The sequence below is a fragment of the Leopardus geoffroyi genome, chromosome D3 (genome assembly GCF_018350155.1).
Source record: "Leopardus geoffroyi isolate Oge1 chromosome D3, O.geoffroyi_Oge1_pat1.0, whole genome shotgun sequence".
Lineage (NCBI taxonomy): Eukaryota > Metazoa > Chordata > Mammalia > Carnivora > Felidae > Leopardus > Leopardus geoffroyi.
In genome coordinates this window covers 44790547-44862635 of record NC_059339.1, presented here as the reverse complement: position 1 = coordinate 44862635, position 72089 = coordinate 44790547, and the positions used below count along the sequence as shown (strand labels likewise).

The 72089-nt window shown below is 43.5% G+C and overlaps 2 long non-coding RNA genes across 2 annotated transcripts; one reads left to right on the top strand and one right to left on the bottom strand.

The window, feature by feature from the left end:
* Positions 1-51712: 51712 nt before the first annotated feature.
* On the bottom strand, positions 51713-52487 carry LOC123587558. The gene is made up of 2 exons (XR_006707385.1): positions 52377-52487; positions 51713-52252 (listed from the first exon to the last, which is right to left on the bottom strand). It is a non-coding gene; the product is annotated as an uncharacterized LOC123587558 (long non-coding RNA).
* Positions 52488-53105: 618 nt separating this feature from the next.
* Positions 53106-54129, top strand: LOC123587559. Its single transcript, XR_006707386.1, has 2 exons — positions 53106-53197; positions 53559-54129. It is a non-coding gene; the product is annotated as an uncharacterized LOC123587559 (long non-coding RNA).
* Positions 54130-72089: the final 17960 nt, after the last annotated feature.

The window sequence follows — 72089 nt, the reverse complement described above, 5'->3', positions numbered from 1 at the left end:
AAAGTTATTCTATTTCTCTTCTGTTTTCTCAGTTGAGGTAAAATTCACCTGACATAGACTATTTTAACCATTTTATTTTGTTGTTTTTAATATGCAATTTATTGTCAAATTGGTTTCCATACAACACCCAGTGCTGCTCCCAGCAGGTGCCCTCCTCAATGCCCATCACGCACCCTCCCCTCCCTCCTACCCCCCCGCCCCACTCCCCATCAACCCTCAGTTTATTCTCAGTTTTTAAGAGTCTCTTATGGTTTGGCTCTCTCCCTCTCTTTTTTTTCCCCTTCCCCTCCCCCATGGTCTTCTGTAAAGTTTCTCAGGATCCACATAAGAGTGAAAACATATGGTATCTGCCTTTCTCTGCCTGACTTACTTCACTTAGCATAATACTCTCCAGTTCCATCCATGTTGCCACAAACGGCCATATTTCATTCTTTCTCATTGCCAAGTAGTATTCCATTGTATATATAAACCACACTTTCTTTATCCATTCATCAGTTGATGGACATTTAGGCTCTTTCCATAATTTGGCTGTTGTTGAAAGTGCTGCTATAAACATTGGGGTACAAGTGCCCCTATGCATCAGCACTCCTGTATCCCTTGGGTAAATTCCTAGCAGTGCTATCGCTGGGTCATAGGATAGATCTATTTTTAATTTTTTGAGGAACCTCCACACTGTTTTCCAGAGCGGCTGCACCAGTTTGCATCCCCACCAACAATGCAAGAGGGTTCCCGTTTCTCCACATCCTCTCCAGCATCTATAGTCTCCTGATTTGTTCATTTTAGCCACTCTGGCGTGAGGTGGTATCTCAGTGTGGTTTTGATTTGTATTTCCCTGATGAGGAGTGACGAGCATCTTTTCATGTGCCTGTTGGCCATCTGGATGTCTTCTTTAGAGAAGTGTCTAATATTTTAACCATTTTAATATGTACAGTTTGGTGGCTTCTAGTACACTCGCAGTGCTGTGCAAACAGCATTTCTCTTTCAATATGTCAGACTGTGTCAAGGAGAAAGTCTCAGCTTGGTGCTGTTATGTCTCTAATAGCTCTAATATTTGATAATCTCCCTTCCAGGGAAAAAGACAAAGCAAGCTCATAGCCCTTAGTAAATAAGCATACAACTAGAATTTGATAACATAGATTTGGTGTTTCATTTGCATTTATTTTTTATTTACCCTGAATTTCTACCTATGTAGTAACAAAATTTCCTTATCAAAAAATATTTAAATAAAATGATGAGTTGATTTAAAGAAAACTTTTAGGTAAATAATAGCATCGGTGGCACATACATATGGCCAAAAAAATCACAAAGGAGGTACATGAATGGCTGAAGTTCTAGAACCACCCTCTGGAGGTCAGATGGAAAGTGACAAGGAAGGAGGACCAGGTCATGGGTGTTTAGAAGGAGGAGGCTGAGCAGACTGAAATAATTCGTCAAAATGTCACAGGAATGAGGGGCTAGGACTTGGGAAGGTAGACTCTAATGGTCAATTCTAGAATGTGACTCTTCTTTCCTGGTGAAAGTCCACTGGCCCGGCTTGCCTTCCACCGGGGGTCCTAGAGGTATCTCCACTCTCCAAGTTACAGAAAAATACCCCTTCTCAGAGCAGAGGCACATCCACTTGCAGACTGGGCAGAGAAGGAAGGGCAGCACACTCTCTCCATAAAGGCCAAGCTGAAAAGAAGCTCAGAGGCGGGCCAAGGGAGCTGAAAGAGGGGGCCACAGCTTCACCGCTGCACGGTGCCGTGCAAGGAAATGTTCAGCCTCCTAGAGAGCTGCAAAAGAAGGAGGGAGAGAGGAGAGGTGGGGCAGAGACTTGGAAGGTGATCCCTAAATGGAGCGCTTGTCCTTTTGGCCCCAGGCTTTCTGATGAAGGCTTGTGGTTGGAGCAGCGGTGTGGGAGGGCACATGTGTAAAGAGTTGTCTCCCCTCCCATAGATCTGCTCCCAGGGCCCATTTGTGCAGGGAACTGACGGCATGCCTCAGAAGTGAGGCTCTGCTGCTGGAAGAGCCTTCTCCACCTACGAATCTGTTTCTAATGATTGACCATTTGTAAATGGAACTCCCATCCCTGGCTCTTCATTAGTAAAAGGTTATCGAAAAGAAAAATGGAGCACCCATCTGGAGATAAAAATCCCTGATGCCTAACAGATTGTCAGGAAGATTTCCAGCTCACCAGATTTGAAGACAATGCATGTACATGCACACACACACACACACACACACACACAGTCCAGAGCTAGTCGTAGCTAGAATATTCTAGCTACCCTACATATATTAGACTATCTACTGTATGAAATGTAAAGTTCCTCCTTTTAAAATGAAAATTAATCGAAAGAAATAACACATGAAGCCATCAGTCCGGTACAAATTAGTCTAGGTGATGCCGTCTCCTAGCACCTTTGAGAGATCAGAGGAAAAATCAGATCTTGACCCATAGAAATTGCATTTCCCTCCAGTTACTCTCACCTTTCTATGTTTTCCTTCCTGCAAAATTTGTCTTAAGAGTTGTTCATTATCCCGTGTCCACCTCATCTCCTGAGCTCATTCCTACCTGGCTAAGTCACCAGTGATGTCACATGGTCAAATCCAAGCGCCACATTTCGGTCTTCCTCCTCGACTCTTGGCAGCATCTGACACGGTTAAATTCTCTCATTTGAAACATTTTCTTATCTCGGCTTCTGTAACACTAAACTCTTCTGATTCTCATCCAACCTCACAGGCCACTCCTTCTCAATCTCCTTCCCATCTGCTACTTTCTACAAGGAGGAAAGCCCCAGGGCCACACCTCGGCTCTTTTCTCCAACTGGGTAAGTGCCTCTAGTCCCGAGACACCAGACACCATGCCGAGGCTGACACCTCCAAATTTCTGTCTCAGATCCTGACCCTTCTCCTGAGTTCTGGACTCAACATCCACCTATTTACTTGATATCTCTAATTTTATGTCTGAGAGGCATTTCAAAGTTAACCCATCCTCAACAGCACTTTGATTTCCCCTCCCATATTTCTTCCTCTGTCTTCTCCTTCTCAATAATGGCACCAACATCCAATCAGTGGCTAAAATAAAACCACCATATCTTGCTAAGACTATTGCCTTCTAGCTGGTCTTCCTACTTCTCTTCCTCTATTCAAAATTCTCCGATGGCTTTCTGCCTCAAAATCATCGTATCAAAGTCCTGATCTTAGCCTGTGATTTGCCCACCCACCGACTTCTCCATGACCTCATCTCCTCCCACTTCCTCCCTGTCCACACCCCTCCCACCGCAGTGCCTAAGAGCTGCCCCTCCAGCATGCCCCTCACATGGTTTGTGAGTTCCACCCCACGGCCTCTGCAGTCGCTGTTTTCTCTTCCTGGGGCACCCTTGCCTCAGATATCTGCGTGGCTTACTTCCTCACTTCTTTGCTCAAATATCATCCCATCAAAGAAAACTCCCTGATTATCTTATCTAAAACTAGCCATCCAAGTCCCTCTTTATCCCCTCACAATGTTTTGCTTTTCTTCACTATCCCCACCTAAATAAATATGTGGTTTATTACTATCTGTTTCTCTCCACTAGAGTGTAAGATCTGGGAGAGCTGGGACTTGATCTATTTTGTGCACTACTCTGTCCCCAGAGCCTAGAAGAGCACCTGGCACATAGCTGGTGTTAAATCAATATTTGTTGAATTCTCTAATAAGTCTTCATTTCTCTTTTCCCGGCCTCCTCGTGTTCAATCCATCTGAAAAGTCATCCTTTCATCTCAATCCCAAATACATCCAATTCTATCCTAGTTTAAACCACCATCATATCTCGCTGCGGCTCCTGCTTCATGGCCTGAGAGGCATCCCTGTTTTTTCTCTAGAATCCATTCTCCAAACTGCATCCAGTGATTTAAAAAAAAACCAGAAACAAAAAACACACAAATCAGGCCCATTAATGTTAAAACCCCATTAATGTTCTTGGAATAAAGTATAAACCTTTAACCCAGGGCAAAGGGCCACGCATGACCTGGCACCATGACCCCTTCCTTGCTCACTAAGCTTCCATCACACTAATCATTGCCTCGAACACACCGTGTTCCTGCCTCAGGGATTTTGCACATGCTCTGCCTTCTGTGTAGATAGCTCTTCCCTGGATAGCCACATGACTGGTGCCTTCTCTCTATCCAAGTCTCAAGTGTCACCTTCTCAAAGCAAGGCTCCACCCACTCTCTTTCAGTTTGCTATTGTGCTTTATTTTCTTCATAGCACTCATAAACGTATTGTTTATTCACTTGTATATTTTTATCTGCCTTCCCCAGCAAAATATTCTGCCCTGTCCAGCATTTATTCCCAGTATGCTATATACATCTCAGTATTATTATTGTTATTTGCACATAGGTAGTTTTTCACCAACTATTTGTTAAACTGCATTAAATTTGGTAGCTCTAAGAATTTTTTCTTGGAGGGGCGCCTAGGTGGCTCAGTTGGTTAAGCATCCAACTTCAGCTCCGGTCATGATCTCACGGTCCTTGAGTTCAAGCCCCACGTCGGGCTCTGTGCTGACAGCTCAGAGTCTGGAGCCTGCCTCATGTTCTGTCTCCCTCTCTCTCTCTGCAACGCCCCCCCCCCACCCCCATACACACACTCTGTCTTTCTCTGTCTCTCAAAAGTAAATAAAAACATTTTTAAAAATTTACGAATTTTTTTTTGGGGCGTCTGGGTGGCTCAGTCAGTTACATCCAACTTTGGCTCAGGTCATGATCTTATGATTTGTGACTTTGAGCCCCTCATCAGGCTCTCTGCTGTCAGCACAGAGCTCTCTTCAGATCCTCTGTCTCATTCTCTCTCTCCCCGCCCCCTCTTCCTCTCAAAAATAAACAAACATTAAAAAATTTTTTAATTACCTGAAAAAGTTTAAAGAAAAAAAATATTTTTTTTCTTAAACAGGGGCACCTGGGTGGCTCAGTCAGTTAAGCCTCCGACTCTTGCTTTTGGCTCAGGTCATGGGTTTGTGAGTTCAAGTCCCACATTGTGGGACTTGTCACAGCTTGGACTTGTCACATTGTGGGACTGTCAGCTCTGTGCTGACAGTGCAGAACCTGGCTGGGATTCTCCCTCTCTCCCCCTTCAGCTTTTCCCTCACTCTCTCACTCTCAAAATAAATAAAAATAATTTTTTACATAAAATTTTTTTAAAAAGAATTTTTTCCTAAACAGGAATTTTTTTTTAAAGTATAATTGTTCTAAATCTTGAGATGATTAAAGCATCATTATTTAGTCAAGCTAATAATATTAACAAACAACACTAAAACCTCAGGGGCTTAAATCAATCAAAGTAGACTTTGCATTCATTTGACTGCTTAATAAAGGTGTTATGTGGGCAGCAATCTAGACAATTACTCCAGGCCCCAGATCTCTTCTATCTTGTGGCTCTACCATACTCTACCTTCAAATCTTCTACTGGCTTTTCTGCATCTGACTAGCCAGCATGCAAAGAGAAAGAGCAAGCCAAGATCTCCTCAGGTGTTGGAGGCCAGGCCCGGGAATGGAAGACATCACTTTTACCCAAATTCCATTGACCAGAACTAATCATACTGCTCTGACTTAACTGCGAGGAAGGCTAGGCCTGCCTAGGAAGACGATTCAGGATTGGCAAGCATCTACCCAGTCCCTGCTCCACATCTTTATGTTCTGCAGAGAGCACCATGACTTAGTTGTCTATCACATGAATGACTTTGGCTATCACCTTTTAGGCACTTGGGGTTCACAGGGCTGACAAATCATCATCCTCAGCAGACAAGGGAGACCAAAAGGTAGTGTGCTTCTTGGCCCTATCAGAGCAGAGGAACATGAAACTCTGCCAAAACAAAGCTAACCCCTGCAACATGTGACTTCACATTTTTAGCATTCATTCTTGGGAGGACCATATTTGGGGCTCAACGCCAGCCATCAAATCAGCCCAAACTTACAGTCTTCAACAGCTAACTTGAGTCTCTGAATTTCAAGGCCTAGTTTCTTGCTAAGACAAATAGATTTTGAGAGCCACAATTTTAAGGTAACTCATCTTTATGTAGTTTTTCCCTTTTAGCTTGTCTTAGACCTACCCTGACTATTTTTGTTTGGTTACACACAATATTTTATCATAGATCTTTAAGATAGATGATATTTTATCCAATATCATGGGAAACAGACTGCATGAATCAATTATAAATAGCTCAGCCAGGGTGAGAACAAATTCCAACAGATAGCTACCCTTTGTAGCTTCAAAAGGAGTGTATTTGAAAATATTCAAATTTTTTGTGAATTAAATCTCATGAGAGTAGATCTCAGTAAGGACATTTTTACTTTCTATGTTCCTTTCATTTAATATCATTCCCCTTGGGCTTAGTCCGTGATCTGCATGTCATAATTGTTTCACTTAGGTATGGAAATTACAAGTCCATAAAGATAAGAAACGAAGGTATATTTAAGAACAATTGTCATATTTTGTGACTGAAATGAAAAGATTTAAACCTTAAACCCCAAGAACAAGTAGGAGGGCATTACAGCAAAACACGTGAAATAAATGTGTTGAGTCTTCTATGTCTGAATTTGTTGATCTAATCACATTAAATACCAAATTGCATCCAGCTAGACCCATGTAGGAAGAGAAAACAAATAAAACAGACTAGTTGAGGAGAGATGAGGTATGTAAGTAAAACAAATATAGAACAACCTTAAAGCAGTCTTCAATTCGTTTGAAGCAATTGGATAAATACAGAGCATAATCAGAAATATTACATATAAAGGACAGGTCACCGTAGAATGGAGTGGTGGTGGGCAGTCTTTGGGATATTGAAGGAAAGACATCATGTAAGAGGCTCTCCAGGGAGGGTAGAGCATAGGCAAAGACAAGAAGGTGGAGACATGTGGGTAAAAGAGAGACGAGGACATGAAGAAAAGCAGCTTGCTGAAGTAGGGCACGTGTAGTGGGTTCCTCTGTGGGAGAAAATGGAAAAATATGATTTATTCAGCAAGATTCATTGTTAACAAGCTAAGGAGTCCAGACTTGAAATAATCAGAAATAAGGCAATAGCGTAGGGTCTTAATCAGGGGGGAGATGATGAAAGCAATGATGAATCTGGCAACAGTCTGTGGGATAAATTGAAAGGGAAGAGACCAGTGAAGAGACGGCTGTAGTAATTTATATGGGACTTGATAGGGACTTGGCTCAGAGAGGTGGCACTGAAACTGAGACCTGGGTACAGATCCAAGAGACTCTGCAGAGGAAGGAAAGGTGCTTTCAAATGACTGGATACAAGGAGTGATGGAGAGGGACGGAATGAAAAGCCGGAACCCAGGGCATGGCGGTGGCACCAAACAAGAGGAATTAATGAAGTATACGAAGCATCCTGCAGAATAAATTTTGCAATATTTATTACCAACTTAGTCATCGTGGAAATTTCTTTTTAATTTCTTATTCTAAGACACATGGTTAAAATTAAGGTTAATATTCTTGTTGGCTTAAGTTTCATATAACTTTGAAATTCACCAAGTTGGGGGGATTTTGAGCATACGCATCAAAATAGTATAGAGTTGCCAGATCATGTTTTCATTTATAACAGAAGAGCAGAACAGCACTACATGGAATCAAAACATATTTTGCTAGGGGAGGCAATCAGGGCTTAAAATCACAACGGTTCTTGAATATGTGTAGCTGGTCTAAGATAGCTAACTGCTCTTTTAGATACCATGTAAACTTTTACCTGACATCTTCTGCTCTGTAGTTACTTCCATAGCAAGTAGAAAGAGGCGCAAACTGATGCCAAAATCCACAGAAAGAGACACTCCACCCAGAAGAAGGTAGACACCAGGAAAGATGTTAACAAACTTGGTGAAAAGCAAGGCATGCAAATATCAGAAAAAAGAAATGTCCGAATGTGAAATGAAGGTAAGCACGAAGATCTGCCAGGAGCAAATGGGAGGGAAAGGCAAAAGAATGAGCAAGCCCTCCCCAACCGTGAGCGGAGGAGTTAGGAGACCGCTGTGGTAAACAGAAGTGAATTGGAGATACAAAAATTAGAAATGTATGCATTAACATGAAATAAAATAAAATATTTAGCAGAGGGATGTTAACCTTTGACACCATCAAAAGTAGAATCTTTCCTCAGATTCGTGAACCTCCAGTTTACTAGAAAAGTGTTACCTTCCGTGTCTGAGCAAAGGTAGCACGACTCACGGTGCTGTGGAGGGTGGGAGAGAGCCAGTGGGAAAACAGGTAAGTTCCTCACTAAAAGAATTATGTTCCCAAAGGCAAGACTTACAAGTAAGTAGTTCCGAACCAGTAATCCCACTTCTGGGTATATATCCAAAGGAGATAAAGACAGGACCTGGAGGAATATCTGCCTTCCTATGGTCACTGCATCATTATTCACAACAGCAAGACATGGAAACAACATAAGTGTCTGTCGAAGATGAATGCATAAAGAAGAAATGAGATGACCGATAGGTAGATGATAGATAGATAGACAGACAGAGATAAGAGTATCATTCAACCATGAGAAAGAAGGAAATCCTGCCATTTGCAACAACATGGATGGACCTTAAGGACATAATGATAAGTGAAATAAATCAGACAGAAAAAGACAAATACTGTAACAGATCATTTATATGTGGAATCTAAAAATGCCAAACTCATAGAAACATAAGTAGAGTGGTTTTTAACCAGAGGTGGAGTGGGGAGTGGGGAAATGGAGAGGGTAGAAACTTCCAGTTATAAGATGAATAAGTTCTGGGGCTTAGTCGGTTAAGTGTCCGACTTCGGCTCAGGTCATGATCTCACAGTTCATGAGTTCGAGCCCCGCATCAGGCTCTGTGCTGACAGCTCGGAGCCTGGAGACTGCTTCGGATTCTGTGTCTCCCTCTCTGTCTGCCCCTTCCTTGTTTGTGCTCTGTCTCTCTTCGGTCTCTAAAAAAATAAATACACGTAAAAAAAAAATTTTTTTTTAAAAAGATGAGTAAGTTCTTAGGATCCATGGTGATTATAATTAATAGAACTGTATTTTATGCTTTAAAGTTGCTGAGAGAGTAAATCTCAAATGTTCCCACCACACCCAAAAAGAAAACACTGGTCCTGGGATGTGATGGAGGTGCTAGCCAACACTATGGTAGTAATCATTTTGCAATGTATAAGTGTATCAGATCAATACACAGTACACCTTAAGCTTGCACAATATATATATTTTTAATTTGAAAGAGAGAGAGATAACGAGCAGGGGAAAGAGCCAGAGGAAGAGAGACAGACAGAGAGAGAGAATCTTCAGCAGGCTCCACGCTCAGAGCAGAGCCCACCCTGGGGCTCAATCCCACCACTCTGGGATCATGACCTGAGCTGAAATCAAGAGGCAGATGCTCAACTGACTGAGCCACCCAGGCGCCCCAACCTTAGGCAATATTATACGTCAGTTACATCTCAATAAGCCTGGTAAATAAATTGAATTAAATAGTTTCTAAAATTTGGATGCTTAAAGGACATTATAGAAGGAAGAAGCTGGGAATTTCTTTGGAGTTATGGTACATGTCACGGATTTCTAACCGGGCTCTGTTATCTAATCTCCCCTTCTTGCACAGTAACAGAACTTCCAAATGTTAGCAGGACACATGGTTGCCTAAAATAAAAACTATATTTCTTAGCATCCATTGCTACAGAGTTATATCCATCTGACTAAGTTTTGGTCAATGGATTAAAAGAGGAAATGGTATGCATAACTTCAGAATATGTCTTTAAAAGGAGGGAGTCCAGGGGCGCCTGGGTGGCTCAGTTGGTTAAACATCCAACTCTTGATTTCAATTCAGATCATGATCTCAGGGTTGTGAGATCGGGCCCCATGTCAGGCTCTGTGCTGAGTGTGGAGCCTGCTTGAGATTCTCTCTCTCTCTCTCTCTTTCCCTCTTTCTCTCTCTCTCTCAAAAGAATGAGAAGAAGGAGAAAGAAAGAGAAGGGAGCTTGCCCTATTCTTCTGTCTTTTGTATTCCTGGTCACTGACATGTAAGTGTGATGGCTGAGATTAGAGAAGCCAACTCAGACCTCAGTGTGAAAGCCACATGTTGAGGATAGTGACACAAAAGCGTAGGAGCCTGGGTCTCTGATGATAACGGAGCCGCCATACCAGCCATAGATAATGTTTACTTAAAAGCAAGATAAACTTCTATCTTGGTACGTCCCTGATAATTACCTAATAAAAGTTATCTTTAGGATAACTAGAACTTATAAAGGCAGGACAGGCCGAATTCAAACCAAACTGGTATGAGGCTTCTAGCACTAGAAGCTGACCAGGTCTTTGCAAAGTAAATATTAGGGTACTTCTGATCAGTGTGAATAAACATGAGTTATAGCTTGACATTGAGGGGAAAAAGAAGAAAATAAAGTAATGCAAGCACCTCGGTAGACAACTGACCCAGTGGGGCTTGGGGAAAGTGAAGCGAACATACATAGCACCTTCTGCTTTGCAACACACGAAACAGAAAAGGAGGATTCGGCCCTTGCGCTGAAAGTTGGAGGACTTTCCAAAGCAATTTTTAGGAGAAAGAAGGTCAGCAATGCACTGAGCGCTGCCCAGTAACAAGCATGGAAGAGGAGGGAATGCGTTGCCCAGAAGACACTGTATATGTGGCACAAAATCAACAGCAACCCTGGAGAATTCTTGCAGAAAGAAAGTACAGTCGGATTTTTCTAGGCAGGAATTTCATGGTTAAGTCATGACTATGTTGCTATGGGGCTTTACTATCAGCCAAAAATCTGTGAGATGAAACTAAAAATGTTAAGTGAAAGTGAAGAAACCACAAGATCAAGTAAGGCGGAAAAATGGCAGACCTCATTTTATCACACAAGGGGAGGCACAGTCTGGGGACCAAACAAAAGATTGCTCCTTAGAATTCACAAACAAAGGAACCATCGTGGTCATGGCTTTGAGTGTTTTCACAGGAATCACTACATTAACAGTTGTTACAACACAATTTAGTTCCACATTCTGGAAGAAAACTTTAAAAATCCATCAAGCAGTTACCCAACTCTAAAAAGGGAACTGTAACCAACCCACAAGCAGTACATTGGGCCGGGGCGGAGCAGGGGGAGGGAGTCACATAAAGGGAAATTAATTGAGAAAGCTAGTTTATGGCTAAAACATTACTAGAAATCCAAAAAAAGTATTGGCCACGAATAAAAAAGATGTTTCTTTAAAAAAAATTATATAATAACTGATAGTTAATAACAAACAAAAACCGCCTCTATTTTAGGAGGAATCTCTCTCTCTCTCTCTCTCTCTCTCTCTCTCTCTTTAATGTAAAGATTGACTCAGTAAGAGGAATAAGAAAACAGAGTTTGAAGGACAGGTGTAAACCAGAAATTGGGCAGCAGAAAGGTCTGCCAGGAAGCTTCAAACACAGGGGTAAGAGATGAGGGAAGTTCGGCTGGAAGCCTGCTCTTTTGATCATGGTGCAAAAGATTTGATTGAAGCTGAAAGTAAAAAGAGACTAAATGGAGTTTTTAGGGAAACTCTGTCTCCCAAATTCAGTTTGGAAGTACACTAATGGGACATATTAAATGCCCAGAATGTTCTAGACAAGGCTGACAGAACAAAACTCATCAGAGCCAGAGAGCAGCTACTCCAGAGTGCTGAAGGAACTGTTACCCAAAACGTGTAAGAAGCCAGCATCGATGTGTGACTATCAGACTGCCAGCAAGAGCCTCGTCCACATGTGCACACGAAATGGTAGGTTCACTTACAGTACAGGTGAACTAGTAGAAGATAAAATCAAGCAGAAACCCTATATATTTTTTACATGTGGCAAAATGGGGGGGCGGGTAGCAGGAATCTCACTAAATTAATCTATAATTTTAGAAGGGAAATATACGTAGGGGTGCCTGGGTTGCTCAGTCAGCTGTGCGTCAGACTCTTGATTTTGGCTCAGGTCAGGATCTCACAGTACGTGGGTTCAAGCCCCGCATTGGGCTCCACACTCACAGCGTGGAGTCTGCTTGGGATTCTCTCTCTCCCTCTGCCCCTCCCCTGCTCTCTCTCTCCCTCTCTCTCTCAAAAATAAATAAACTTACAAAAAAAAAGGAAGAGAGACATAACAAAAAAAGGGAATTGATGGACATAATTCATAATTTAGAGCCTCAAAATTCTTTACATGGATACCTGAGCTATAATGGGGCTCGTTTTAAAAAACAAAAGAAAACAAAAGTCACACCTCACTCAGGCCTTCCAAAATACAGTAAAACCTTGGATTGTTACTTCTTCTGTGAGTGTTCCACAAGACAAGCAAACATTTCTAATAAATTTTAACTTGATAAATGGGCAATGTCTTGCCATATGAGTAGTATGTGATGCGAATGTCACATGATCATAACTGAGCCAATGGTTCTTGAAATTTACCTTGATATACAAGTGTTTTGGATTACAAGCATGTTTCCGGAACAAGTTATGCTCACAAACCAAGGTTTTACTGTAATGTCCTTTTTCTTGATGGTTTCTCGAGGACCTGCGGGAAGATGTGATTTTCCTTCAGTCTCTCTCTTCTCCGTGAACCTTCTCCCTGAGACAGGCCTTCTCCCTCCTTCTCCACACCCCACTTCCCTCTGAGGGCTGCCCCTTTGCAGACCTTTCACCCTCTCGCCCTCCCCACAATCTGGGCCATAGTACACCCCCCACCTCACCCCCACCAGCCACCCACACACTCCCCGGAAGGCCAAAGCTATCTCAATGGCATTAGCATGAGAAAAGTCCCCGTTCTTCCAATTCTTCTACTTCTAATTCTTTATGCTCTTGGGAATACTCAATTCACGCAGTCATAGGAGATAGGAAATGTGTCAGATAAAAAAATTCTGTCTTTACACACGTGGCAAAAATGATAACAACAGGTAACACCTTTATAGCGTTTACTAATGCTTTCTGTTGCTTAACTCCTTTCATCTCTCTCTCATCCTCATCACCACCACCATCATCATCACCATTCCCTTTTTACATGTGAAGACACTGAGGTCACACAACTTAATTAGCAAGACAGGTGTCTGAACCTTGCTCTTTAGTCTGGCTCCAGAACCCACATTCTTAACCACCACACCATAGGGACTCGCCTCTCTCCCCAGTAAGATTCTCTTGCTGAGTTTCCTGTCTCTGTGGACGGCACCCCTACGTATCCACTAACCCCCTTGCCCTCAGTCCCATCCGCTAGGTGCCTGGGCCTGCATGGATCTCTGCAGCAGCCTCTCCCTGCCTGTGTGTCTGCACAAGCAGGTACATTCACGCTCACACACACACACACACACACACACCATATTTTCAGCACATGTAGCCAGAGCGGGGGGTGTCCAGCACTTTAGCTAACAAGATTAAACACACACATACACACACAGCAAAAACAAAAACAAACAAAAACAAAAACAGTCCCCAAACCAAAAACAAGGAGCACATAGATCTACTTCTTAAATTATTAAAACAAAAATGTTGAATGTGTTGTGGGGTGTTATGAAACTAGATCTCAACATTTCTGAATGCCTGAGGGTGAAATTAGGGACAAAAGGTATTGGAAATCTTCCAGAAACTTGCTTCCTGCGGCTCTAAAAGTGGAAGTAAGAATGTGTCTCCCGGGCAGGCTGTTCTTGGCTCTGGGAGGGAACAAGTTAATGACCTCAGAGTAGTGGCCACTCAGGGTCCACGTGGTAGTGGTTGCTGGAGCCTGTCCCAAGCCAGCCCTCTCAAGATCACTAGCACCCAGGAAACTGGCAGTGAAAATAGTGGATTTTAAAAGTAGAATGTTGGGAGTAGGCCAGTTCGGCGTGGGAGTTTGCACGTGTGTTGGGGGTGGGGGGGTCTCTGTTTGTGCCAGGGGAAGGGCGGGTCTGACAGGAGTTGAGCCTCTTTACCCTTCAAACAGTAACCATGGGCCGCAGCAGTGACCCAAAACAGAGACCCAGACACGGCTTGTGTTTTGGAATAAAACCAGCATCAATGAAGTGTTCTTGGAACTCAGCAAGGTGGTTCCTCCAGCCTGAAAGGTCACCTGCGTTCTGTGTCCAGCTTAAGATGAGAGATACAGACAAGACCCTGTAGATTACTGGCCACATAAGGGAGAGAGGGGAGCTTTGAGAAAGAGAGAGAGAGAGAGAGAGAGAGAGAGAGAGGACTTCCTGTTTATCTAGGCGTGTGGAGAGTAGAGAAGGTCTTATCTTCAAAAAAAGATGAAATGTGATCTTATTGGTCCCTCTGTGTACATGAAATGGGTCCTATCAATTATACTGGCTACTATGACAATTATTTCCCTCTTCTCCCCATTCCTTCTATGTGACCATGCCTTGAGACTGGGGACTCCTTCAAACTTTCATGAGTCAACACTGTATATCACTGTGACCCTATTCTGCCATGACATCATTTCTTCATTAAAGGGAGCCGAGGGGCGCCTGGGTGGCGCAGTCGGTTAAGCGTCCGACTTCAGCCAGGTCATGATCTCGCGGTCCGTGGGTTCGAGCCCCGCATCGGGCTCTGGGCTGATGGCTCAGAGCCTGGAGCCTGTTTCCGATTCTGTGTCTCCCTCTCTCTCTGCCCCTCCCCCGTTCATGCTCTGTCTCTCTCTGTCCCAAAAATAAATAAACGTTGAAAAAAAAATTTAAAAAAATAAAAAAATAAAAAAAAATAAAGGGAGCCGAGATGTTCATGGTCCAGACAGGTCCTTAAATTTGCAGAACCACAAAAAGCATTTTATCTATTCACTCTGTACAGTCTGGTGGTTGGGAAACCGATTCACACTAATTAAACCCACAAGAGGCTGATTTGTACACTTGGAGAACAACGTGGCAAATTACTCAGAAAGATAAAACTGACCCAAAAAGCAAGAACATGCATTTAGACTGGACACTGTGTTTGAGATAAGTCCACCCCAGAAGCCAAACAACAAAGCAAAGAATTGCCTCGTCAATATAAGATCAAAGCAAAGGTGTTTGTATTTTGTCACATGATAGTTATAGAAAGTCCTGGTAGACTGAGAAATTGGTCTTCCATCATAGCTATGCTTGAAAAACCAAGATGAGTATTTAGACTGAGATGTCCCTTTCCGTCGAGGGTGCCAGAATATCACTGATAAATTCTTATGGCTCAACCTTCATTTTCCCATTGTCAATGAGACTTACTCTCGTCCTATTTGTACTTGTCACTGTGCTTAGAATTGTTAAACTTACAGGTAATGTTTATCAATTATGTTTTAATGAGTAATTTAAATTGGGGCAAATAAGTCTAAGTAAGTATCATAGCATAGCACCTAGAGCTGAAAGGACACCAGCCATTATCTAGGTCTCTGGTTTTCCAATTGTGTCTCACGGATCCAAGGGGCTGCTGAATTGGGCAGCTGGAGGTATGAGGAGTAGGGCAAAGAGACAGGTGGCAGCTGACCCCCCTTTGTAAGGAGTTCGGATTATTCCAAGTGCAGAAATCATTATATGTTTTAATATAAAGTGACAGGATGAAGTTTGTTTTTTATTTATTTTTTAAAGTGTTTATTTATTTATTTTTGAGAGAGACAGAGCACAATCAGGGGAGGGACAGAGAAAGAGGGAGACACAGAATCTGAAGCAGGCTCCAGGCTCTGAGCTGTCAGCACAGAGCCCAACGTGGGGCTCGAACCCATGAACTGTGAGATCATAACCTGAGCTGAAGTCGGATGACTAACCGACTGAGTCATCCAGGTGCCCCTGACGTTTGCTTTTTAAATAAGAAAGTGATTGGAGGAAGGCAAGAGTAGAAGTCAGGAGACCACTTGAGAAGGTAGAGCCTTTGTCCGGGGGAGAGCTGATGGTGTTGCGGATCAGGGTAATAGCAGTAGAGCCAGAGAGAAGAGGGTGGATTTGAGATGTGGTTTAAAAGTAGAATAGATAGAGGGGTGCTTGGGTGGCTCAGTCAGTTAAGCATCGTCCAACTTCAGCTCAGGTCATGATCTCGCAGTTCACGAGTTCCAGCCCCACATGGGGCTCTGTGCTGACAGCTCAGAGCCTGGAGCCTGCTTCGGATTCTGTGTCTCCATCTCTCTCTGCTCCTTTGCTGCTTGTGCTCTCTCTCTCTGTCTCTCGAAAATAAATAAACATTAAAAAAAAAAAAAAGGAGAATAGACAGAACTTGGCTAGTGAGGGAGCAGATGTTACCAAGGATTCACTCATTTATCTATCCTGTCCAGAAAGTTTATTGAGTGCTTACAATGGGTTAGGAATTGGGCTAGGTGCTCAGCTAGACAGCCAATGCCCTGCCCTTCCTGGAGTTCATATTCTAGCAGAGGGAGACAGACAATCCATGGGCACACAAATAGGTAAAATATTAACATGCTTGATAAATCAATTGTAGGGCTCACATTGTTTCCCTCCTCCCAGGAACTATTGTCTTGCACCACCTCTTGTCCAATCAACCAGCTGTCCAATCCCTTGAAAATCATTTCAAATATTTTGCCCAGTTTTTTAGTCTGTAAGATAAAAGGGTGAATCTACTCCCTGTTACTCCATCATGGCCAGAAGTGGAAGTTACTTTTTCTTGCATGAATTTGATATAAGGAATAAAGGAAAGGGAGGAGTCAAAACTCACCACCAGGTTCTGACTTTAATGGTTCAGTGGATGGTCATGAGCCAGAAACAGAAGGCTCTGGATTTATTTTTGTACTTCCTTTCTTCCAGTTTCCCTTCCTCCCTCCCTCCCTCCCTCCCTCCTTTTCTTCCTTCCTTCCTTCCTTCCTTCCTTCTTTCCTTCTATCTTTCCTTCCTGGGTATGTCTGTTTAAAAATATGTTTTGTTTTGAAGATGCTTGAGAACAGAACAATAGCAGAAAAGATGGAAATCAAGAAGCTAGTTTGGGGCATGTTGAGTCTGCAATGCCTGTAAGACATGTGATACCAGAGTTCAAAGAGCAGAAATAGACCAGAGACGCCCTGTAGAAGCTGGGTACACAGAGATACAGTTCCCCGGGAAGAATCTGGTGGCAGGAGCAGATTTGTGGAGGGCCATCTGCATTTGGATTTTCTGATGCCATTTGAAATGTCTATGAGACATTCAAATAACAGTACCAACTAGGCAGTTCAGTATTGGCATCTGGAGCTCAGAAAACAGAGCTGGGCTGCAGTTATAAATGTGGGGCTCTTCAGCATATAGGTATCATTTAAATCATAAGGACAAGGTTACCCCAAAAAGGGGAGAGAAGAGAGGGAGAAGAGAAAAGGGGAAGAAAGAACAAAGCAGAAAAGAAAAGATAAGATGAAAAGGACCAAGAACAAGTCGTGGGGAATACCAGTCATTAGAGGCAGCACAGCATAAGAGAAACCATCGGAGGATAACAGAAGGGACTGGCCATTGAAGAAGGAAACCAGACAGTGGATTTTCAAAGGAGAAGAGTATTTCAAGAGGGAATATCAATTGGTTCAAATGCTGCTAAGAGTCAAGTAAGGTAAGAATTTGGAAAGATCCATTGGATTAATTTTTGGAAGTCATTTGTGAGCTTATCAAGAGCAGTTTCAGTGGGATCAAAGAGGGGAAGGTGGACCAGACTCCACTGAAGAATGAATGGGAGGTAAAGAGCAGGTAGCATATGCAAACAGCTCTTCCATGGAGAATGGGAAAGTGGGGTAATCCTGGAGGGACTGATGAGTTAGCAGAGGTTAGTTGTTTATTTTTAAGACACAGAGCATATTGGGATGATAAAACCAAGAGGTTAAGAATGCAGAGAGAGGGATTAACCAAAGAGCAAGGCTCCTGAAAAAGCTCCTGAAAGGTCCAGGATCCAGAGCTCACTTTCTTTTTATTATTATTATATGAGAGAGAGAGAGAGAGAGAGAGAGAGAGAGCGCATGTGAGCACACACAGCAGGGCAGAGGGGTAGAGGGAGAAAGAGAGAGAGAAAACCTTAAACAGGCTCCACCCTCAGTGCAGAGCCCAACATGTGGCCACATGGGACTTGATCCCACGACCCTGGGATCATGACCTGAGCTGAAATCAAGAGGCAGACACTCAACCAACTGAGCCTCCCAGGCACCCCTAGAACTCACTTCCTAATGGTCCTTACCACAGTCTCTCCGTCAGCCTTTGCTAACAGATCACCACCCCCCCCCAACCAGTTGAGACCTCTCTAAATACAGGGATCACGTCCTCAATTCTTTTCTGAGCCCATGTGTGGCATGGCATATAACAAGTGTTTGAAATATTTCTTCACTAAATTAATGTATACATAGTTGGAAGTGCATACACAAACGAATGAAGGAAGTTTATCTGGTAAAATCTGCCCTGAAAAGTGAAGCAAGGTTTTTTATGTATTTAATTACCTCAAGATCAGAAAATACTTTCTGTAGGGGCCCCTGGGTAGCTCAGTCAGTTAAGCATCCAACTTTAGCTCAGGTAATGATCTCACAGTTTGTGAGTTCGAGCCCCACGTCCAGCTCTGTGCTTACAGCTCAGAGCCTGGAGCCTGCTTTGGATTCTGTGTCTCCCTCTCTCTCTGTCTCCCCCCACCCCCCTGCTTGCGCTCTGTCTCTCTCTCTTTCAAAAATAAATAAAGATTAAAAATTTTTTTAATTAAAAAAAGAAGATACTTTCTGTAGATTCTGGTTAGTGTTCCCAGAGTGGAAAATAAGCACAATAAAAACAAAATTCTTATTAATTTTTTAGAGACATGCAATGTGGTTTTTTTCCCCCAAATTAATCACAACTGATGAATAGCTACTTCCTGTGTAGATCCAAAGGCTTCTTTCAGCATTCTAGGGCAAAGAGTAATTGCCGTATTTTACATCTGAAATCCAACCTCATTTATCAAAAAACACTTCAGTTTGGTAAGTGCTATATAATTATTTCCATTATTTCTATAACATCTCTATATGTTGACTTAGTATTATTATGTCATCAATTCTCAATCATTAGATTAGTGACAGAATCAAATTCTGGAGGACCCAAAACAGTGAATAATAAATAGAGTAGGGACAGCAAGTTTGTCGTCCCAATTTGGGCTCATTTGGGCAAATAGCCCATGTCAACACACAGATGACAGAGTTTCAGCTCAGAAGCTCTTTGTGTGGTGAGCGATCTGCTTAGGATGTTTTTCATTAATGAGACTGATTCACCAAGCGGATCAAGAACTGACGGAAAGGATAGAGCCCCCCATAAACAGAAGGTTATACAATTCAAAAACATAGCAAAGGCAAAATTGGACTCAGAATTTAGAACTAAGAACTAGAACTGAGAAATTGCCCAGTCCTTCTCCCTCATTTTACACATGAATATAAAATCCAGAGAGATTGCATAACTTGCTCTGAGTCACACGAAAAATTAGTGAAGCGTCCTCCCAACGAATGACGACGTCTCACGTAACGAATGACGTCTCACATCACTCCCAGGCCAGTGTGCTACACCATCTTGCATCCCCAAGATGCAATTCTTCGGCATCTTTGCATTCTTCTGCAAGAGAAAGAAAGAAAAAGAAAGAAAGAAAGAAAGAGAAAAAGAAGAAAGAAAGAAAGTGAAAGAAATAAAAAGAAAGAAAGAAAGAAAGAAGAAAGAAAGAAAGAAAGAAAGAAAGAAAAGGAAAAATCTTCAAATTCTAACGGACAGTTAAAAATGTAACGAATAAGTTGAAATCCAAGACACGGGGCGCCTGGGTGGCGCAGTCGGTTAGGCGTCCGACTTCAGCCAGGTCGCGATCTCGCGGTCCGTGAGTTCGAGCCCCGCGTCAGGCTCTGGGCTGATGGCTCAGAGCCTGGAGCCTGTTTCCGATTCTGTGTCTCCCTCTCTCTCTGCCCCTCCCCCGTTCATGCTCTGTCTCTCTCTGTCCCAAAAATAAATAAACGCTGAAAAAAAAAAAAAATTTTTTTAAAAAATAAAAAAAAAAATAAAAAAAAAAAAGAAATCCAAGACACATAAGGCATTAAGAGAAAATTCAGATTGTTAAAGCTTATGATACACTACACACTTTCCCAGCTGTTCACTCACAAAATTCTTTCAAGTCTCTGTCAGGTTTTATTCCCTCTTACAAATGAGGATACAGAGGCTAAGTAATTTACCCCAGGTCAAAAGCAACTAGACAAGAATTTAGGTCTACAACGCTGGGTACACTTCTCTTTCCATTATATGACATTTCAAGCGAGGTCACATCTTCCAGCCCAGACAGATCATAACCTGAAGCAATAAAAGACTCAAAGATGTTATTGTGCAACTACTGTTGGCAATCTTGGTGGGGTGTGAGGTAGGGGGAGACATGAACAAAAGAGGGCAGAAAACTAGAAAATAGCTTTTGATTGTGAAATTTGAGAAAACCTAGATTCTGGGAACTACAATTCGGTCAAAGCAAATTCCTGATGTCAACCTGTCAACCTTTGGCAAAAATCAAGAATGAAATTACTAAATATATGGTTTGTGAACCACTTAGAAAAGAATGCTGTGATCACAGGGAGCCAACATGGATTCACTAAATCATGATGCCAAAACATCAAACATATCCACTAGGAATTAAGGTTAAGTCTATTGGGATGTCACTGTGGTCAAAGTGAAAATATGCGATTAAGATAACAGGGCAGTTGGATATATTCACAATTGGTTAAAGTTGCCAGTGACCTGTCATATAACCCTGCCTGATATAATTCTATTAAAAATTTTAGCAATGTTTTTTTCAACTTTGAAAATCCTCAGATTTGTGGATAATTTGAAGTTTGAAGGCAGATGTCATATGATAAACACCAATAATCATTTTGACAGACTGAAATGGTCAACCCCTCCATTTCAGATTTAATAGGAAAAGTATAGCTGTACATTGAACTAAAAACAAATAGGGGCATCTGGGTGGCTCAGTCAGTTAAACGTCCAACTTCGGCTCAGGTCATGATCTCATGGTTCATGGGTTCGAGCCCCACATCAAGCTCTGTGCTGACAGCTCAGAGCCTGGAACCTGCTTTGGATTCTGTGTCTCTGTCTCTCTCTGCCCCTCCTCAGCTCATACTCCATCTCTCTCTGTGTCTCTCAAAAATGAATAAACGTTAGAAAAAATTTTTAAATAAATAGATGGGTACATGACAGATGATAGACAGACGATAGATGATAGATAGATTGATAGACAGGGAATCACATAAATTCCAAATGGTGAAAATCTGACTTGATCAAAATTTGTTAGAGAGAAAAGACTGAAGTTTAGTAAAAGACCCAAGTTCAGTACATGCCAATAGCACACAGATGCCCTACGACATAATGAATAAGAGCTTGAGCTTGAGCATCAACAAAGCTGGGCTCACAGTCAAGTGCACCACTTAATATCTGGGTGACCTTTCCTTAATTTTAAAGCCTCAGCTTCCTATTCTATAAAATGAGTATTATACAATGTCACACTGCTAGTAATAGAACTTGGATCATAATTCAAGTCTTCTGATTCCTCTGCTGTTTTTCCATGGAGGGCTACTTTCAAATAGTTTAAAAAGATGTTTTAGAAAAAAGAATTGAATCATTCTTTTATCCTTAGAGGACCAACCAACACCAGATTAACAGAGGAACGCTATCAAAGGCCAAGTTCAGCCCTCTTCTTGGGAGAACATTGTACCTGATGGGCTAACAGGGAATAGACCTCCCCATGAAGCAGAGAAATCATGGAGCACTGAGCAAACCGGCAGCAGGTGTCTGATCAACGGTCAGGAATTCTGCTGCAGTGATTCCAATGAGGATGAAAACTACCACCAACGATCCCTGAGGTCTCTTCAGCTCTCAGATTCAGAGATTTCTCCAATGCTTGGTTACTATGATTTTGCAACTAATGTGAAGAAAGGTTTTTGTGAAAGAATTTATTGTCATTGATTTTGCTTTATGGAAAGTCAAATTTACCCGTGTTGGAAGCGACCAGGGAAATAGATCCCTTTTCTCAGCATTCACCTGAGGGCTAACATAATAGAAAGCACAAATGATTCTGAAGTCTCCCACAATTCCAAATGGCTCATGAACAATGGAGACTTGCACCCCTATATTCTGACAATTACTTTTCCATCTTTTGGCAAGTTTGTGAAATATCACTGGCACACGCTCCCTTGTGAGTTTATCTGCTGCACTGTGCTGTCCCCTGCTGCAGATGCCCAGCTTCCTGATGCTGTCTCCTGTCCCATCCAAAGAAGAAATGGGCAGCTTCATTTTCCCTAAATCATTAGCTTATTTATTCACTCCCTTAACAAATAAAAATGGCATGCTACTTATAAATAGTTCCCATTTAATGAACACAGGCCACATGCCTGCAGCTTTATACATTTTAGCTCAACTAATTGCCTAAATAACTCTGGGAGATTTACACCACCTGAAGATAAAAAAAAAATCAAAATTCACAGAATCAAATTAATCCGCTCAAGATTGCACAACTAAAAAGTGGTGAGGCTATGGTGTTCTCATTCACTGCATTATTATAAGTAAGGCATTGTGCTGTGAGCAAGAGGGGAGTAGGAGAAAATCTCTTCTATCCAATCACTTACTCCTGAATAGTGCATATCACATGCACACAGTTAACTCTATTAGGAATGGGTACGTGGTAATTACATAATATACTCTGGACAGAAACATGATTAGAATAGCCCTCTGGGGAGCACCTTGGTAATATACATCCAAGGTCTTTAGAAGTTGTAACGGTTTGTTTTATGTGTCAACTTGACTGGGCTAAGCGATACCCAGAGAACAGGTCAAACATTATTTTGGGTGTGTCTGTGAGGGTATTTCTGGAAGAGATTAGCATTTGAATCCATAGACTAAGATACCAGCCCTCATCTGGCATCACCCAACCACTGAGGGGCCCGAACAGAGAGAAGGGCGATTTTATCTCTTTCACTTCTTGAGCTAGGACGTGGGATATCCATCTTCTGCCTTTCTGCATCAGAGCTCTTGCTCTTCGGGCACTGAGCCCTGGGACTTACACCAGCATCCCCACCACCACCCTCCCCACTCTCAGGCCCTTGGCCTCAGACTGGGATTCACACCATCAGCTACTCTGGTCTCAGGGCTTCGGATGCAACGCCACCCACTCTCCTCATTCTCCAGCTTACAGACAGCAGACGCAGACACATCTCAGCCTGTATAATTGCATAAGCCAATTCCCATAATAAATCTCCTCTTATATATCTATACTGACTCTGTTTCTCTGGGGAACAGTGACTAATACAGAAGTCCGTATTATTTGACGTTAAATGGTCACTTCTGGAAACTTAACTTTGGGCTATGATGTAGTAGATTGTAGCAGACTAGTACTCCCACAGAAAACAGCCAGAAAAGCTGAATATAATATAAAAGTGTAAGTGTTTGAGGTGGTGAAAGGGCTGCTTGGGCTGCCAGGACATGAGGACTCAAGATTCTAGAAAGAAGAGGTCTCTGAGGTAATCCCAACATTTTGCATGCAACCTCTGTTTCCCGGTGACATTTGTTCATTCTGGGTGCAGGGGTAGAAGGGGCTGAAAAACTAGATAAAGGACCACTGCTAAGAAGCAGGAACTCAACTGATCTTTCAAGCGATCCCAGGGGATTGGGGAGACAAATTAAAACTGGAGGAGTATGCAAAAGGGAGAAGCTTCCAGTTACAAAATAAAGAAGTTCCAGGGATGTAATGTGCAGCATGGTGACCATGCTGAACAGCACTGTATTATATATTTTTTGAAAGTGCTCATCACCAGAAAAAAATTATCACATGCATGGTGAAGGGTGGAAACTGGACGCATCGTGGAGATTATTTCACAATAAATATATACATATATCAAATCATTATATTGTGGCCCTGAAACCCATATAATGTTATACGGCAATTATACCTCAGTTAAAACAAAATAAAGCTCCCCCCTCTCTTAAGTCACTGGGGCTGCTATAACTGAATACCATAGACGGGGTGGCCTATAAACAACCGACACTGATTTCTGAAGGTTCCAAAGGCTGGGAAGTCCAAGTTCAAGACACCAGCAGATCTGATGTCTGGTGGGAGGCTACTCCTCACTGACAGCCATCTTATCACTGTGACCTGGCATGAGGGATCTCTCTGGGTTCTCTGCTATAAGGACGCTAATCCCATCCACGAGGCCTCCTCCATCATGACCTAATTACCTCTCAAAGGCCCCACCTCCAAACACCAGCACATTAGGCTTCATATGAATTTGGCGTGGGAGGTGGGAGAGGGAGGGGACACATTAAAAAAATAATAAAATTTTTAAAATATGGGGTGCCTGGGTGGCTCAGTTAGTTAAGCCTCCGACTTCAGTTCGGGTCATGATCTCACGATTCGTGAGTTCAAGGCCCGTGTCTGTCTCTGCGCTGACAGCTCAGAGCCTGGAGCCTGCCTCGGATTCTGTGTCTCCCTCTCTGCCCCTCCCCTGTTCACATTCTCTCTTTCTCTCTCTCTCTCTCTCAAAAATAAATAAACACTAATTGTTTTTAATCAGTAAATAAATATTTTAAAATACAATAAAATTGGGGAAGTATGGTTCTCAGGCAGCTAGGACGGAAACAACAGTGTCCCTGAGAGAATGGAGGTACAGAAAAATAAGCCCAACATTTGACAATGACATTTTGAGGCACTTTCCAAATTCTTAAGCTACACAGAGAAAGAGACAGTAGTTTCACTGTGCTGAAAATTAAAGAAAAAACAAAACAAAAACTGAAGTTTAAGGCCCGCCAGGAAGGAACTGCCGTTGTAAACGCTCCAGGTCTTAGTCGGGACATCTGCAAGTGTCCGCCACAGAGATGAAGAACAAACCAAAGACAGACGATCCTCACAGAGGCCACAGCTCAGTCTCAAGACAGCCCTGCTTTAACTGCCATTTAGAAGAGAGTGTGAATCCTTTCTGGAAGAAGATCATTTCATCCAGAGTTTCTTATGTTTTTTTATACAAAATGTCTGGTCTTTAATCAATAGTTACCAGTCACGAGAAGAAACAAGACTAAAAAAATAAATCGGCCATAGAAACAGACAAGTAACCCAGACGTTGGCGTTATCAGAGACTGGAATTTGCATGTTCAGAAAAATAGATAGCAAGGTGGAAATTAACACCAAAAGGGAAGAAAGAGGACACAAAATGGGGCAGAAGCAGTAGATGAAGAAATAACATCTTAGATGTTTCAAAAACTCACAAAAGTCATCAAGGAAAAATCTAAACTGTTCTAGAACCTAAGGAAGATAAACAAAGAAAACCACACCTGGTACAGCTTCATAAAACTGCTAAAAACAGAGACAAAGACAAAAGTCTTAAAAACAGCCAGGGAAAGCAGACACATTACTTTCAGAGGAGACAGAATAAGACCCCAAACGAACAAAAAAACAAAGAAATGCCATCTTTAAAGTGCAAGAAAATAAATGCCCACCTAAAATTCTGTATCACCAACTGAAAATAGCCTTCAAAAGTGAAGATAAATTAGAAACAAATTTTCAGGCATATAAAAAACAATCAGATAATTCCTTGTCAGCAGACTTCCGTTAAAGGAAATATTACGTGGTGGTGGATGTTAACAAGGCTTATTGTGCTGATCACTGCATAATTTATACAAATACCAAATCATTATGTTGTACACCTGAGACTAATATAAGGTTATATGTCAATTACATCTCAGGAAAAAAAGTGGGGGAGGGGAGAAAATACTGATGAAAATTCTTATATAAGGAAGACAATACCCGATAGAAACATAGAAGTGCAGGAATAAAAAAGGTGAATTTGTAACATTTAATCTTGATTGCATCAAGGAGCAGTCAAAATGTCTTGTAGAGTCTGCAATGTATGTAGAATTAAAATGTGTGCCAACAATAACAAAAAGAGGCAAGAAGGGGAAATTAGTTAAATTATTACTCAAGAAGCATTGTTTAACGGGCAATGGTGAGACTACAGATTATCTGATATGCAAATAAATCAAGGAATGATATTTTAATCTCTACACCAATAACTAAAAGCATACATAACAAGCTCATAAAAGGAAATGTGGAATAATAAAAAAAAAACTTGGGGCTCCTGGGTGGCGCAGTCGGTTAAGCGTCCGACTTCAGCCAGGTCACGATCTCGCGGTCCATGAGTTGGAGCCCCGTGTCAGGCTCTGGGCTGATGGCTCAGAGCCTGGAGCCTGTTTCCGATTCTGTGTCTCCCTCTCTCTCTGCCCCTCCCCCATTCATGCTCTGTCTCTCTCTGTCCCAAAAATAAATAAACGTTGAAAAAAAATTAAAAAATAAATAAATAAATAAACAAAACTTGATTAAAAGAAAATAAGGCAGAAAAGGAGAGAAAAGGAATCATAAAACGCGTGAATGAACATAAAGAAAGCAAACATAAGATACATATACACCAATTATCTCAGTAATTACATTAAATGTAAGCAGAATAAAAGCTCCAACTGAAAAGTTCATAGTCAGTCTGTGTAACAACCACGAAAACAACAGCAGAACCCAGACAACTCTGCAGCTTAGAAGATACACATCCTAAAAATGAGGGCGTGACTCCAAGTCCTCAATCACAGAGAGATTGAAAATAAAACAGGGAAAAAGATTAGCCATGAGAATGTTAACAAAAAAGTACTATAACTACATTAATACCAAGCAAAGAAAACTTCAAGGCAAGAAACATTGCTAAAGATAAAAGACATTCATAATGATAAAAATGTAAATCCATCTAATTCTAAATAACATAGCTTCAAAAATTGAAGAACTGAAGGAAGAAATGCACAGTGAGAGAAGGAGACTTTAACAAGCCTCTTGTAGCAGATGAGGTAAAAACAGGCCAAAATAAATCAATAAATTGGTAAGAACACAGGAGATATGAATGACAAAATCAACAAATCTGATTTATTTGACAAATGCAGAATACTCCACCCAACAGTAAAAAGTCCTCAATCATTCCAAGTACACATGGAACATCTACAAAAGTGGCCTTATGCTGTCGATAAATAAATTCTTAACAAATTTCAAGTTTTAAAAATCTTTCAGAGTGTATTTGCTGACCACAGTGAAATGCCCAAATGTTTGGAAATTAAGCAACTCACCTTTAAAAATAAATCAATATTTTTAAAAACTCACCCTGAGTCAAAGAGTAAGTCACAATAAAAACTGGAAAACATGTTGAACTGGGGCGCCTGGGTGGCTCAGTTGGTTGAGCGTCCGACTTCAACTCAGGTCATGATTTCACGGTTTGTGGGTTCGAGCCCCGCATCGGGCTCTGTGCTGACAGCTCAGAGCTGGAGCCTACTTCAGATTCTGTGTCCCCCTCTGTCTCTCTGTCCCACCTCTGCTTGTGCTCTGTCTCTCTTTGTCTTTCAAAAATGAATAAACATTAAAAAAATTAAAAAAAAAAAAAAAGAAAACATGTTGAACTATATACTATAATGAAAATATGACCTCGACCTGTAGAATGTGGCTAAAATTCTGGTTAAGGAAAATATGTAGTATTAAGTGCATATGCTAGCCAAAAGAAAGAGCTGAAAATCAAACAAGAAGTTCATGCAAAAAGTGGCAAATTAAATACAAATAAGTAAAAAAAATAAAAAATAACAAGAATTAAGGAAATAGAAAACAAACGTACAAGAGAGAAAATCAATAAAGTTGGTTCCTTAAAAAGATAATATTTATAAACACCTAGCAAGACTAATCAAGAAAAAAGAATGCAAATATTGTCCAAATCCAAATGGAATGTAAAAGGAAACATCATGGCAGATCCTTGGATTTAAGGGATCCGATCAGAGGCTCCAGGTGGCTGGGTGGGGCCCACGGTGACAGGTGCGAAAGACGTCACTGTCCCTGCAGCATAGAGGCAGGTCTGCAGGGCGCACCCACCATCACCAGGGCCTGGGTAAGGACTGCCAGCTGGCCCCCCTTTGCCCACAGACTCGGTGGCCTTGTTAACAGACCAGCTCAGGAATCTCCTTCTCCAGGCCTTCGCTCGCCCCACATCCTAAAGTCCCCACTGAGGGGCACTTGTTCACGTCCTTGCAGCCCAGGCCCCCATGTCCAGACCAGTGAGATGCTCCTGGGTGGGTTCCCTATGTCTGTGTGTGATGGGGTATGGGAATGTTACAGGTGGAGGGACAACCATGTGTAAAAAGCCTTAGAGGTGAGACTGAGCCAGAAAGATTCAGGAAAGCTGGGGGCCTTCCTGTGTCTGCAGGGAACAAGGCACAGTCACATTGAGAATGGTGGGCTGATTCTCAGGGCCCTGGCAGGTTGTGAACAGAAAGGGGATTCAATGAGTTAGAGTTGTAAGAGTTTTCCAAAAGCTGCGCAGAGGAAGAAGAGCTAGAATGGGAATGGTGGAGACACTGAGGCACAGGAAGGTTGATCGCTTGTGAGAGGTCACAGAGCTGGTAAGGGGTGGCACTGAGGACTGAAGCACCAAGGTCAGTCAGATAGCTTGAGGTCATCTGGCTCCAGGTTGGGCAGGGGTACAAGGGAGGCTCGAGACCATGGAGCCCAGCCATGGTCACCTGCCACTTCCTCCAAGTTCAGATGGCTGAGCAAGCACTTGTGGAATGTGCACAGGGAAACAGAGGGTTTCCCAGTCCTTCCCTGATCCCAACTGCATTCATACGGTCTCTGAGATTACGGTGTCCTGAGACTCTCCACCTGCTATTTTCCCAAGCCTTGGGTCTGGAGACTCTAGAGAGAGCCCAAGTCCAGGGTCCTGAGTCCAGGACAGGGGTTATGGGGAAGGCTTCCCATTTTTGGCAACCAGTGCTAAGAGGTGTGGATGTTTATCCCAGGAACTGGTAGCCGGATGTGCACATTCTGAGAGGTAAACCTGAGCTAGGTCTGCTCAGGAAACCGTAGGTCCCCTTTCTTTCAATAAAGAGAATAAGGCAAGAGTGAGGGCTGTAATAGCTGCCTGAGAAGTTGGGCATCTATTATAGAGATAATGGGAGGTTTGGATCAGAGGAAGGAGGAAGTCTTGCCCAAGTACAAACAAGCTCCATCTGGCTGCAGGGCTGGGAATAGACCGTGGGGGAAAGGGAAGAGGCCTGGAGTCCAGGAAGAGGCTACTGGAATAGTCCAAGTGAATGTTGGACCAGAATGGCCTTGGAACTGAGAGAAGTGCTTGGATTCTGACTCCATTTTTTAAAGAAAAGACAGCAGATTTTTGGATGTTGTAGGAGACAGAGATGAAGGGAGGAGTCAGAAATGACCTCAGAGATTTTGATCCCAGCAGCTGAAAGGATGAGAGCTCCATCAGCTGGGGTGGGTTTAATGGCCTGAAGTGTGTCCTCCTAAAATTTGTATGTAGAAGTACATGTACCCCAAAATGTAACTGTATTTAGAAATAAGGTATTTGAAGAGGTGATGAAGTTAAAATGAAGCCTTTAAAGTGAGCTCTAATTCTATATAAATGATGTCCTTATAAGAAGAGGAAGAAACACAGGAATGTATGCTTGCAGAGTAACAACCCTGACAAGAAGCAGAACAGGATGCAATTCTTCAAGCCAAAGAGAGAAGCCTCAGGAGGAGAAACCAAATTTGTCCACACTTTGATCTTGGACTTTCAGCCACCGGAACTATGGAAAAGAAAAAAAAACAAAAACACAAAAACTTGTTACATTGTTTAAGCTTAATAATAATAATAATAATGATAATAGAGGATGCCAAGATGATTCAAAGGACAGACTTTTAAACAAATGATGCTTGGAAAATTGGATATCCACATGCAAAAGAATAAAGTTGAACTCTTACATAAACCACATACAAAAATGAACCCCAAATCAATCAAAGACCTACACATAATAGTTAAAACTATAAAACTCTTAGAAGAAAACAGAGGGGAAATGCTACATGACACTGGATTTGGTAATGACTTCCTAGATATGACACCAAAAGAACAGGCAACAAAAGACAAAATAGATCATTTGTACTTCATCAAAGTTTAAAAGTTCTGTGCTTTAAAAGACACTATCAAGAGAATGAGAAAACAATCCACAGAATGAGAGAAAATATCTGCAAATCATATTTCTGACAATGGGTTAGTATCCAGAATGCATAAAGAATGCCTACAATTCAACAAGAAAACAAATAACCAAATTCAAAAATGGGCAAAGGGCTTGAATAGACATTTCTCAAAAAAAAAAAAAATGTACAAGCAGTCAATAGGCACATAAAAGATGCTCAACATCACTAATGTTGATCAAACCCATGAGATATCAACTTCATACTTATTAAGATAACTATTATAAAAAAGAAACAGATGATAACAAGTGTCGGGGTGCCTGGGTGGCTCAGTCAGTTAAGCATCTGACTCTTGGTTTCGGCTCACGTCATGATCTCACAGCTTGTGAGTTCGAGCCCCACATTGGGCTCTGTGCTGACTATGCAGAGCCTGGTTGGGATTCTCTCTCTCCCTCTCTCTCTGCCCCTACCCCACTCATTCTCTCTCTCTCTCTCTCTCTCTCTCTCTCAAAAATAAATATTTAAAAAAAAATAAAAGAACAAGTGTTGACAGGATGTGGCGAAATTGAGACTCTTGTACATTGCTGATGGGAATGTAAAATGGTGCAGCCACCATACAAAACTATTTGAAGGTTCTTTGGAAAGTTGAATATAGAATTACCATATGATTCAGCAATTCTATTTCTAGGTACATACCCCAAAGAATTGAAAGTGGGGACTCAAACAGGTTCTTGTAAACCCATGTTCATAGCAGCATTATTCACAATAGTCAAAACATGTAAACAACCCCAGTGTCCATCAACAGATGAGTGGATAAACGAAATGTAATATATACATACAAAGGAATATTATTCAACCTGAAGAAGGAATGAAATTCTGGGATACACTACAACGTAGATAACTTTGAGGACATTATGCTAAGTGAAATAAGCACAATACAAAAGGACAAATATTGGATTATTTCATTTACATGAGATACCTACAATAGTCAAATTCATAAAAGACAATGGAATAGAGGTTACCAGGGGCTGAGGGGAGACGGGAAAGATAATTTATTATTTAATGGCTACAGAAATTTCTGTTTGAGATAATAAAAATGATCTGGAATTGAATAATGATAATGGTTGCACAACATAGGGACTATACTTAATGTCACAGAATGTATACCTAAAAACTGTTTAAATGATTAGCTTCATGTGAGACATATGATACTGCAGTTTTTTAAAAGTTATACAAAAAAATTCAATCAAAATAATTCACTATATTTACAGAATAAAGAAGAGAATTCATAATCATTTCAATAGATGAAGAAAAACCATTTGATAAAATCCAACACCCATTTGTGATTTTTTAAAAAGTTTTAGCTTACAAGGGATGAAAGGGTACTTAACTAAATATCTTAATTATCTAAAACTACAACAAATGTAACACCTAGCAAATATTGAAAGCCTCCCCCTAAGATTGAGAATAAAATAAAAATATTCACTATCACTACTTCAACATTATTCTGGAATGCCTATACATCAAGAAAAGGAAATAAAAGTTTTAGAAATTAGAAAAGAGAGATAAACTTGTCATTATTTTAGATAACATGATAATATGCATAGGAAATCTAGAAACATCCTATAATTGAAATTACTAAGTGAACCGCAAGGTCTCTACTTACAAGATGAATATACAAAAATCCTATATACCACCACAAACAATTAGCAAATGAAAGTTTTTAGGTGATAGCATTTATAATATGATTTAAAAAACTGAATACCTAAAAATAAATTTAACAAAATGTCCATGAGACCTGTACACAGAAAACTATATAGCATTATTGAGAGAAATTAACAAAAACCTAAGTAAACTGAGGTATATACCATGTACATGGACCCAACCCAACATAGATGTTAATTCTTCCCAAATCCATCTGTAGACTCAATGTAATCTCAATAAAAATCCTAGCATGAATGTGTGTGTGTGTGTGTGTGTGTGTGTATGTGTGTGTGTTGGCAAAATGATTCTAAAATTTTTATGGAAATACAAAGGGCCAAGAACAGTCAAGGCAATATTAAAAACTGAAGGAAAAAGTTAAAAGACTTGCCTTTCTAGATCATGACATATCAGGCTATAGAAATTAAGACAATGTCATTTTGGCACAAAGATAAATAGAGCAATAGAAGAGCATAGAGACTCCCAAACCTACTCACATCTGTAAGGTGACCAGACTTATGACAAAGGTGATACTACCACATACTAGAAAAAGAGTGGTCTTTTTCCATAAATGATGTACTTTCAATTGGGAACCCAAAAGGTGAAAATCAATTTTGACCCCATACCAGACACAAAATGCTATTCCTAGTAGTTGTAGATTTAAATGTACAATAAAACAGTAGGGCTTCTAGAAGAAATCATGGGAGAATAACCTTGCAGGTAGAAACAAGCTTAAATGGGACACAAAGAGCAATGTAGTCTACAGGTAAGAGTGTATATTCCAGACTCAAACCGCTTAAGTTTGAAATCTGATTCTACTCTTGGACAAGTTTTTTGTTTGTTTATTTTTTAATTCCAGTATAACTAACATACAGCATTATATTAGTTTCAGGTATACAATATAGTGATCCAACAATTCTATATATTATTCAGTGCTCATCATGATACGTGTACTCTTAATCCCTTTCACCTATTTCCTCCATCCCCCCACCCACCTCCCCTCTGGTAACCACCAGCTTGTTCTCTAAAGTTAAGAGTCTGTTTTTTGCTCTGTCTCTTTATTTTCTTTGTTCACTTATTTTGTTTCTTAAGTTCCACATGAATGAAATCATATGGTATTTGTCTTTCTCTGATTGACATATTTCATTTAGCATTATACCCTCTAGATCTACCCATGCTGTTGCAAATGGCAAAATTTCATTCTTTTTACGGCTGAGTAATATTTTGTTATGTGTGTGTGTGTGTGTGTATGTAGACATATATATATGTCTATATATATATATGTCTATATATATAGTCTCTCTCTCTCTCTCTCTCTCTCTCTCTATATATATATATATATATAAACACACACATACATATACACATACATACCACATTTTCTTTATCCATTCATCTATGGATGGATGCTTGGGCTGCTTCCATATCTTGGCTATTGTAAATAATGCTGCAATAAACATAGGGGTGCATATATCTTTTTGACTTAGTGTTTTCATTTTGAGGGGGCAACTACCCAGTAGTGGAATTACTGGGTCATATGGTAATTCTATTTTTAATTTTTTTCCATACTGTTTTCCACAGTAGCTGTTCCAGTTTGCATTTCTATCAACAGTGCATAAGGATTCCCCTTTCTCCACATCCTTGCCAACACCTGTTGTTTCTTGTGTTGTTGATTTTAGCCATTCTGACAGGTGTGAGGTGATATCTCATTGTGGTTTTGATTTGCATTTCTCTGATGATTAGTTATGTTGAGCATCTTTTCATGTGTCTGTTGATCATCTGTATGTCTTCTTTGGCGAAATGTCTGTCCATGTCTTTTGCCCATTTTTAATTGAATTGGTTTTTTGGTGTTGAGTTGTAGAAGTTCATTATATGTTTTGGATATTAACCCTTATCAGATATACCATTTGCAAATGTCTTCTCCCATTTGTGGGCTATCTTTCCATTTAGTGGATGGCTTCCTTTGCTGTGCAAAACCTTTTTATTTTGTTGTAGTCCCAATAGTTTAATTTTGGCTTTGTTTCTCTTGCCAAAGGAGACATCTAGAAAAATGTTTCTACAGCTGATGTCAAAAAAATTACTGCCTATGTTTTCTTGTAGGAGTTTTATGGTTTCAGGTCTCACATTTATGTCTTTAATCCACTTTGAGTTTATTTAAGTGTAAGGTATAAGAAAGTCTGGTTTCATTCTTTTGCATGTAGCTGTCCAATTTTCCCAGTACCATTTGTTCAAGAAACTATCCTTTTCCCATTGCATAGTTTTGACTCTTGGGCAAACTTTTAACCTTTCCGTGCCTTGGTTTCCTCATTTTTAAAATGAGGATAGCAATAGGCAGAAGACTAGTGTGAAGATCAAATACAGTGATACACGTAAATTGCCCTAGAACAGCGCCTGACACATAGCAAGTGCGTAACAAGAGTTACTATTTTTATCCTTTACATGAATACTAAGAAGACCTCCTCTGAGGGGCAGGTACTTGTTTTTATTTTGTGTAGAAACCTTATGTTCAGCACTCTGATACACAGCACAACTTCACTCGGAGATACCATTTTGGTGGCACTGCTTCACAATCCACAAGCATTTGCTGAACACCTGCCTGCTGTGTACTAGAATCAGGTTGGGGCAGGAGGAGGAAGGTGGGGAAGATGCTTATGCAGGAAGCAGCTGACACATTTCTTCCCAGTTGCAGAAAGCTTCCCGTGTATTGGGGCAGGAAGATATAAGCCTGAGAAACTACTGGAGAATGTGACAGCACATAAATGAGGAAGTGCTCGACTTCACAAAGTAGATTAGGAAACATGACAGCATGTTATTGGTGTTAACTACACATACAGATGTGAATGCAGTGAGGAGTTGGGGGAGGGAGAAATCAGAGTCACAGATGAGGCAGTGACACTGAGTCATGAAAAACAGTCATGAATAGCTGCCCTGGAATACAATCTATAAAAGGTGACAACCCCTAATACTGGCATGATTTGCTCTATTTGCTTAAGAAACACCCAGACCTGGAATTGCTCAGGCAGGGATTACAGGTCTGGACAAGGGAGCTCTGGCAGGGAGAGGAGAGAGGAAGTCATCCTGGGGACACCCACCCACGGCCCTCTCCCCACTGACATCAGCCCTCTCCCAGGGCACTTTGTCAAATGATAACTCTAAGAAGCCCTTTGTATACTGCTATGGCACTGCTGATCCATTTTCAGCAAATAAAAATGTATGCATCTTCTTCTTCCCACTCCTAGCTTCTTATTTGACCAACTTTGGGGGTGAAACCAAATGCTGCTTCTCACTACTATCCAGAACCCTCCACAATAAGATAACTAAATCAAAAAGAAATGAATTTTGAGTCCACACTCTGGCTAACCTTGGGAACACAACCCCACATTCATTCTTAACTTCTCCCAGGCTTGCCTGCTTGGTATTCTGACCTCTACCTGATTTAAGCAGTTCAAGTATCAGGTTGTGACTTATCCAAGCCCCATCTCTCTCTCCTTCTCTTGTTTTCATTTTTTGCTCTTCACCACTTATTCTAGAATATCCATTAGAAGATAATGGGTGGGGGGGGGGGGGAATGGCAGATTGAAATGCAATTAATTAAATGTCAGGGAGAAGGTAGAAAATATCTGAAGTCAGGGTTTTTACATTTTTTAATTAGTATTATATTATATGTGGTTGTCCTTTATCCAGCCTCTCTCTTTCCCCATCTTTCTTTAAGTTTTCTTCCTGCCTATCTTAAACCATGAAGGTCATTTGGGCTCAGATGTTGCTTGGTCCTGGATGAGAATAATGGACTATGCAACATCCCGGTTAGACATGCTTTGTGAGAATTTGTTATTGCAGATAATTTCTTTGATAACTGAATTCCAGATGTAATGAAAGAAAAGCACATTTGAACCATTATGTTCCTAGACTGTAAGATCTATACAACTAAAACTTCTTTCAAAAGGAGCAAAATCATCTTCTACCCTCCAAACATGTTCTTCCTCTTTTATTCTAAAAATGTCTCCATTGGTAGCACCAGGCCCTCAGTTGCCTAAACTAGATAACTGGGAATCACCCTTAACTTGTCCCTTCCCCCCACCTTCCACCCCAGCCATTACAAGTCCTGTTACATTCACTTGCTGTTCATTTCTGGGTGTCCCTGCCTCCCCTCCTTCTTTAGAGGACCCGCCCACATCCCCCTCACCAGTCTTCACCCAGTGGCTGCTGTAGTCTGGTACCCTGTCCCTTGCCTGTGGTCTCCCCCTCCAATCTGTCTTCTGCACAGAATCATCTATCTCAAATGAGAAGATATATTCAATCAACAGCTCGGACAGCCTTAAGGATGAAGGTCAAAGGCCCTACTGGAGCATGGAAGGGCTCCAGAAAAGCCCCTCTCTCCAGGCTCTTTGCCTACCTTCCCAGATTTGTACTTTCTTTGTAGTTGCCCCTGTGCCCCTTCTGTTTCTCATCTCCACACCTTTCTCACATCAGAAGTCCTCCTTGACCCATTCTCTGCTGTTTGTACCTAAGTCCTTTCAGGTACCCCAGTAACTCCCTTCTCTATGCTAGCTTATAACTACCAGTTTATGTGGCTGTGGCTTCCCACTCTTCAGGGACTGTCTTGCCTCTGCATCACCAACACCTAGCTTGGCACAGAGCAGGTACTCAACAAATATTGACTGGATACATTGGATGGATAGGTGCATAGCTAACAGGTATATTTAAATACTTTAGAAGTTAGGTATATAAAACATAACATATGAAAGAATAAAAACAAATATGTTTTTGAAGCTTTTGCATTGCTTTGGATCCAGAGCACAGAACCAGTCCTTTGTTCTTCCCACAAATCAGTGGCATTCAGCCAATGCATTGGATTGCTTTTGCTTCCTGAATAATCAGAGTAAACATCTATTGCATTACTTGTTAAATGCAGGTGCTGAATGCTTTGCCTTTAATCTGCAGAACTATCTTATAAGGTAAGAACTACTGTTACATCTGAGGAAATGGAGGCTTAGTAAAATTAACATGTTAGCTGGTTGATATTGGAAGAACTGGGATTTGGAATCTGACCCCAAAGTTCATGCTCACCACTACTGTAATTTCTACAGGAGCTAGGGTCAGAAGACCATATATTGGTGAAAAACATGTAGAGTTGAAATTATTCCTGGAAATTCCTTTTCATTAGAAGTCTATACCTCTTTGGCAGGAAGGTCAAGCATGTGTTAAAATTCATAGGCACACACTCATAAGCCAGTTCCTCCAGGAACAACTCAGGTGCCAGGTCAGTCTTCACTAAAATCTTATACATATTTGACTTGTCTCCTGGATGATCATTGTAGTACTTGATGCCACGGCTTGATGATTTTTTTCTCCCTCAAATCTTCATGATCCCTGCTACACTGAGCAAGGCCATAATTGTGAACCATGTTGGAGATGGACATCCCATCTCCCAGGAAGCTCAGTATAGCCAGCTCTTGCCCTAGAGTTGAAACTAACAACCACTAGGCATTCAATGAGGATAATGACTTGTGTGTGGAAGCCATGCTGTATGGGAATAAAAACCACTAGAATCACACTCAGCAAGATGAGCTGTTTTCACTAATGGCAAGGAAGAAAATCCAGTTGTGAGGTATAAATTCCTGTAACCCCATACTGTCTTCCTGTGGGACCTTGGGTTGAATGATAGACCAAACTGTCAGCTCTATTTAAATGTGTGCATATTTGAGTTCATGTAAATTAAATACACAGATGGAATGATTCCATTACATCTGGAACCTCCCATTACCCTGAGGGTCAGAGCATCTGATATGGGCAATGATATCCATCTTTTTGAAGTTTATTTATCTATTTTGACAGAAAGCACAAGTGGGGGAGGGGCAGTGCAGAGCCTAATGTGGGGCTCGAACTCATGAACCGTGAGATCATGACCTGAGCCAAGGTCGAATGCTTAACCAGCTGAGCCACCCAGGTGCCCCAATGATATCCACTTTTATTTTGAGATCTCAGTCTAACTGACCTGCAGTTTTTCCTTTCCTCTGGCCTAAATCTCTTAAGCCTGCATCTTAAAATGGTCTCTACTTGCCTTATTCTTCTCAGAGGTGGAGAACCGAAACCTCATCCCCAGAGGATCGAAAGAGGTACCTGCAACTCCTAAAATTTACTCGTGCAGTCTGTATTTCTTTCCTTTGCAATCAGATTAAATCAGATCAGATGTTTACAGTTTCCTTGAACCATAGATGATAGATAAGTAGACAGATAGATAGGTGGTAGATAGATAGATAGAGGCAGAACTGAAAGTATGGGCCAATAAATGCTTTTTAAATTCCTTTGAGAAATTTTAAGGAAGACTTCTGTTTTCTCATAGGAAATTATGATTCAAGTCTTTTTTTTTTTTTTTTTTTTCTGTTTACACCCAATAAACTATGGCCAAACTCTAACTAAAGTTAAAGGAGGTCAAAAACAAAAAGGGTGAATTAGCATAAAGAAATCATCAACTCTCACAGAACAAAAAGACTACAATGTAATCTACTCTATGATATTTTGGGGGAGGTAGACATAGTAGCTTAGCAACACATACTTACTTCCTGTTATAAAAAAAAAAAAAATGGGTCCTATAAAGTGAAGAGTTCCTGCATGGTGAATCATATACACAGCTACAGTATTCCTTACAAAATTATGTGTAGAGCCCTAGGAAATACAAGAAGGAAAAATGAATGTCAGTAACAGCAACGAGTCCAAAGTTCCTAGCAGAGCCATCCCAGCGCAAATCGAGGTGCTCCTGGTGCTGGTTTTCAATGCCATGGCTCAGCACAGCTCAGGGAGCCTACCCAGTGGCAGAAAGAACTGGCTCCCAGAGGCTCGTTTCGTCAGGCCACAGGGCACCAAAGCTAGCAGATAAGCCTCGACCTCCCATCCCACGTACCCCACCGGCTGCATGCTGCATTCTTCAGCCTCCACAGTTTTAAACTCCTATTTATTTGTTTGCTTTAATTTTGGTAATATGCATTTACATCACATTTACTATCCTAGCCATTTTTTAGTGTGGAGTTCAATAGTGTTCACTACGTTCACAGTGTTGTGCAGCCATCACCACCATCTGTCTGCAGTTGCAGAGCTCTCAAGTTGCAAAACTGAAACCATGACCATAAACGCTCATTCCCCATTCTCTCCCCGCAGCCCCCAGCAACCACCATTCTACTTTCTATGCTATGGATCTGACTTCTCTAGGTACCTCCTAGAAGTAGAACCAGACAGTGTCTGTCCTTTCGTGACTGGCTTATTTCACTTAGCATAATGTCCTCAAGGTCGATCCATGTTGTAGCCTGTGTTGGAATTTCCTTCCTTTTTATGGCTGGTTAATAGTCCACGTGTCATATTGCAGAATATTTGTTGTGTGGAGGAAGGGGTGTAAGAGCCTGGTTAGTAATTTGCCTGCTCCTCTCACCCGCCATGGGAATGATGAACTTGATCCCAGGAATATCACTTTGTGTCTATCACTAATGGGGCCACAGGGCATCCAGAAAAAAATCCCCCATCCAATATATTATGAGACCATGTTAGACTAGGAATTCCAAACTAGGGTCCATAGACCCTTAATGAATCCAGGGATGGGCTCCAAGAAGTTTGTGAGCTTCCTGGAACTTGAACCAAAATTGTAGGTCTTTGTTCTTTTTCTGGGGAAAGAGTCCATAGTTTTCATTTTCTTTTCAAAGGGGTATTTGACCCCCAAATGCTAAGCATCACTGGTCTCAACTGCATTCCATTCAATTGAGAGCTGGAGGAATTGTTATGGTCCCTTCCATCTCGGTGCACAGGTCCACGAGGATGGCGCGTGGTCTTCTCCAATACCTCCAACAATGGAAACTCTCCACTGTACCCTGAACCCCTGGAGCACCTGCTTGTGCAGCCAGCTGTGCTTGGTCTAATTATTCTTGAGAGTATGTAAGAAATTATTTCTGCAATCACAGGAAAAATTTAATACTCAAAATACTTTCACTAGATTCAATTTCCAACGAATGTGATATGGGAAGTAGAAAAGGCATACGAAGAACGGTCCCTGATCTCGAGGAACATGAAGTCAATCATGCGAGAGAGGCAGAGCTTGAACACCACTGGTGAGCACTATTCTTGAACTCAGCACCACTCGTGAACAGCACAGAAGCCGGGGGTGCAGTACTGACCTCAATTTGCTAGAGGAAATTTCAGAGAATCACAGTCTGTTCAAAATCATGCTGCCCCAATGGAGAAAACTCCTATCCATGCTACGGTCTAGAAAGAGTCTAGGTTCTGATACAAATAAGCATGTTTTCACTTCTTCCACAAGTAAAACCACATAACTGACCTCATCCTTTAAAATTTGGCCACCAGGAAGCTCAGAGTCCTATTTCAGTCTCCACAATGGCAACTCTGGAAATCCAAACCATCACCACATATTTGTTTTGTTATCCAGCTTTCTCTCTTTCCCCATACTTGACCTTGAATTTGTGTTTTCTGTGGTCTGGATTCTACCTTTAAATATATATGTCTTCCTTTGTGGTGTGTTTTTGCTGTGCACTGGCCCAGCGCTTTGAATGAGATTTGTTGTCTGTGATACAGGCAATAAATAGGAGCTGGGGTAGAGCTACGAGACATGATTGATGTCTGCCATGCTGGCTATTTTCTGCTTCCCTCCAGGTAGACTCCTCACCCTTCACCCTGCTCTTTTTTTTTTTTTTTTTTTTAATGTTTATTTATTTTTGAGAGAGAGAGAGAGAGACAGAGTGCAAGCAGAGTGGGGACAGAGAGAGAGGGAGACACAGAATCCAAAGCAGGCTCCAGGCCCTGAGCTGTCAGCACAGAGCCCGACACGGGGCTCGAACTCACCAGCCGTGAGATCATGACCTGAGCTGCAGTCGGACACTTAACAGACTGAGCCACCTAGGCGCCCATTCAGCATCTTTCTGCCAGGCTGTGGACTGGCAGTGGCTATGTCTTTTACCAAAGTCCCCCGCTCTTATCCGACAGCCTTCTTCTATGCTCATAGCTGTAGCTTTCTTGGGATTTTAATCACTGGTCCCTCCACTTGCTGCTTCAGTGCTAGGAGTGGTAACAGTTCCTCCTTTCTTTTTCTACTGGCCCCAGGGTGTGCCCCACTCCTCACTGGTTCCTTCGAACACGCCCATATCTATGTGGGTACTGCCCCTGCAATCTCCTCAGTTACTCCATTTGAGTGAGAGCTGGGAAAGTGGCTAACTAGTCTAGCAGAATGAGTTGGGGTTCTTGGCATTTCTCCACACACACGGTATGTTCCAGTCACATTGATTTCTGTGTATTTCTGTGAAAGCCCCAGCTCCTCCTCACCTCTGGATCTTTATACATTTTTTTTTTTTAAGTTTATTTATTTAGTTTGAGAGAGAGAGGGAAAGTACAGTGTGGGGAGGGGCAAGAGAGAGAGAGAAAGAATCCCAAGCAGACTTTGCACTGTCAGCTCAGAGCCCAATGTGGGGCTCGAACCCACGAACAGAACCATGAGATCATGACCTGAGCCGAAATCAGATGCTTAACCTAAGCCTGAGTCACCCAGGTGCCCCTATATCTTTACATATTCTTTTTCCTCCACCTGAAACCCCCTTGTTCCATCTCAGCCTCCTCGATTCTCTTCTGTACACTCATGGGGTCTAGTTGATGTTACCACGCAGACTTATCTACTGAGCCATCATTCTTTGTTTCTGAGTCTGTCCCCTCCACTGAGCTGTAAGGGAAGTCTTGTGCCTGAATATCTGTTGTGTTCTAACAGCTGGAGTTTAACAAAAAATGGCTGAATGGATGAACGAATACAAGAGCGAATACAAGGGTTTGGCTTTTCCATTGTGCAGTGCTGCCTCTGGGCTGCATCTTAGGTACTTGCCTGTCTAGGGGCTAGAGCCCAGAGCTGGCCTGGTGCCGCCTAGAGAAGGCAGGAGGTGGGATGGGCTGTGTCCATGAAGGGCACCCAGGGGGGCGTGGTTGAGAGTGACTGAGGGAAGATAAAAGATGAGGAGGGAAGGGAAGGTCACTGTCGGCACCTTACTGAGACTCTTGGGCTTGACCCTAAAATAACTGAAGTCATGGGGCGCCTGGATGCCTCAGTCAGTTGAGCGTCCAACTTCAGCTCAGGTCATAATCTTATGATTTGTGGGTTCGAGTCCTGCACTGGGCTCTGTGCTGACAGCTCAGAGCCTGGAGCCTGCCTCGGATTCTGTGTCTCCCTCTCTCTGCCCCTCCCCCACTTGTTCTCTCTCTCTCTCTCTCTCTCTCTGTTTCTCTCTCTCAAAAATAAACATTAAAGAAAAAAATTTTAATAAAAAAAATCATCATAACTGAAGTCACTCAGGCTCCAAGGAGCAAGATGACACATCAACAGTGACCCAGGAAAAAGGAGTTTGGATATGGATGTGGGATAAATGGGGGTTGGTAGTTGAGCCATGAAAGATAAGGAGGAACAAGACCGTGGTGTGTCCCTCCAAACTAACAGCTTCCCTCCTTTTCTTGTCTCCCCAAAGTTTCCCTTAGCCCCCGGTAGCCATGACGACCTTAGCCACAGCTCTGAAGTTCAAGGCTACAGTATCAGGCCACTTTTGCATGAAATCAGCATCCATTAGTAACTGAGAATGTGGCCTCTGGTATCACAAAACCCTCACTGTGAGTCCTGCCTCTGCCCCTCACCCACCGTGTCACCCTGGTCAAATGATCCCAATGCTTCAAGAGGCTGCTCTCTCAGCTGCAAAGTGGGGACAGCAATGGTACCCACTGCCTAAGGTCTTTTGAGTATTGTTTCTACATGTAGAATGACAGCCCCACTACCTGACACATGATACAAGTTTTACTGGTTTTATTTTATTGCTGTGATTTTATACTTAATTTCTAAAGTAACCCACCACAGGGAAATCAGCTAAGATCATAAACAAAATATAGAAGTTCTACCAAATCTGTCCATCATACTCCATTTAAGAAGGGGGGAAAAATCAGACAGGACTTTAAAAGGGTACATCACAAACACCATGGGTACTGTTTTACTTTTTTTTTTTTTTTTTAAATGTTTGTTTATTTTTGAGAGAGCGCAAACAGGGGAGGGGCAGAGAGAGCGGGACAGAGGATCCGAAGCAGACTCTATGCTGACAGCAGAGAGCCTGATGTGAGACTTGAACTCACGAACCCCAAGATCATGACCTGAGCCAAAGTCAGATGCTCAACTGACTGACCCACCCAGGTGCCCCCTCTTTTATTTTTTTAACAACAAAAGATTATAGGTTTTGAATTCCTACCACCGTTGGACCTGGGTTCAGCTCTTTTCACACATTATCTTAACTCCTCACAACAAGCCCCAAGTTCAACATAATTTCCCCCACTTTGAAGAAGCAGAAACCAAAGGGAGGCTCATTGGGTTTGCTGAAGGCCCAAAATGACAGAAAAGAGGGTCGGCACAAAGGTCTGTGCCTGTCCTACAGGGTCACTGTGCCTTCTCAAAGTGACATCAGCAGTGTTTTCAACATTATTTAGATGCAGTTGCTATCAAACACGTGAAACTCAACGGCTCTGTCTGTTAGAAAACGCTTGTGTGTTTATGAAAAGGAATTTGCTGGTTGGTGTAAGTGATGAGCTCTGAAATGCCGACCTACGACATCCATTGCCCAGTCCAGAAACGTATTTTAAATTCTTCCCTGAAAGTTGAACATCCGTCACGTTGGCCTCCTTTACCTGCATAAGCCAGGACTCTGCAGCATGTGGGGCACATTTCAGCCCCCCACTGTTGCTGGCATTGGGTGATCAGCTTGCTGGGGGGACTCGGGGCCTGAGCCTGTCCCTGGAACATCTCAAAATTCTTGCCTCCATGTGTAATGTTTGGACCATTCCTGACCACCGTCACCCGGCCTGCACCACATCCTTGACACGTCCGCAGATACTCTGGGCGAGGTGGGGTTGATCGAAAGAAGTAAAGCCCAGAAGCAATTGAGCAGTAACAGTTTCAGCCGTACACAAGTGCTATTTTGGTATCTTGGCTTGTACCTGACAAACGAGTAGGAATTCTGAGTGGAAACATAGATGTCTATTAGTATGAGAAGTCAAGAGAGGAGTGGGCCCCTCATAATGCCCACTTCGTTCTCAGCCAGAGTATGCCATGTCCAAACCCAGCTGCCACTTTCATTTAGCTTGTCCTTAAAATGCCCTACAGGAAAATAAAAGACTCATTATGATAACACACAATATAAGGCCTACAACATACACCCGTGGACTGCGATTCATAGCAAACCAGAGAGGTCAACAGAGCTGATATTACTCTGGATGAGGAAACTGAGGCACAGGAGTTAAGTCAATTAGCCAGGGTCATGGAACTAGTGAAATCAAAACTCAAATCCAAGATCTAGTTGGTCTGAACCCAAGTCCAGTGTGTTTTTTCCTTTATCTATCTACTTATCTATCGATCAATAAATACATAAGTAGATAGATGATAGATGGATATAGAGATACAGATATAGACACAGATATTTTGTTAAATTTTTTAAATGTTTATTTATTTTCGATGGAAAGAAAGACAAAGAATGAACAGGACAGGGGCAGAGAGAGAGGGAGACACAGAATCCGAAGCAGGCTCCAGGCTCTGAGCCATCAACACAGAGCCCGACGCGGGGCTTGAATTCACCAACTGCAAGTTCATGACCTGAGCCGAAGTTGGACACTTAACCAAGCCACCAAGGTGCCCCTAGATCTAGATATTTTTGTTACCACAGCCACCAGTGCCAGAAGCAAAGCTTCCCAGAGAAAATTTGGGGAAGTACTAGGACAGGGTGCTAGAGCGAGACAGACTCAAAGACCCCAAGTAGCAACCCTATAAATGGCTGTTTCCATCTGCTTCACTGAGCCTGCCCACCCTGCCTGATGCTGTGGCCTTTGCCTTTTTCTGCTCTGGCAGCCACTGTCCTCGACAGACCCACTGGTGTCAGGGGCCACAGGGCTGCAGGTTGTATTGCCCCAATACGAGGATGGCTCATCCTCAACACCATAGATAGCTTGGCCACTTCCTGCTCCTGCCCAGCTTCTCACACGAGGAAGCAAGTATCTTTTTCCCCAGTTGACCAAAGAACAAACTGAGGCTCAGAGACAGGAATACTGATTGACCCCAAGGTCACACGGCTGGTTCATGGCATAGCTGGGAACTATGACCCAACAAAAGCAGCTCTTTGCTTATCTCCAGGTATCACATGAGCACACCCCAGGCCCAGTGCAGGGTAAGGGAGGCCTCGAGGCAGCACAGAGGCGTGGTGCACCGGCCTGGGAAAGGGGCCCAGCTTTCCTGGCTTCCAGTCTGGGACTCCTGCCAGGGGGACCATGCCACTCTCCCTCAATAAAACAATCTGGAAGTGGACAGCGGATCTCACTAACACCAGGCAGTCAGGTGTAGGGGTATTTTCCAGATGAATATTAGGGGAAAGGGAGAAAAGGAAAAAAAAAAAAAAAAAAAAGAGTTCAGGTTAATGCAGAGATCTATGGCCCAAAATACCAGAAGGGAAAGTACGGTAATTCACAGAGAGCTTAAAAAGAAAACAAAGGAGGGAAAATTGAAACAAAAGCTATCTCACTGACAATCTGCCATTTCCTTTTTTCCAGTTGCTTTTTTTTCCCTCTTGGGAAACTGGCATCTGTCTCTCCCATCACCCAGCACATAACATGTAAAGACAGGGCTTGAATCACTAGGTCTAATGAAGCATTAATAGAATGTGACTGTGGAGCCCAGACATCTTCCATCCCCTGAAGTTCACCAGACTGGCTCAATCCACGGCCAGGTGAGGGGAGTCCCACCTGCTTTGGAAGCAATTTATCGACACTCAGTGATTTACACAAGGCCACAAGTTTCAAAACAGGCCCCTTTCCTGAATTTTATTGCCTGGCTCCATATTGTTTGACTAAAAATAATTTACTTTCCACAATATGCCTTTCACTGAGCTCTCGTTTAGCAACAGCAAGGTTAAAATGAGAGCCGAGAGCTTCGCATAAAACAAACAAATAAATAAATGATCCAAAAAGAAGAAAAATCTACCGTAGGTCATTCACCTTTTTTAAAGTTCGAAAGAGAATGACAAAGGTTTCTTGAACTTGCTAAACTGAGCGAGCACTTAAAAGAGGTCTTGTGACAAGGCAGATGGCTTCCACTCTGCCACCAAATGGACGCATGATTCTGTTTTCCTTTTCGATGGCTGTCGATAAAATGGACACACCCTCAGGCAGCATTGGCCATCACACCAACAGTTGGTGTGGTAGGCAGGATTTCTAAGAATGGCCCCTAAGATTCTTCCCCCTGATGCCAGAACGTGCGAACATGATGAAATATCGTATCATGTTATGTTACGTGGCACAGTTGACCTTAAAAAGGGGAGATTATGCAAGTTAGTCAGCATGGTCACATGGGCCCATAAACTCAGAGAATGTTCTGTAGCTAGAAGCAAAGGGGAAGGTAAAAGGACACAGAGGGACTGAAGCCCAAGAGGGACTCAATAACACCGTCGCTGGCTTGAAGATGCCGGAGACCATATGAGAAGGAAAGTGGGAGCCCCTAGTTGCAGAGAGTGGCTGGGCTGACAGTCAGCAAGGAAACAGGACCTCAGTCCTACAACCATAGGGAACTGGATCCTGCCAACAAACTGAAAGGGCTTAGAAGCAGAATCTTCTGGGGTGCCTAGGTGGCTTAGTCGGTTAAGCATGAGACTTTGACTCAGGTTATGATCTCCTGGTTTGTGAGTTGGAGCCCTAAGTCAGGGTCTCAGCTGACAGCTCAAAGCCTGAAGCCTACTTCGGATTCTGTGTCTCCCTCTCTCTCTGCTCCCTCCCCTGCTCACACTCTGTCTCTCTCTCTTTCTCTCTCTCAAAAATAAAAGTAAACATTAAAGAAACATAAAAGTAACATTAAAGAAATAAAGAAGCAGAATGTTCTGCAGAGCCTGCAGGCAGGAGCCCAGCCAGACGACATCTCGACCTGAGCCAATGAGCAAAGCCCAGTTATAAGGAGCCCACTTACACTCCTGACCTACAGGACTTTGGCATAATAAATAGGTTTTGTTTTAAGCCATTACGTTTGTGTTAATTTGTGACGGAAGCAATAAAAAACCTATGCAGTTGGCACCAAAGAATCATGACAACACCCAAAGACTGGGGCGGAAACAAAGAAAAAGAAAAAAAATCAGGGCAGGACTATGGAAAGCAAAGAGCAAAGACGAGATTTTAGGCTAGGACTCTCTGAACGGCCCCTTACTGCCATTTCAAGTTCTGATCCGGTCAACTCAGATCCTCAGAGGACTAACAGGTAACTAGAGAAGTCTCTTCTGATCCCTTAAAAGAGGGTTTTTTCTTTCCAAACAGTGACTTTTTCTGCTCCTAACCAATGAGTACCAGATTTTTATCAGCCAGGAAGCTCTGCCAGGTGTTACATGAAGACAGGAAGGGCTGCAGGGAAATGCCCCCACAGCCCGGCCTTCAGGCAGAGATAGAGTGCCCCGGGCAAAGACAGGAGCCCCCCACCTCCAAAACCCTCTCCCCTGGCTCCCTGTCCCTCCAGCCACTAGTTCCTCTCAGTTTAGTCCACAAATGCTTCCTTTTTCTATCAGCTTTCTTCCTTGTCACAATCTTGGCCAGATTCAACTTATTTTCTTAGAGGCAGTCACAATAGTTACAAAATAAATATTATTTGGGGGAAAGGTCATTATTTTAAGTTTATTTCTTTATTTTGAGAGCAGGGGTGGCGGGGGAGGGAAAGAGAGAGAAGGAGAAAATCCCAAGCCGGCTCCGGCTGCCAGTGCAGAGCCCCACGCAGGGCTCAATCCCACCTACCGTCAGATCATGACCTGAACCAAAATCAAGAGTCAGACACCTAACTGAATGAGCCACCAAGGTGTCCCAGAAAAGTCATTTCTGAATTGTACATTCTTCCTATTCAAATCCCATCTTTTCCTTGATGTCAAATCAATCTGAAGTAAAATGAAAGCAAAGGAGGAGGATGGGTGGTTTCAAGAGCCTCATGAAATCTAGAATTTCAGATTCTCTTTCCTATAGTTCATCTAAGGGCCTTTTCCTGCTGAGGTCAGCCAAGGACTTACCTTACTCTTCATGTTTATTCAAGCTTTCATTTCACTCCAACAAATATGTATTGAGGGTCTCCTACCTGTGCTAGGCCCAGGTACTAATGGGATTCGCTCACAGCATCGAATCTTGGCACAAATAATTCAAACACAATCGCCTGAGTTGGGACTTTGGGAAGAGTATTACAGAGATCTATAGCCTCAGCGTCACTTGCCCCAGGGCAACGGAGGAGTAAAGCCACTAAGAATGCAGGCCACAGGGGATCCCAGCAAACTGCGGAGCACGCGTCCCAAGCATTAAAGTCATGGCACCACCACTCACTCCACAAACCCTGCTTGCACCTTTTCTCTATGCAGGCACTAGCCTGCATAGAGGCTCCACAAAGGCTGCACATAGGCTCCACAAAGGTGGCCTTGGAAAAGGAAAGCTGCCTGTGGGGTGCCTGGGTGGCTCAGTCAGTTAAGTGTCTGACTCTTGATTTTGGTTCAGGTCATGATCTCATGGCTCTTGGCTTTGAGCCCCCATATTGGGCTCTGCACTGACAGCATAGAACCTGCTTGGGATTCTCTCTCTCCCTCTCTCTCTCTCTCTGCCTGCCCCTCCTCCTCTCTCTTTCTCTCTTTTTCTCTCTCAAAATAAATAAACATTAAAAAAAAAAAAACAAAGGGATATTCTCTTTTGAATAGACTTCACTTGTTTAGAGTAGTTCTAGGTTTTACAGTGGATAACCTTCTAAGTAAGGTAGGGTGTGTATGGTTGCATGTATTTTCAAGTAAGGAAAAGAAGAGTTTTGGCAACAAGCCAGGAAGGCAGTGGCAAGGTAGGAAGACAATAATCCTAAACCGAACTAATATTAAATAAGAGGCCTCAGCAGCACCTTCCATGCGCGTATGGCTTCCCTCGTCTTTCACAAGATCATCTCATGTAACGACATGAGGCCGGCAGGAAAGGAGGCTATGAAAATGAAGTGAGGTCAGTGCCCGCTCCGCAGCAGACCCCTGGGAAACCAAGGCTGCTCCTGCCTGCAGTGGAGGATGCTGAGCCCTGCCCTAAGTCACGCAGCAGGAAGGAGCCAAGCCCGCCAAGATCCCAGATCTTCTCTCCCCACACCCACCACTCTCCTTCAGTCATGCCAGCTCCCACGTCAGTTTCAAGACCCACATGATTCTGGGGCACCTCGGTGGCTCAGTTGGTTATGTGTCCAACTCTTGAATTCAGCTCAGGTCACGATCTCACTGTTCGTGAGTTCGAGCCTCACATTGGGCTCCACACTGACAACGTGGAGCCCGCTTGGGATTCTCTCTCGCCCCCTCTGTCCCCCTCCCCCACTAAAGCTCTCTAAATAAATAAATAAATAAATAAACTTAAAAAAAAAATAAAACAAACAAGACCCACATTATTCTAATCCCATATATTTCATCCCCTGAGGGACGTGGGGCACCATTACCTACAGGAAGCCGCTGCAGACCACACCTCCTTCATGCCCACACAGAAAGCCAGCAGGATGGTCTGTCTAGAGCTAGAGACTGAAGGGCTGTCTCCAGACACTCAGGACAAGCACCAGTGGCCAGAAGGGCATCTCTCTGGATTCTCCTGTTGAATCATCTGGACGAATCATAAACATTCCCAAGGGCTTGTATCTAGAATGGCCTAGAGTTCACCTCTGTGGAGATGTTTTATCCTCTTTCGAGGATGCATTAGAAATGCCAAAGCACATTCAGGGAAGAGAGCGGGAACCTGGCTGCGCTATTCAGAGCCCCCTACAGGCCGCCCAGGCCTCTGAGAGCCTCCCCACCCCCTGACCCTGTGTGTCCGGAGCACAGGATGACGCTGCCTCGCCGGACACCTTCCGTCACCCCCGAAGCTCAGGAGGTTCCTGGTGACAGCTCAGGATGCACAGGCCCTAAAATAACTGATTAAGAGGTGGGTGCTATTTCTAAAAAGTACAGCCTGTTCTGTTTCAAATGCCAGGGGAATATGTCATGTTATCCGTTTCCATCGCAAAAGGATGCTCCTCTGGCCTTCAGAGGACCGACTCCCAATGCCTACTTCACTAAGTGGTTCCTGCCTAAGTTGAGGCCAGGAATACCAACCAGGTGAAAGGTAGGAGTTTCCCCTTAGATCCCAAGTGAAGGAGATTTGAAAACATTCAATCAAGAGAACAGACATTCCAGGTTGACAGGTTTGCTGTGCGGGAGAAGGGACCGAAACCCTGAAACTCATAGGGCTCCCAAGTGGCCTGAAAGGGTGGAGGACAGAGATTCATTCCCAGGCAAGGAGAGCAGCTCCTTTGCCCTGAAGCATATGACAGGTGCCATCAAGGGAGGGAAAAGTGGCAAAGCCCTTTTGCCACCGTGCCAGAAGTAAGGGTGCAGTGTCCGACCTCAGCCTCGCACGAAGGGGGAAGAACGTGTGTGACCCAAGACCGCCAACCACAGGCTGGAAGTGGTTAAGAACCAACTCGAAGCTCGGGCTGCCTGGGTTTGGATTCTAATTCTGCCACTTGCTAACAGCGGGCTTTGGGCAGGACACCCAAACCGTCCTGCCTCTGCAGAAAGAGGTCATTGTTAATATCTAGTGTGTAGAATTGTTACAGGGACAAAATGAGTCAATGTTAACATTTTAAACCTTTTTTAAAGGGCTGACACATTAAAAGTACATGTGTTTTAACATAAATTTAAAAGTTAGACTGCTATCCTGACTCCAGAAGGATTTTCATCTAACCACCACATACCGCTGCATCTCTTGTGTCCATAAAGCCCCAGCATCAGAAATCTATTCATGAACCGACTCTTCTAAGCCCCAAGGACTAACAATACAGTGAGTGATGCAGATTTTTAAATGCTTTTTAAAAAATGTAAATAGGGGCAGGGCCCCTGAGTGACTCAGTTGGTTAAGCGTCCAATTTCGGCTCAAGTCATGATCTCACGGTTTGTGAGTTCGAGCCCCACATCGGGCTTGCTGCTGTCAGCTTAGAGCCCGCTTTGGATCCTCTGTCCTGATCTCTCTGCCCCTCCCCTGCTCTCTCGCTCTCTCTCTCAAAGATAAATAAACATTTAAAAAAATTTTTTAATGTAAATAGGGGTAGCTGGGTGGCTCAGTCCAATAAGTGTCAACTCTTGATTTCAGCTCAGGTCATGATCTCATGGTTCGTGAGATCAAGCCCCAGGTCAGGCTCTGCGCTGACAGGAATCCTCTCTCTCTCCCTCTCTCTCTGCCCCTCCCCTGCTAATGCTCTCTCTCTCTCTCTTTCTCTCAAAATAAATAAATAAACTTAAAAAAAACTTTTTTTTTAATGTAAATAAAACAATGGCAGAGGCTGACCTGTCAATAGAGCTTAGGTCATTTATTCAGAGCCTTCCTATCTATCAAAAGGCAAAAGAATGCCTGTAGTTTGGGGAACTCTCCTAAAAATAAGTTGGACAGGGGAGGGGAGAAAAAGAGTCTTTTTTCTCAATCCCCAAATATTTCAAGCTACATAATAGATTTCAGAAATTATTATAATTGTCAGTCTGCATCTGGGGCAGAAAGAAACTTTCCCTGTGACAATGAAAGGCAGGAACATCCTTGGGCTGAAGTCGGACGCTCAACCGACTGTGCCACCCAGGCGCCCCGGGGTCGAAAAATGTCAAAGGCTCTGCGACCTGTTTCAGTGTTGCAGGGGAAGAATTTTCGTTCACGGCAGAATAAAAATGGAGCTTCTCTATGCAGGGACACATTATGAGCCAAATTTCAACTCTGGGCTGTGGGAGGCACCTGTGAAAACAGACTCTCCCACCTGGACCTGCCAAAGCCCGGAGTGTGTGCGGCTGTTGCCATCTCTGGAGAGCGGGAGAGGTGGGGGGAGGTCGCAGGCAGGCCTGGGGGTGAGACTCTGTTCACAAGCTGGGACTGAGAGCGGCTTCACTGGCACTTAGAAACGAGCCCCAAACACAGCGCTGGTTCTGACTACCAAAGTTCCCATCCCCCCACCTTTATTTAGTATTTTGTTTAACTAAATGTTTACAGCTACAAGGATCCCCACCGCAGGAATGCTATCTGCCACCTGCAATGGGGAACTTTTCTAGGATTTGGACGTTATCTGTGCTGGGACACACTTGTTACCACTTGAAGATATTTAATGACAGAAACAGGAATATGTGTTTTTCTCAAGAGGAACATCTCAGGAACATAAAACCGAACACATATGCGGAGGAAATGCCTGTTGGGCTTCAAGAGGTAAAAATGAATAAGAATTTTTTAAAATCGTGAAGAAGAAAATAACCTTAGGTTTAAAGTAGGTGTGACAAGGCTTTCTTTCCTCATCAGTGAGAACAAAGTAAACAGTAAATAATATTCTTTATCCTGTTTTACACACAATCTTGTGAACACATACACAATGGGAGGCGATTCGTTCCCTCGTTTAGCAAATATCTAGTTGGCACGGGCCATGTTCTAAGTGTTGAGGATCCGTCAATGAACTCCAGGGATATATGGCTGCTCTCCTGGCACTTACCTCTCATGGAGAAAGACAACAAGCAAGTGAAGCCTGTGGAATTTTGGACAGTGCTCAGTGGTCCCGAGGAGATGAAACAGAGAAGTGGGAGAGAACCTTCACCAGAAACCGTACCCTGCTGGAACCCTCAGCTTGGACATCCCAGAGTCTAGAATTGTGAGAAAAAAAAAAAAATTCTGTTGCTTAAGGCACCTAGTTTGTGGTATTTTGTTATGACAGCCCAAGCAGACTGGAGTTGACACCAAGGAGGGGGATACTACTCTAACGAATACCTAAAAATGCGGAAGCAGCTTTGGAACTGGGTAATGGGTAGAGGTTAGAGTTTGATGGTGCTTGCCAGAGAGAGCCTAAATTGCCACCAAAGGACTGTTGTTGGAAATGTGGATGTTAAAGGCATTTCTGGTGAGGTCTCAGAAAGAACAGAGGGGCGCTGTAGAGAGAGTCTCCATCTTCTTAGAGAATACAGGAACAGAATGTTGGTAGAAATGACATCACAAGCCTTTCTGGTGAGGTCTCAGGCAGAAGTGAGGCACAGGTCATTGGAAAATAGATCTTTGCCATATGGTGAGAAAGAGCCAGGCTGAATTGTGATTTAGCATTCTATAGAACGTAGAACTTGCCAACAATGAAGTTGCGTATGTAGCTGAGGATATTTCTAAGCAAAGTGCTGAAGGTACGGTGTGGTTTTCTCGCACCACTGAAAGAAAATGAGAACAGAGAAATAAATTGAAGGAATTTTTTTTTTAAGCAAAAAAGAACCAGAACTTGAAGATTTGGAAAATTCTCTGCCTATCAGTACTGCAAAAAAAAAATGAGAAGAAAGTGTTCTGAAGAGAACACAAGGGTGTGGCTGAAACATCATTTGATAAGGAGATCAATATGGGTGTGAACCATGAATTTAATCAGCCACCTTGGAAGAAGCCAGAAAGAGATGGGATTATACCAGCAGAAATACTGCCAGGACAAGGGAAAGAAATGAAAGATAAATGAAGGAAGACTGTCAGACTTCTTGGATTCCACAGAACTGGACAAAACTGCTGTTTGGCTGCAAATGCTCACTATTCTTAAATAAAAGGGAACAAGGACCCCAAAGGTGATTCAGAGATCATTAGGGCCACCTCCATCTCAGTTTCAAAGGGTGGGGCCACCAACGTGGTTTCAACAGGCTGAGCAGCCACCAGCCAGAGCCGTGGGGATAGGACCCCCACCCAGCAGTGCGACACAAGCAGGGACCCCTCTCTAGGGCCACAGGATGGGCTGGAAGGCACAGTGATGAGCCAAAGAGGAGGATTTTTGTGTCTCAAAATCTAATGGAATTTGCCTTGCTGGGTTTTGGTCTTACTTGGGATCTGTCACCTCTTTCTTTCAGATCCCTCCCTTTTGGAAAGGGAATACCTATCCTGTGCTGCCCCACCACTGTATTTTGGAAGCACTTAACTTGTCTGGTTTTGCAGGTGCACAGCTGGAGAGGAATTTGGCCTCAGGACGAATTGTATCTCCAGTCACACCCATACCTGATTGACATGATATTTAGCTGATAGAGACTTTGGGGTTTATAGGTGACGTTGGGATGAGTTAAAAATTAGGGGGTTGTTGGGACGGAAAGAATGTATTTTGCATATAATAAGGGCATGAATTGGGGGGGGGGGCAGGGGTGGAATGCCATGGCCTGAACTGTGTTCTCCTCAAATTCATGTTGAAGCCCTAACCCTCAGCGTAGCCAAATGTGGAGATGGGCCTTTAGGTGGTAATTGAGGTTAAAGGAGTTCATAAGGGTGGGGTCTTCATCTGATAGGATTAGTGTCCTTATAAGAAGAAATACCAGAGTGCTCTCTCCTTCTGTTTCGTCCTCCCCTTCCCCACTTCTTCCCCTCCTTCTCCCCATGCTCAAAGGAAAGGCCACGTAAGGCCAAAGCCACCATCTGCAAGCCAAGAAGGAAAGCGTCACCAAAAACCAAACCCTGCTGGAAACTTGATCTTCCCTTTCAGCCTCTGGAATAAAGAAACTTAATTTCTGTTGTTGAATCCATGCTTTGCTATTTTGTTATGGCAGCCCAAGCCGATTAATGATAACTTTTTTTTTTTTTAATTTTTTTTTTTCAACGTTTATTTATTTTTGGGACAGAGAGAGACAGAGCATGAACGGGGGAGGGGCAGAGAGAGAGGGAGACACAGAATCGGAAACAGGCTCCAGGCTCTGAGCCATCAGCCCAGAGCCCGACGCGGGGCTCGAACTCACGGACCGCGAGATCGTGACCTGGCTGAAGTCGGACGCTTAACCGACTGCGCCACCCAGGCGCCCCAGCCCAAGCCGATTAAGACAGGCCTGCACACAGGAGCATACCTACTAAGTTTGTGGAAAAGCAACGTGATCAGTGGGACTCAGAGTGAGAGAGAGGGAAAGTGGTAGAAATGAGGTCAGAGAGGAAACAGGGGTCAGACCATGTGGGGCTTGGAGGGCTCATTTGTCATTCATGAATCTGTAGGGAGTTGTTATAATCCATACGTGATGCTGGGGATATAACAGTGAACAAAATCCTCAGGTAGTAACAAATAATCCCATAAATAAATGTGAATAACATACCAATAAATAAGCTACTTAAAGAAAAATTAGAAGGCCCCTGAAGGTTTATAATAAGGTCACCCAAGCTGGGGGAATCATGGGGCATTGGAGATGTCTCCTTGAGGACAAGACATCCCTGCTGAGATCTGGGGGTTACTAGGATTTAATCAGGGAGGCAGGGATGTAAAGGGGGGAGGAGGACTTCAGGCAGAGGGGAAAGCTTGTGTAAAGGCCTGAAGTATGTGGGACACCAGTGTTTCCAGGAGCTGAAAGGGAGCCAACATGACTACAGAGAGGAGATTCGTGATCCAGGGGCGAGTGGCATAAATAAATCTGGAAGAAAGGCTGAACAAGATCTAACAGGGCCTTGTAAATTATGCTGAAAGATTCTAAACTTGAGAGCAAGGGGATGCCAGGAGGATTTTCAGTTAAAGAGGGACATCATTTTTCCATGTGCATTTTCAATGGCAAATGGATTGTGGGAGCAAACATGAAGAAGAGAGCCCTGTTGGGAAGCTCTTGCAGAAGGTCCAGATGAGAGGTCCCAGCAGGTGGGTCTGGGGCACTGGTTATTATGTATTACCTGAAGCCACCCACGAGTGCTGTCATTCAGTTCCTAAGCCCAAGCCTGAAGCAGTGAAATGGATCATAAATGTAAAGGAGTGAGCAGGGCTGAAGCAACAGGCCCCAGGTCTACGAGAGAGCCGCACAGGACATTCAGTGCAGCCAAAGACAATGAGGGGAAGAAGGTCACCTCCAATAGTGAAAGGTACAGAGGAAGGACAAAAAAAAAGCTAGTGCCTACTACTGCCTGGGCTGAAGCTTCGAGCAACCGACAGGCCCAGGCAGACAAAAGGACACAGTTACCACGGGTAACTGAGCCAAGCTGCCTGCCAGCTCTGTAACCAGATCTGTGATAGTTCCAAATCCCTGCAGGACCAAAGTTCTGAAAACCCCTTTGGAACCTGGCTCTGACCTGGGAACCCCAGAGAACTGGTGGCGGAAATCTCAAAAACAGTGTGTGTTGTGGGGGCAAGGGGGAAGCAGTGGGGACAAGCCAGAGTAAGAAAGGCTAATTCAATGAAAGAAAGCCGATGAAATCAGCAATCAGAATAAAACTCACGCCAAACTAAATTTACTTTATAGAACACAAACTATATCATTTAGAGGGCTCAAACAATGGAATAACTTTCATTTTAAAAGTATAAGAATAATTTTAAAAACAAAAATAGACAAACAAGTATAAGAAATTATGAGACAGAAATAGTAAGAAATGAAACATGAACTAATGGATGTCAATAATCAAAAATCTTGGAAATAAAAAAGACGGTCATCAGCATAACAACAAATAACTGGGATAAACTCTAGACTGAACCAGAGAATGAGTGACAAGGAACTAGTCCTGATGAAGATCAGGCCTGTTCTCTCTAAAACTGTCAAAGGCAGGGGCCTTAAAGAAAGAGAAGGACTGAGGAATCGTTCTAGACTGGAGAAACATGGGACCTAAACGCATCGTGTTTCTGGATGAGATCCTAGACCAGAAACCAAAAGCAGACGTTAGTGGGACATACGGCAAAATCTGAACGGCATCTATTGGCAATACAGCAATGATTTATCAATGTTGAGTTGGAAGTTATTTAATGGTTATATGGTGAAGTGCTGGGGAATCGCACCCCAGAATATTTGGGATTTAAGGGGCATTATGTCTGCAGTTCATTCTCAGATGGTTCGGAGAGACACTAATGGTAACCATTAGGAAGAGTCAGGGGTGTGGGGTGAAGGAAATGGGTGACGGTGGTAAAAAGGTACAAACACTCAGTTATAAAATAAGTAAGTCCTGGGGATATAATGTCCAGCACTGTGACTATAGTTAACAATACTGTATTGTATACTTGAAAGTTGATAAGAAAGTAAATCTTAAAAATTCTCATCATGGGGCACCTGGGTGGCTCAGTTGATTAAGCATCTGACTTCGGCTCTGGTCATGATCATACCATTCGTGAGTTCAAGCCCTGGGTCAGGCTTTGTGCTGACAGAAAGAAGCCTGCTTCAGATTCTCTGTCTCCCTCTTTCTCTGCCCCTCCCCCCTTTCAAAATAAATATTTTTTTAAAACTCTCATCACAAGAAAAATCATGTAACTATGCAAGGTGATGGATGGTAACTTATTGCGGTAATCATTTTACAATTATATTCACATATGAAATCATTCGGGTGTACACCTTAAACTAATACAATGTTATATGTCAATTATATCTCAACAAAACCGGGAAAACTCATCAGGGAGAGAGGGAAATGGTGATAGAGAACACACAGTGAAATATTAATAGTTGGGGAAATTGGGCAGGGAGATTTTGGAGTTCTTTGCACTGTTCTTGCAATTTCTCTGGAATTTTTAAATTACTTCAAACTCTCTATATTATAAATAGAAGTCTTAACTATATTTGCTACTATGACCCAGCATAGCCTTAAGCATGAATAGCAGATTCTTCATACCAACAATTCTTAATGAAACAAGAAAACATGTGTCTTACTACCTAAAAACTATTTCTAAAACCCAGAAATAGGACGTCACCACTCTTCCTCTTGAAAGTAAGAAAGAAGGAAAGAAGGAAAGAAAGGTAGGAAGGACGGAAGGATGGAAGGAAGGAAGGAAGAAAGGAAGGAAGGCCCAATTAGGCTTTATCTCAGGAAAAGAAATAAGATTGCTGTCTATGCTTATCAATTGTGAATTGATTTTTTCTGTTTATCCTTCAGAAGGCAAGACCTCCTTAAAGAGTCAGGAAGGTTATGGGGTGCCTGGGTGGCTCAGTCCGTTGAGCGTCCTGCTTTGGCCCAGGTCATGATTTCACAGCTCATGAGTTCGAGCCTGCGTCTGGCTCTGTGCTGACAGCTCAGAGCCTGGAGCCTGCTTCGGATTCTGTGTCTCCCTTTCTCTCTGCTCCTCTCCTGCTCACACTCTGTCTGTCTGTCTCTCTCTCTCTCAAAAATAAACATTGAAAAAAAAAAGAGGAAGGTTTGACTATCAACTGACTAAAGTTGAGGGGAAACTGCCTTATTGTTCTCAGTTATTCACTTCTCCCCATATTCATGACTTTAATCACCTCTTGTGGCTTTTTGGGTTTCTTTCTTTCTTTCTTTCTTTCTTCCTTTCTTTCTTTCTTCTTTCTTTCTTTCTTTCTTTCTTTCTTTCCTCTTGTTGTTTTTTTAAAATATATAGTGTTAGTTGTTTTAAATTAGCAATAATAATAAAAGTGAAACTTTTATTAAATGCTTACTATATAAATGAAGTCTTCATGTGACTAACTTTTCTTACAGGAACGTAGGGAAAATTAAAGGCAGAGAATTTACATCACAAGAGCAGGATACTGTTTAAAGTATTCAATATCTTACACGTGGTTTATATAGTGAGGTCCGTCCAACTTTGTTGTTGTTTTTCCTTCTGTGATAACAGAGAAATGGCAGACAGCACGTCTTAAGAGTGACATGGGTAAACGTGAGCGCTTCCTGAGGAAGTGACGAGATGGTGAAGAGTCTGGGAAACAAGGCCTAAGAGCATGAGTTCAAGGAAGTGAAGGTGTTTATACTAGAGAGAGAAGTCTTCAAGGAAACACAAGAACTGCTTCCACATCCCAACAAGACTGGGCTTGGAAAAGGGATTACAGTATTCTGATTAGTTCAAAAGGACAAACTTTAACCAGTAAATGAAATTCATAGAATGGAAGATTTGGGACCAAAAAAAAAAAAAAATGGAAAACACGCCAATGATTCAAGCTATCTGACACAGGGTGGCTGCTGCCCTACAAGTGTCAGAGCTTTAGAAAAGTGATTTTTTAATTAAGGAAAAAATTATACCAGATGATATCAAATGCCATTCCAAGTCTAAACTGCTATTATGATGCCTCCAAAATTATAATAGCTTTGATTCACTACACTACTGAATACTGAAAATTTTACTTTATTTTCTTAATTTATTTTTGAGAGAGAGAGAGAGAAATAGATGGAGAGAGAGAAAGAGTGTGAACACCAGTGGGGAAGGGGCAGAGAGAAGGAGAGAGAGAATCCTGGGCTCCAACCCACGACCCTGGGATCATGACCTGAGCCGAATTCAAGAGTCGGACGCTTGGGGCGCCTGGGTGGCGCAGTCGGTTAAGCGTCCGACTTCAGCCAGGTCACGATCTCGCGGTCTGTGAGTTCGAGCCCCGCATCAGGCTCTGGGCTGATGGCTCAGAGCCTGGAGCCTGTTTCCGATTCTGTGTCTCCCTCTCTCTCTGCCCCTCCCCCGTTCATGCTCTGTTTCTCTCTGTCCCAAAAATAAATAAACGTTGAAAAAAAATTTAAAAAAAAAAAAAAAAAAAAAAAGTCGGACGCTTAACCGACGGAGCCACCCAGGTGTCCCTGAAAAATTTACTTTATATATAAATCTCAGAAACATACCTGTGATGAGGTCAGTCCACATGTATGTGATAGTTATGAACTCCCAAGTACACAATGGACTGAGTGAGGATGAGAGGCTCTTACTGAATTAATGATTCATCATTTGGCAAAGAATGGGCCTTTTTAAAGAAATAGAATGATATTTAAAGTCCATAAAATAAGCGTGTGTTCAGCCACACAATATTGATTTCTTGTATATCTGTATTAAACATATGCATGTTTAAATGGATGTTTAAACATATATATGTTTAAAATCACTATCCATTCCTAAGCCTTAGCTCTATTCTCTACTGGGGAACTAAGAGCTCTCATAAAAGAGATACTTTAGGGGCGCCTGGGTGGCTCAGTTGGTTGAGCATCTGACTTTGGCCCAGGTCATGATCTCATGGCTCATAAGTTTGAGCCCCACGTCAGGCTCTGCGCTGACAGCTCAGAGCCTGGAGCCTGCTTCGGAGTCTGTGCCTCCCTCTCTCTCTACCCCTCCCCCACTCACACTCTGTCTCTCTCTCTCAAAAATGAATAAATGTTAAAAAAAAAAAAAAAAGAGGTACTTTATAAGAGGGGTGCACGGCTCGGGCAAGAAGAGCCCCCATTCTCAGCCTCAGGAAAAGCTGAGCAGGACCGAATCCATCTATGGGGTAATAATTACGCTTCAGAGCCAAAGCCTAGGTTTCCCCCAACACACACCCATGTTCTCTAGGGAGGTAGACATGATCTACACAGAGTAAGGGAGAAAAATTCCAGAGACATAGATATGCCAAGAAAGGTCCTTTTTTTCCCCCTTTATGAGTCAGCAGCAGTTTGAACACATGCTTTACTTTAACTCATTAGAATGCACCTCAGGACAAGGCGGGTGGTGCTGCCGGGAAGGGGCAGTGTGGGGTCCCCCCAGTGGTGCTGGCATGGTTCTGTACCTTGATTTAGGGGGTGGTCATCTGAACATACATGGTGATAATGCTGAACAGAACTACACACACACACACACACACACACACACACACACAAGCATGTTAAAATGGGTGAAATCTGAATATAATCTACAGCCTGGTTCACAGTTCTGTACAAGGTCAGTTTCCTAGTTTTGATAATGTACTAAAGTTACACAAGTTGATACCTTTGGGGAAGCTGGGGGAAGGTCAAAGAGGGCTCAGTAGTATTTATACAGCCACTTATGAGTCCATAATTATTTAAAAATAAAAAGAACAAAACAAAGGAAGTAGGAAGAGGAAGAGGAGGAGAAGGAAGAAGATAGTGGCGCTTTAGTCACTTGCTTCAAAGCTGGGGAAGAAGAGGGAAATATGAAAGGGAAAGGAAAGAAACCCCCATAAGAACTGGATTGCCTATTTCCTGGATCCCTTAGTTGCAAAGAGTCCTTAACTGTACCTGTTTCCCTAGTCTTGTCTCCTTTAACTCCATGTTCCTCTTGGCCACCAGGTATACTTTTTAAAAAATCTGGCCAAGTCTCTGTCAAGCTTGCCCATCGTTCACAGGGCAGCCTGTCTGTACTGCTCTCCTCCACCCCACGGACTTGGCCATCCAGGGATGCCTTAACACACTCTACCTTTTTTTTTTTTTTTATGTTTATTTATTTTTGAGAGAGAGACAGAGACAGAGAGAGACACAGAGAGGCAGAGCATCAGTGGGTTAAGGGCAGAGAGGGAGGGAGACACAGAATTCAAAGCAGGCTCCAGGTCCCGAGCTGTCAACACAGAACCCAATGCCGGGCTCAAACTCATGAGCTGTGAGATCACGACCTGAGTCGAATCGGATGCTTAAGTGACTGAGCCACCCAGGCACCCCACACTCTGCCTTTTAACACCTCCTCTCACTGGGAGCCACTGCCTGATACACCCTTCCCTTCCTCCTTAACCCAACTCTTCCTCCTCTTTAAAGTCAGCAGCTCAGTACCCGGGATTCTGAGATGCCTAGTGGTTGGGCTAAGTCTCCCCTCCTCAGTGCTCTGCTTGCTTCTGTCTCCGGATTTTCACTGCTGTCTGGGCACCGTCCATAGAGCAGCAGCCCAAACAGTCGGAATGCAGGCGGGTCACAAGCATCAGGTTTGCCTGAACCAAACACTCAAAGGGAATTTCAGTACCCCTTCTTTGTAGCCCTCAATTCTCCATGTTGTTTTGCAATGAAATATCCATGTCTGGTCTGCTCCCTGGGCCGAGAGCTTCTCTGGACCCGTAGTGCCTGGCAGAGTGCCCTCCACAAGGTTGGTACACAACAAATCTATGTTCAGCTTACCTCACCAAGAAGACAGACAACCAGGCCAACGTGTTGCTTAGAAGCAACTACTTCCTATCCAAAACTAGGACGCAGGGCAAGCAGCCTTTTCCCAAGATGTAAAAAGGCAGTCAGAGAAATCACTGCGCCCAGAGTCAGTGGAGACCAAAGGAAGTGTAGGATGGAGACTGGGGTTGAGTCAGAGGAAGGCTGTGGAGGCTGAAATGGCACAGCTGATGGTGTGGCTCCTGGCCAGGATGGGCAAGATGGTCAGCACAGGACAGCAACCAGCCACGCAGCCAGGGAGAGGGCTCCTCAATCTGGGAACCTAACCAGAGCACGGTTTTCCTGAACACGAAGAGGGAAGTGTGTCCCATAACAGAATTTCATCAGATTCAGGAATGTGCGGATGAAGAGTCACAGCCGCAGAAAAGCAGGAGCAATTAAGGTAGAAAGCTACGTGCATTTCAAAAGCCAGGAACGAGCCCAGCAGCTGGCTTGAGTCAAATACGGGACAGCAGTGGAAGAAGACCCACATCAGCGAGGATGCGTGGAGAAGCCCAGGAGGGGGTTACATGAAGGAGAACCAGGCCTAGAAGAGTTGGCCAGTCTCTCACATTCCGGGGTGATGTCAATGTCACAAGCAACTCTTCTATAGTTTCCTCAGAGTCCCCCAGTTTTGTTTGGATGCTTCTCGATTTAGACTTCCAAGCTTCTGAGTGGCAGATTCTCATCTAAGTTCTATAAAAGGAGAAACAATATAAACCAGAGTGGAATCAGCCATCATCTCAGCCTGATTTCAATGCCTTTTTTATGGTTGCCCATGACTGAATCATCCGGGCCTCCAGGTTCATGGACACTGGCTTCCCAAGGGAGCTCTAACTTATGAGATTCTAAAGATGCAGGCCTCAGCTGACCTTGCAAAGACTCAATGACCTGGCTGCAGTTTGCACTTGGTGAAGTCCTCAAGTGAATGTGGTTCAGGAAGTTGTTGCCGAGGGAAAAGGGGACAATTCAGACCCTTGATGCTTTAAAAAGGACCTGGAACTCATTTTTTCACAAATATAAAGTCTTTGGGGCCTCCCGGGCAAATCAGGCAGATAAAACCTGCTCCCCTTCACAGCCCCTTCTCCTTGAAGGCTGCCCTAGGCGTTCACCGAGAGCTGAATATTTCATTTGTACAATTATATTCTGGAAAGGAAGGGTCCCAACCAGCACATATGGGTCTCCTCCTCTCCTCTCCCTCTGTTTCCCCAGCTCTTTAGGATACTAACTCTGAGCAGGTGTATGCACACATTGTATGCAGTGAAAAGTGGGAATAGAGAAGAATGCTCACATTAATTGAGTACCTATTTTGTACTCTCTCTGCCCCTCCCCTGCTTGTGCTCTCTGTCTCTCAAAGAATGAATAAATGTTTAAAAAAAATTTTTTAAAAAGAACAAGGAATAATTTAATTTTTTTAATGTTTATTTTTGAGAGAGAGAGAGGGAAAGATGAGGGGCAGCAAGAGAGGGAGACACAGAATCTGAAGCAGGCTCCAGACTCCTAGCTGTCAGCAGAGAGCCCGATGCGGGGCTCAAACCCACTAATGGGAAGATCATGACCTTAACCAAAGCCGGATGCTTAACTGGCTGAGCCACCCAGGCACCCCTTTTTTATTTAAATAATTTTTTTAAGTTTATTTACTTATTTTGAGAGAGAGAGAGAAAGCACAAGTGGGGGAGGAGCAGAGAGAGAGGGAGAGAGAGAATCCCAAGCAGGCTCCACACTGTCAGTGCAGAACCTGATGGGGGCTCGAACTCATGAAGCATGAGATCATGACCTGAGCTGAAGTCGAATGCTTAACCAACTGAACCACCCAGGTGCCCCTAGAACAAGGAATAATTTTAAAAAATAATAAAACAAGGAATAAAAGCAAGGAAGAAAGATAAATAACTCCCAAAAGATCTGTTTCAGTTCCATTTGGATACTTTCATGGTCCATTATTTTCTAAATTCAGGGAAGCTCTGTGTACAAGTACCTCTGCCAGGTAGCATTGCCTTTGGCTTGGAATCAGAGGCAGCTGGGGTTTCTGCATCTCTCAAGAAGTTTCTGAATGACAACCTCACACCAAGGCAAAGAGGTGTTACCCTGAGATCTCTAGCTGTGGGAGTTGGGGAGAGCATTAGTACAGGTCTGCTTTTCAAATATATTTACATTCCAAGCTAATGGATGGGCAGTATCTGGAAATTAGTCATGGGAAATGTTATTTTTGGTAAATGCCAACCTCCTAACCAAAACAGCTCCTTTTCCCTATTATCCCTCAATAGCTAAAGAAGAAATGGGGTAGGGGCACTTGGGTGGCTCAGTCAGATAAGCACCCGACTTCAGCTCAGGTCAAGATCTCGAGGTTCTTGAGTTCAAGCCCCATGTCGGGCTCTATGCTGACAGCTCAGAGCTTGGAACTTCCTTCAGATTCTGCATCTCCCTCTCTCTCTGCCCCTTCCCTGCTCACACTCTGTCTCTCTCAAAGGTAAACAAACATTTAAAAAATTTTTTTAAAAAAGAAGAAGAAAAGGGGTAGGTGGTGAGGTGAGGGCATGGAGAAGTAGCCCAGATTATTTTCCACCTGGCTTTGTGCAGTAAGCAGCATAATAATAAGGGCAAGAGTGCTTCAATAAGAGGCACTGACGAAAAAGGAGTTCTTACAAGCAGGTCCATCTTTGGGCCTAGTTTGTGATTCTTAGGCTAAGATTAAAAATAATCCCTCATGGAGCGCCTGGGTGGCTCAGTCAGTTAAGAGTCCACCTCTTGCTTTCGGCTCAGCTCATGATCTGACGCTTTGTGATTTTGAGCCCCGTATTGGGGCTCCCTGCTTGGGAGGGAATCCCTGCTTGCGATTCTCTCTCTCTCCCTCTGCCTCTCCCTCTGCCCCTCCCCTACTCTCTCTCTCTCTCTCAAAATAAATAAATAAACTTAAAAAAAATCTATTAAAAAAAAAGATCCCCCTGATAGAGACTCAGGAAGACCCTTGTGTGAAAGCCCCGCTCCCAGACCATGCCTTACACCTAGTCAGTGAGGATTTGCTGAAGTTCAGAGGTCAGCCTCACACAGGAGGAAAGGACAGAGGACATGGAGAAGTGCCTCCTGGACAAGGGGCTTGAGGCGTACTTGAGATTGGTTGCCTCCTGAGAGTGCAGAGGGCCTCTGTGTGGGCCTCGTCAGAGGCTCACTATCTCAGAGAACATTAGACCTTAATGATTCCAGCGCCTTTATTTTATGCATAAGGACACTGAGGCCTGGAAAAGTGATGTGCTATGTCCAAAGGTTTAGAACAAGCTGGCAGCTGGCACTTGGGGTGGGGGGGGGGGGGGCGCAGGGAGGGAGCCTTTTCCCAAATTTAGATCATTGATTTGGGCTAACCAATTTTTCTGATCCTGAACATAGGGGCTGCTACAGGCTACTGTCTTGTACCAGAGGACTACCAGTGGCCTGTCCTGTCTTCTGTCAAAAGTATCCCAAACAACCAGAAAGAGGGTTTGGACAGAAACACTCAACTCTGACTTTTTTTTTTTTTTTTTTTTTTTTTGGTAGCAAAATGAAAAGAAAAAATAAATAAGTAGCCCAGCATCTCAGTGACCAACAATTTCTAACACGACTGTGTAGAGTATTTGTAGAGAACCATTAACAGAACCATTTGGAAAGTTTGGTATTGTTTTCCTAAAGGCCCACGTGCTGCCCTGCCCGGAGCCAACTGTGAGCTTGAAAGGCTTTGCCCTGACACTTTCCACTTCCTGCTCATCCTCCTGTTACCAGGATGTGAATGGGGTGCGGAGGATGACAGAAACTTCCTGCGGCCGCAGAGCGAAGACTGGGCTATTCCAAGCTGGAGGAGGCTCTGTCCAGTGGAGACGGGGAGGAGGAAATCTTGTTTCCTCTTAAATCACCCAAGAGGTGGTACAGAGGGATGTGTAGGAAGTCAGTTAATTGTTGCTGAAGTCACAGTCTGTTTCTTAAACAGAGGATCACAACTCCAGTTACCTTAGAGCTGAGACGTGGAGGGAACTGAACAAAAGTTTTCCTCAGCCACTTGGAGAATAAGCTGCATTTTGGCCTAGGAAGGTCATGAGTGAAGTCCAGAACCGGGCCCGGTGAATGCCTTGCCTTCCCATAACCAAAACCTAAGGGCACCCCACTTAGCTTTTTGCACTGCCAAAACCAAGCAGGAATGAAAGTCTGGTTTTGAGAGCTGCTGCGCTATCATTCAAACAGGACCATTCACCATGCTAGGGAGGGGGCCTAGGGAAGGAAGGCATTTGGGAACCATTGTTAGCTGGAGAAAAAAACACACACACTGTAAACATGCATAAATGGTCAGGGTAACTTAGTTGCCTGAGATCCTGTTGAGAACTTTTACTCATTACTCTTGTTATTGTTATTGTCGGAGACATTCCCTCCTACACATCCTTCCTTGCTCCTGGCAGGAGACATGTCTTGATCAAAAGCAAAGAATATTCACTCTCCCCTTCCAATTATGAAAGATGGGGTTGGTTGAAGGTGAGGGGGGAAAGTACACAATCAGGGCAGTTTTTCATCATTAGTAAGGAATGGGGATTTTTATAGGCATGAGCCAAGCCGAGTAACTTCATCCAAATAGTGATTTCTGAAAAGGAGATACAAGGCCCATGCTGCAGAAAGCTATGAGGAGCAATTTAGGATTATCCTTCAGCAAGGGAACATGGACAACATGCTTTCTATCAAACCCACAGAGACCGGATGCCATACACAACCAGGGACTGAATACTCTTGGGTAGGAATTTACATTAAAGTCAATATAGGGGCGCCTGGGTGGTGCAGTCGGTTAAGCATCCGACTTCAGCCAGGTCACGATCTCCCGGTCCGGGAGTTCGAGCCCCGCGTCGGGCTCTGGGCTGATGGCTCAGAGCCTGGAGCCTGTTTCCGATTCTGTGTCTCCCTCTCTCTCTGCCCCTCCCCCGTTCATGCTCTGTCTCTCTCTGTCCCAAAAAAAAAAAATAAATAAACGTTGAAAAAAAAAAAATAAAATAAAGTCAATATAAACCAAGCAACCAGAAACGGGACTGCATGTTTCCCCCTTTAAATCAGGGCTTCATCCACCCTTAATCTGCCATCATTGAATCCGTGAGATCGAATGTGGACGTTCATCCCTCAAGGCTTGGGTCCAAATGCTACAACATCCTCAAGACCCTCCCTGGAATCCCCAGTCAAAATAAACGTCTTCCCTGGATGATCCCATAACACCTTCTCCCTCCTCTACAGAGAGCTTTGCCTGGTACAAAATAAGCACTAAATAAATGTTCCCTCGATGGATTACTAATCCCACAAATCACTGAATGAATGAAAGATGTCAGAATCGTGGACACATCTTTCAAAGTGAAGGCACAGCTTTTGCACTATCAATGCGTTGGGAACATTTATCCACTTCTGGAAATATTTTCAAAAAATAAAGATTGTACTTTGAGATTTAAACTTAAAAATCACACTCAAAGCAAGGAAAGGAATACTTGTCACTTATTCTTTGAGTAGTGGTAGAAACTAAATATTTGCCACGGCCCTTCTGCCTCATGCCCCCCTCTGTGGCAGGAGCCTGATGCCATTATCGGGACCACGCCGCACCAGTGTTCTCTCTTTTCATTGAAGAAGTGGCGAGGGTTTGGAGAACTGCCTTCCTTTCCTCTGACCCACCTCCTTTTCTGGTGCCAACTCCCATTCAGAGGAGACTTACAAAGAATTGTTTGTGCAGGGAGTGGCCCAGCCTTCCCTTTCGGTCCCTGCGCCACCCCCTCCTGTGAGCTTTACCACCTAATTCCCAGCAGCTGGCTTTGTTGCCGCAACAAATGGGAACTCTTTCTTAATGTGGCACAAAGGTGTCTGTAGGCAGCCAACCATGGCACACCGCTGGCCACAGCTGGCTAACTGTGGCTTCAGAGACTTGTTTGTGCTCCTGTGTGACTAATACTTACCTACCCGCTGGCTGGCATGAGACCTCTCTCCTACTCATCTGGCACTTGGAACACAATTGACTGGCTTCCCAGCCACTGCCAAACTCATTCATAGCCAAGGCAAAGGGACCGGGTTGGGGTGGAACTGAAGCACAGGGCCTCCAGGGGTCTCGAGGACTCGGGGACATCAGGCGTGTTCTTCTCTTGAAGGCTGATGCCCGCTCAGCTGGCTAGGATAACTTCTGGGTGGTCTGAGCACAAGGCAGGGAATAGATAAGAAGGCCTTTAACCTCTATAGTTGCACAAGTCTCTCTATTTGCAAAATAATACTATATCTTAAAAAAGGAAGCTAGGTTTAAATCAGTCAAGAACTTAGAGTGATAGGCAGCGCCTGACAGGCTTCGGGGTTGACATAATTAGTAAATAAACAAATGAGCGAGTGATTAGATTTATGAATGGACTGATAAGGAAACAGAAGCACAGGGGAGGCAAGCAGTTCTCTGCATTCTAGGAATTTACCCAGCAGACCCCCTCTATATATGTAAAATGACTAATGCACAGATTACATAAAATATCGTATGTCTGTGGTCTGGAATACAAGGTTAAGTGGCTGTTTAAAAAATGAAACATCTAGGGGTGCCTGGGTGGCTCAGTCGGTTGAGCTCCTGACTCTTGATTTCAGCTCAGGTTATGATCCCAGGGTCGTGGGATCAAGCCCCGCATCAGGCTCCACACTGACCGTGGAGCCTGCTTTTAAGATTCTCTCTCCCTCCCTCTGCCCCTCTCCCCTGCTCCCACACTTTCTCTCTAAAATAAAATCAAACAAACAAACAAAAGAAAGAGTCTCTGAAAGGATATATGTGGGATTGGCACCAATGGTTCCCTTTGGGGAGGCAAATGGGTGGCTAAGGAACAGATAAATGGGGAATACACCTTTGCATGGTGTGCTATTTGCGTATTTTGTAATTTTGTGCCATAGGTACATGCTACCCAGTATTCTGGCCTAGGAGGATTAAAGCCTAAAAGAACTTGGAAAATCAAGTGGTTTATTTCCTTCAACACCCATATATGTGATTCCCCTTCTGGAACATTCTGTCTTCTTGGGAGCCGGTGTTCTGAGGCACCCCCAAAAGCACACTCTCCCCTGCCAAAAAGACCAAAGCACAGCTCCTATTGTCTCAGCAGTCAGCACCCAGTGACAGCCAGCCTGCAGGCCACACTCTGCACGAAATAAGGAGACAGCACTAAAGTCAAACTATCCCAATACTGGGTCTGAGCAAATTATTCTGATCGTTATTTGTCAAGTACCTACTACGTGCAGGGGCGGGCAGTTCACACCCCCATTTGTCTCTTAAACGTGTCAGGATCACTTTTAAGAAATCAGATTAATACAACCTGATGCAATGTCTATTTTTAATCCTACCTCCTTCAAACCATGGGTAGCGGGTAGAGTCTATCATCTACCAAAATTCCCCTCCTCTGGGGCCGCCTGGCTCATTCGGTAGAGCACCCGACTTGGGCTCAGGTCATGATCTCACAGTTCATGAGTTCGAGCCCTGCTGCTGTCAGCATAAAGCCTGCTTTGCTTTGGGCCCTCTGTCCCCTTCTCTGTATGCCCCTCCCCTGCTCACTCTCTCTCTCTCAAAAATAAAAATTAAAACATTAAAAAAAATTCCCCTCCTCTGGACAAAGCCACAATTTTATGTATAAGTCCATGACTGATCTAGCTATGTAGCTCCTAAAATAATTGCTCTAAAATATTCCTAACATTGGCCCACATTTCAGGAGTCCCAGAGGAAGGACCCTTCTGTTCCTGCTGTGCCCACCCCAAACCAAGCTCTGAGGGGTGGGTTGCTGCTCAGCCTCTTCTCTGGACTCCTTGCCCCTCCCAGCAATTCTTTCTTCTTCCCTCTGTGCACCAGTGACAAACAGAAAGATTCATGATTCACTCCAAACCTTTTACGTTTCTGCCTGTATCAGTCCCACTGGCAAGACGTCTGCCCCTCTCTACCAGGGTGGGGCCTGCTGTCAGGGCTGGCCTAAAAGCCCTGGAAGCTTTCTTTTCCTAGCCAGCCACCAGTTCTAGACAGCTCTCCTGTCCCACACTACCAGTCCTTCCATGATATCGACTACTCCTTTGGCAATTCATTGTGCGCTATCCTGGGCCAGATGACTCTTCCCTTGTTGTGAATCCCAGGACTCGTGTTTGCTGGTAACAATTACGTAGGCCCTACCAAGGGGAAAATGAAGTGGGCTGGCAGGACACAAGTCATGTTTTGGCGGTACAGCCTGGCGGAGAGGTGGGAACCTGGTCGGAAGCCCCAGGGACTTTTCACTGCCTTCTGTGATGAGGGAGAACTGTGGAGAGGAGAGGAAGGGGTGGGAGGCAGGGCAGCTTTGACTCCACAGATCATCCCCCGCCTTGTCAGCCCTCCACAACCTGAGAAAGGAGTGGGTCTCGTGGTAGACGTGTTGTGCTCCACCCATGACCCACCCCTTCCCATCCCCACTTAAGTGGCTTTCAATCCCACAGCGGCGCCCCCAGGCTCTTCCTTGGACAACCACCCTCAGTCTACTGGAACCACATTACCCAAATAGCAGAGAGCCAGAGGGCCTGAAACTTCTTCCCCCAGGGCAGCCCTGCCTGGGGACTGACAGGTGCTGGGGTAATTCTGAGGCATGGATTACATTCAGGATTCTTCTGCCGAGTCAGGCCAACCTATCCCCTGAGGGACTTCTGAAACCACACCCTTGCCTGGGGGATCTCTGTCTCCCCATCCTGCTTCTCCTGCTCCCTTACCTGTCTCTCCAGGGTCCATGCCCTTGATAAATCATGTGCTGGAGGTTTTCTCTAAGGTCTGCTTCTGGGGAGCTTGACCTAAGACAGGCAAGGTGGGGGCTTGGGGGAACGCCCTTTGGCACACAGAGAAAGGAAGCAACGTGGTTTTGTGTTTTGTTTTTTTGTTTTTTTTTTTTTAATTTCCTAAAATATCCAAGTTCTTTTGTGCTTTGGGAGCAGTGGCAACACTAGGAGACACAAGCTAACAGGATGGTGCTTTGACTTCTCTTGTACTTCTGTCTCATTAACTAAACGATTGTGAGCAACCAAGGTCAAGGGACAGGTATTAGACTTTCCTCATAATCATGACCTCCACTGGACTCTCCCTATGCCAAGCACTGTGCTAGGTGCTCTCTCTTTTATAATTCCTCAGAACAACCCCACATAACAAGACCCCCATTTAATAGATTTGAAACCTGAGACAGAGAAATGAAGTCATTGTCCTGAGGTGCCACAGCAGAGATCAGGCCTGCCTTCTGTTACGTGCAAGGTTTTGTGCGGGGTTTGGGGTTTTGTTTGTTTGTTTAATGTTTATTTTTGGGAGAGAGACAGAGCACGAGCAGGGGAAGGGCAGAGAGAGAGGGGGAGACACAGAATCCGAAGCAGGCTCCAGTCTCTGAGCTGTCAGCCCAGAGCCCAACACAGGGCTCAAACCCACAAACCAGGAGATCATGACTTGAGCCAAAGTCGGACACTTAACCGACTGAGCCACCCAGGCGCCCCTTGTTTGCTTGTTTTTAATTAAGTAGGCTCCACGCCTAACGTGGGACTGAACTCACGACCCTGAGATCAAGAATCGCATGCTCTCCTGACTGAGCCAGCCGGGTGCCCGTTATGTGCACGTTTAACCATGAGTCTAGACTCTGCCCATCATGTGCCATCCTGGGACCTTCACATCATCCTCGCACAAAACTCTACTGATTGCCCTGCATGGGAGAGCCCTCAAAATAACCAGAAACAGCCCTCAAAACAAGACTACAAAATGAAATAACTGATTTTACTAAAATCTAAAGTAATCTAGTTGGGGAATAAACATTAAAAAAGTTTAAGTCATGGACTTCCATCATTGCTCCTGTAGCCTCTTAAAAAGGCACAGGTAGGGGGGCGCCTGGGTGGCGCAGTCGGTTAAGCGTCCGACTTCAGCCAGGTCACGATCTCGCGGTCCGTGAGTTCGAGCCCCGCGTCGGGCTCTGGGCTGATGGCTCAGAGCCTGGAGCCTATTTCCGATTCTGTGTCTTCCTCTCTCTCTGCCCCTCCCCCGGTCATGCTCTGTCTCTCTCTGTCCCAAAAAAAAAATAAATAAACGTTGAAAAAAAAAAAAAAAAGGCACAGGTAGGAAATAGGTCTGAGGTCTCCAGGGCTGATCTGATTTAAACTTTGTAATTTTACAATTCCCACATTTCCCCTAGTTCTACATAAGGTTTTTGTTTTTGTTGTTGGTGTTGTTGTTATTGTTGTTTTGAGAGAGGGCTCAAGTGAGCGAGAGGCAGAGAGAGAGAATCCCACGAGGGACAGAGAGAGAGAAAGAGAGAGAGAGAGAGAAGCAGGGCTCGTGCTCACCCAACGTGGGGCTTGAGCTTACCAAATGTGGGACTCGAACTCATGAACTATGAAATCATGACCTAAGCTGCAGTCAGATGCTTAGTGACTGAGCTACCCAGGCACCCCAGTTCTATGTGAGTTTTACCTTCTTCCCCTCTGCCCTCTCAATATGGCCAGGTAAGAATTTTTATAGAAATGTTCTCCGTACACTTATAAAAAGTAAGAAAGAGGATGGAACGCTGAGCTTTTCTGGCTATCAGGAAATGGTATCTACTTTATAAAACCAAGCTCAAAACATATGGTTGGTCATATTAGGAAATAGTACTGCACAGTACCACAACAGTACCCCATGTGAAATTCTTCTTAAAATAGATTAAACTTCATCCCTTTGTTTGCTTTGTTAACAGGAGAGTAGCTCCA